The sequence below is a fragment of the Nothobranchius furzeri genome, chromosome 9 (assembly GCF_043380555.1).
Source record: "Nothobranchius furzeri strain GRZ-AD chromosome 9, NfurGRZ-RIMD1, whole genome shotgun sequence".
Taxonomy (NCBI): domain Eukaryota; kingdom Metazoa; phylum Chordata; class Actinopteri; order Cyprinodontiformes; family Nothobranchiidae; genus Nothobranchius; species Nothobranchius furzeri.
This window is the reverse complement of record NC_091749.1, coordinates 73,145,879-73,204,443: the sequence shown is the minus strand read 5'-3', so window position 1 is coordinate 73,204,443 and position 58,565 is coordinate 73,145,879. Positions and strand designations below refer to the sequence as shown.

The 58,565-nt window shown below is 41.0% G+C and overlaps 1 protein-coding gene across 1 annotated transcript; it reads right to left on the bottom strand.

Annotated features, from left to right (window-relative positions):
* Positions 1 to 1,833: 1,833 nt before the first annotated feature.
* slc6a2 (solute carrier family 6 member 2) lies at positions 1,834 to 44,554 on the bottom strand. The gene is made up of 14 exons (XM_015952844.3): positions 44,124 to 44,554; positions 42,662 to 42,793; positions 39,830 to 40,067; positions 25,263 to 25,401; positions 24,159 to 24,293; positions 19,831 to 19,934; positions 18,421 to 18,545; positions 18,122 to 18,234; positions 8,172 to 8,300; positions 6,020 to 6,119; positions 5,559 to 5,659; positions 3,373 to 3,540; positions 2,776 to 2,847; positions 1,834 to 2,005 (listed from the first exon to the last, which is right to left on the bottom strand). The coding sequence occupies exons 1-14, from the start codon at positions 44,419 to 44,421 to the stop codon at positions 1,982 to 1,984; spliced, it is 1,878 nt and encodes a 625-aa protein (XP_015808330.1). The 5' UTR covers positions 44,422 to 44,554; the 3' UTR covers positions 1,834 to 1,981.
* Positions 44,555 to 58,565: the final 14,011 nt, after the last annotated feature.

Here is a 58,565-nt window from a genome sequence, read left to right as displayed (position 1 = left end):
CTTGGTAAAATACTAGGATTTAAAAGTCCCGGTTCATCCATGCCTCTGTGTATGAACTGTGCTATACAAATAAAGCTGCCCTGCCTTGCCTCGCCTTCCCAAGATTTGACCTAATTTTAGCAATTGTCAAAGGTGGAGAACAGTTTTTGTTGTTTGGTTTCAGGGACAGGTGGAGCAGTGGAGATCAATGTCTCTTTTCTCATCAACCGAGGCAATAAATATAATAAAAACTACAAAGGGCCAAAGATGGAACCTTGTGGGACACCGGATGTACGAAGAGCCATGCATCAAAATGGCTAACACTGAGTTCTGTAAAATCTGACAACATGCAATCAAATGGCAACACATATTGTCTTTAGGTGTGTGTAGAACAAAGTCTTTATTTCTTTAGTTTGAATACTTCAGACTTCTTCATAGATAGTTATCACCCACGTTCAACCGGACAGTGGTATGGTACATGGTAGTTTTGTAAACATGATCCAGGAGAGCCAGGGTTCATTTGTTCACAAGTATAAGTGACAAAGTAGCCCAAGGTTACACTGAAGTATATATAGATATATTTTTTGTCAACATAGTTCCTCTTTGGTATACATCTAACACCATGGTGTGACTGTGGACGGATACATTTAAGATACTTTACATTCACAACTTGCTATAAACAATTTGATAAATACAAGATTAGATGTAACAAAAGAATATATTTATATATTGATATATTTTCTCATATATTCCACATTTATTTATTTTTGCCTATTTATTTTTCTCGTGGCTTTATTCCTTTTTATTAAGGGTGTTCTATTATTCGAGGTTCAATTTCATCCCGAAAACGATTAAATAATGATAAAAAAAGAAACAAAATCTATAATAATTATATCACTTCTAAAGGAACTTGTTGGCACTTCAGTGGTGATGAAGACGATGACAAGTTACTGAGTTTTAAAGGAAAATATAAAAGTTGCTCCTATGAAGATGCAATCATAGTTTATGTACAGCACAGTGAAAAGAATGTTTAAAGTTTTCAGCCCTCCACTGTTCGTTCCACACACACACCAAAAAAAACAGGATGTTGAAAAAAAATAAATACAAAACACACACACACACACACACACACACTTAAGAAACTACACACTGTTGACTGATCAGCTTTTTCTCACCACCTCTTAAGGAATAGCCACTTAAGAGTTGTTAAGACTGAGCAAAAACAACAACTTCTGCTTCAGTATCATTTTTTCACTCTGCACCTTAAAAGATAACCAAGAACAAACCAACCTTCATGTTTCCTTTCGTTTACAGCGACGTTTCTGGTCTGATGTTTCTATTCCCTTTTTCTGGAGAACAATGTGACATTTTGTTAAATAACTTGACAATCTCTTGATGTGAAACAGGTCATTGCCAAGGAATTGCTATTCTAAATAATCATTTAAAAATCTTGATTTTGGTGGGTTCCTGAGTTAGATGAGTTTAGTCTTGTTTCTTTTTGGACAGACTGTAAAAAAAAAAAAGAAATGTCTCAATCATTAAGGCACTGAGAGAGATAAGCCGCTGTGCTAAACGAATAGAAAAACTTTAAAACACTAAACAGAGTTAGATATCACTAAATCCTATTTTTGTTTCTCCTGCAGAGTTAAACAGAAGGACTTGCATCATATCACAGATTATTTTTTATCTCTTCAGGACAGTCTTCAAAAACAATGAGTTCAGTTTTAATTAAACACATAAAAATATGTCGTGTTTGGGGGAGTAACAGCTAATTTTCTAATGTGTTGGCCCTCCCTTATAAATAGTTGTTGTAGGATTATTCAGGACGCTAACAGACATAATAAAAGTGCTTCGAGCCACTCAAGGCATTGTGTGATGAATCCACAGGGAGAAGGAACAAGCTTCTGAAGGGGCTGGAGTCTGCTGCTCTGCTTGTCTGGCCGGGTTCTGGTGGCGCACAGGAAGTCCAGATGATGGATGGCAGAGCTCTGAGCTTTAGGGTTCAGATGGCCAACCAGTGTCTGAGCTGGAAAAATACAATATAAAAATGAAAGTCTCATTAGTTTTGTGATCTAACATGTTTTGCCATGTTTCTTCCCGTTCCCTCATCATCTGTTAACATAATCACTGAATCTCGCATCTGTTTTAGTACAGAAGTTGATTACCTAAAAGCTCAAACCTGCATTGCATCTGTCTGATGCATACGCCTTAAAGACAAAGTTCACTAGTTTAGTCCTTTTTTCCTGGTATTCAGACATCTCTCTTCTGATTGGCTAACAGCAACACGACTCTACCACTGACTCAGTTGGCTCTGCAACGTGGATATTTTATCTTCACAAATAACACAAGCCTGGAAGAGTTCTGCTGTTTGGTGGAGTTGCTAATGCTAATGGTTAGCTTCTACTAGCCTAGCATGCTCTGCTGTTTCTTGGATGCTAAACCAACACCAGGTTTCACTGACATGAGCCAAGATGGGTAAATCCAAGTGTGTCAAGTGACAGTGGAGATATGGAGATTTTTCAAAAATTATTTTTAACTTTGTTTGTTAGTATGAAGTACATTTTTTGATCAATTAATAAAGAAAAAAAGTCCAATGGCGAATGCAGAAAACGGGAGTAGAAGACCAATTTCATGTTTAGTCTGCATGTTAAACTCATATTTTAAAAAAACATGTAAAACATGGTTTCTCATTAAACTTTGTCTTTGAGATTTTAGACAACTTTTAGGAGTATTAGCTAAAAAATTGGAAATGTAAAAAAAAAAAACCACATTTAAAAGCACAAAAGTTGCACCTACTTTAAACTGCCGCACATTTCCTTCAGCCACCAAATGGTGTTCATGTTCAGGTGTGATGCAGTAGGCTATTTTCTGTAAAACACATCATAAATACACTAATGCATGAATGAATTCATTGATTATCTACAAACCATTATCATGCAGTACAAATTTCAGTCTTTACAGACAAACCATTAAACATTTTAGATCTATGTTGATTTATCTTTTCTTTGTGGCCCTGAAGGATTAAAACAGCCTAGAACTAAGTTACAAGAAAAAAAGATGTAAATAAAGACCCATAATCAATCAAACATTAGGAACAACTGAAAAAATCCACCGGAAATCCCAATGAGATGTGGGAATTTTTGTCACCAGAAAGAAGACGACACAAATCAGCTGCTGAGGGATAAGACAAAGCTTTTGAATCATTTGATGATGGCGTTTGTGAACTCTGCTGTGAGGTGTTGCAATACAGTACACTACTTCAGCAAAAACAGACAAAATGTGTTTACTATGATCCGTTCATTACTGACCCTTCAGATTAAAGTTGGATTCACCTTGTGGTGTTCATATTAGGTTGTCTTACTTCTCTACATTCTGTAACACTTTCATACGGACCTCTTTCAACGTTCCTGGCACCGTGAGGAATTTATAGATGGCATAACAGGGAACAAACATCATGGAGGACAGGGCCACCATCCATCCCAGATGGTTGGACCAGTCGGGGAAGACGTAATCATTATACTTCAGACCTGACGATGTCAGAGTACTGGCTATTACCACGAACTGTGAGAAGAAGCAAAACAACAACAAAGAGAAGATGTAATGTGAATATTAGAATTACATGCTGGTGATGGTTAAACAGAACTTGCACTGTAAAAGCCTTCCACTGTGTGCTCTTGATAAAAATGCAATCTAATTTGTGTTGCTGCAGTCCAGTTGCCGTTATAAATGGGAGCCGCTGTAAAGACTGGACAGAAGTATCAAGTGATGCATGCACATGTTTTTCACCTGTTGTGAATTTAGACCTAATAAACAACAACTCCCAAGAAATGTACAGGAAGCTTCCGGACCCGAAACTGTCTCTCAGAGAAGGTTCGCTTTACTACATCGACATGTTCTATGAAGTTTAAAAACAAGTCATGCATATTTAATCTATATTTGTATTGATTACTGTAAACCATTTTACACAGATGTGCCACATCCTTACTACTTCCAGTAGGTCAGCGCGGCAGACGGCTGAGTAAAAAATAAATAAATACAATCCTTCTTTTTTTTTCCAGCCTTCACTAAATCATTGTTTCACTCCATATTGATTTCAATACTTCTACGTCTCAGAGAAGCAAACTGACACTCCCTCTTACTGTCAGCCTCAGAAATGTATAAGCGTCATTTTATTTATTATTTTTTTTATTTATGTTTGGTTGTTGAACTTTGTTGGAAAGTTGGGTAAATTTCAGTTAGAGGTGTTAGCTTTTTAATCCTCCATCACCTTTGGTTAAACAAACTGACTTCTTAGTTTTCTGTAAATATTGTAAACAAATCATTATAAATAGAAAATATTGGTGTTTGCTTGAGATCTGCGAAAAATGGGAGCCATCCTTCATGTTATGGCCTGCCCCCTCCTAGACAGGTCGTAACACCAGCCACTTGGGCCAGCTCCTACGAGAGAATCCCAAGGTATTCCCTGCCCAGTGGAGAGACAAAGTCCCTCCAGCGTGTCATGGGTCTTCTTTAGGTCTCTTCCCATTTGGACGTGCCTGGAAAATCTCTCTAAGGAGACTTCCAGGAGGCATCCTAATGAGATGCCTAAGCCACCTCAACTGGCTCCTCTCAATGTGGAGGAGTATCTACTCTGAGCTCCTCCCGGAGGACCGAGCTTCTCGCCCTACCTCTAAGGGAGAGCCCAGACACCCTGCAGAGAAAACTCATTTTAGCCACTTCTATCTGCTATCTCGTTCTCCTCTCCAGAACCCCTGAATAGACCTTACCAGGGATGCTCACGAGTGTGATTCCCTGTTTTCCAGGGGTAAGCAACCCTGGTCCTACAGAGCCGCAGTCCTGCTTGTTTTCCAACTATCTTTGTTGTTCCAGCTGTTGGTTATCTGGATCAGGTGTGTTCAGCCAATTAGAAGCTGCAAGTTCATGCATGGTTGGAAAACAGGCAGAACTGCAGCTCTTTAGGACCAGGGTTGCCTTACCCTGCTGTACTCGGCCGCCTCAACGATGGAAGAACAGAACATGAACCACTCAGACACAACGTCCCTCGTCTCCCTCAGATGTGTTTGAAATTCTCTGAGGTGGGAATTGAAGCTGCCAGATTTTCCAAGCAGTCTCTCACAATACATTTGGGTCTGCCAGTCTAATCATGCTACTATTCACTTCTATTTTGTTCATTTTGAGTTAAATTTACCATAAAAGATAATGAAATGCTATCTTTACCTCCGCAAACCTCCACGGGGAGGATGCAGACAGCCATTTGCACTATAATGGCCGCATGGCGGTCTGGACACAGCCCTGGATGAATGTGATCAGAGCCAATTGCTACCCCCAAGAAGCTCAACAGGAGGTGGGTACCAAACTGCCTCATCATCCATCTGGTTACTTGTTCATGCCTGGTTTCTGATTAATGAATCAACCTCTTTGGTTTCTGTTATATCAAACTGGCTGTTCATTCTCAGATTAATCCAAATAAAACTTTACTTTAAATCTTACGAGTGAGGCAGACAACAGCGTATCAAACAGGGTCTCATTTGCTCATCGGCAGTTACAAATCTTCCAAGACTGCATTAGTTTTTCCTTACCAACAGAAAAGCTGGACTGACAAATTTCCAGCACAGTCTCCAGTACAGTCCTGGCTTGAAGCCCATCATTCGCTCAATGTCTTCACTGAAGCGATCAACACCTGCAGAGAGCATGCCAAGTTCAATGGTTACAGTGGAGAGTGAAGTAACACATGATCCGTGTTCCATCACTAAAGGCCAAAGAAAGTTTTCCTGTTCCAAGAATTCTGTTTCACTGAACCAAAGGAGGGAATGCAGTTCCTGCTGGGCTTCCTCCATCGACTGATGAAAGCGTTCAGCTTCAACCACAAACTGAAAACTGGGACTTTGATGCTTTTGTTCTATCATCTCAACAAGATTTCATGCTGTTACTCATTTTGAACTTTACTTTTCTGCCTGCTATTGACATAGAAGCTATGAACACGTTTTTTTCTTCCTTTATTTTATAAAAACAATAAAACAAATAGTGTTGAATTACTTACCATAAAACCACGCCACTCCGATGGCCTCAATCAGAACAGCGAATAGTATCGCAGTCCCTGCTGCATATTTATCTAACAGGGTTACGACATACATCCCACCCTGCAGAGGAGGAAAGGAAAATAAAAGATGCTTGAAGATAAGCAGACTGGCTTACTCTGAAACCAAATGTGCCCTTAGCTCCTTAAGTGGAACTGACCATAGATACTCTGAGTATAATTAAAGTAAGTACTGCAACTTTATCAGGAACATTTAATGCAAAATGATTCATTCTCTCTCTTAAAACCTTTAAAGATAAAATTTGAAGAATAGATTAATTGAAATAAACCTTTGGGGTTTGAACGTTTGTGTCTCGGTCAGCTTCTATGGTGTTCATGCTTCCATGTGAGTAGAAATGCACTTGAATTAACTAACTGTTGGCTTCCTGAAAATAGATTAATTTGAACTCTATCTTCTCATCAGAGCTCCTCTGATGATTGATCCGTTTCTTCTTCTGGCTCTTGGAGAGTACAGATGCTTTTTTTCTCCCCTCCCTCCCTTCTCCTCCCAAGGCTCTCTGTCCTGTCTGCCTGTGCACTGCTCTTCTCTGCATTTGTTCTGGAAACTGGAAATTATTAAACATGGATCTGGTCAGTTGGTCTCTTAACGTGATTGACCAAATCTTTTCTATGATGAGAACGGGAGAAGGGGCTCCCGGATGCCCCTCTGGGAAAGAGCCAGCTGGGCATATCATGGACTCCTGGAAACTGCTGATCTGCCTCTCTCAACTGTCTGTGGAGGATTCTGAAGATGTCTGGATATTTGTCATTTTGGTGTCGGGATTCCTGCTGTTTGGACTGAGCGGTTATCTGGCATACCAGAAAATTAATGAGCTTTCGAGGAATATTGGCTCAATCCCGAAGCTCAGGGATGGAATGCATCGGGTGTAAACTCACAAACTCATATAATTGTCGAGATGAGTCGTAAGCTTGGAACTTTGGCTGAGATTCAGGCTCTGGCACAGAAGGTGGATTCCATCAAGGAGAAAGTTGACGGATCAGCACGGATTGGAATAGTTTGATTACGCCATTATTGGACCTGGAGGGGTTGAAGACCAACAGAACTCTAAGCCAGAGAGGAAATTATCTCTGCCTGCACCCAATTCTTGCTATCTGAATCTGGTGCCCTTGAAGCCTGTGAGGCTGAAGTGAAAACTCCCCTCAGAAGAAATGTGGAATGCTGCTGTAGCTATGGAAACTCTTTCTCCCTATCCCAGCCTGGGCGGGACAGTGACCGGTGAAGGCCGTGGAACCGTCTCAAGGATTCAATGTGCTCTCTAACCCATTATCTCCCTCCCCTGTCCAAACGGAGGTGATGAGCGCTGCTTTTGCGGCTGCACACTCTGAAGTGAGGAGAGTCCCAACCCTACCGCCCCACCTGGTGGACACTTATGTATCGTGTGAAGTCTGTGTGCACATCTGTCTGAGGTGTTTTTTTGCATAGCAAAGCTATCCTCTCTGTTGAGGGTAGCTCTGAAGTGCCTTTTTTCCCCTCCCCTGACTCAATCCTCATATAAACCCTCTTGATCTATAACGGTAGCGTGACTCGTGTTGCGAATGACCACAGTCACCAATTCTTGTCATGTGTTTATGTATATATGTCTGATCTTGGAATTGTGTGTATTGAAACAATTGAATTTGCATGGTGGCGCAGTGGTTAGCACTGCTGCCTCGCAGCATGAAGGTCGCAGGTTCAAAACTCGGCTGCGGCCTTTCTGCGTGGAGTTGCGTGTTCTCCCCATGCATGCGTGGGTTTCCTCCGGGAACTCCGGTTTCCCCCACAGATCACAACATGCCCTACAGGTTATAAATTGTAAGTCGCTTTGGATAAAAGCGTCTGCTAAATAAATAAACATACACATGACTTTCCCTCTGGGATTAATAAAGTATTTTTCAATTTGAATTGAATTGAATTAATATTTCGTTAGCTGTTTTTCTGTGACGACAGCACATCATGAGTTTCGGGTTGAGAGCAGTTTAAACCTCTAGCTTATCACCGGCCTGCTGAACTTGAAATATTTATCTAATCAGATACTGAAAATCTTATTAGCTTCTTTTTTGTTGATAAAAATCAGTTAAATGAATAAGCATTGCAACAGTGACAGCTGATACTGACATTAGTGACGCAGAGCAGGCAGATGAAAAATGTTCCAAAAGCTATGATGAAGGTGAAGGTCTTTCTGTTCCTCTTGAGGATCTTATAGTCATCCGACAGGCCTGTGATGACGGCCTCCATGCCCCCCATCTGCAGAACAAGTGGACATTAAAATATGGTAAATGGCCTGTATTTGCCTTCTAAAGTCCTGGAACCCCCCAAGGCGCTTTACAACACAATCAGTCATTCACCCATTCACACACACATTCACACACTGGTGGGGATGAGCTACAATGTAGCCACAGCTGCCCAGGGGCGCACTGACAGAGGCAAGGCTGCCGAGCTCTGGCGCCACCGGTCCCTCCGACCACCACCAGCAGGCAAGGCGGGTTAAGTGTATTGCCCAAGGACACAACGACAGCGACAAACTGAGCGGGGCTCGAACCTGCAACCTTCCGATTACGGGGCGAGCACTTAACTCCTGTGCCACCGTCGCCCCAATATGGAATTTCTTTGTTCTGAAAGTGTTAACTTGGTTAGGTCCAGCTGCCCGTTTTGTGCATAAGAAATAGCTGGAGAGGGGCTTCTGGGTTTCAAAGATGTTTGTTTATTCATCGGGATACCTGAAACTAACAACTCTGTCGAGTCAGCTGATGGATTTATTATTATAGCTTGTGATAGATGAAGCATGTTAAGTATCTCCAGCAATCATTTGTTGATCACCAGTCCACCAAGACCACATAGAAACACAATATCCTTCATGCTAAAATCCACAATTAATTTAGAGTTGAAGTTTACCCAAAATGCATCTTCTTGGACTATGAGAGGAAATTCTAGAGGACATGCAGCAACATGCAGCCAGCAGTCAGGACCTTCATGAAGACGACAATCTTTTCTACAGCGCCTCTCAAGATAAAAATCACGAGACGCTTCAAAACCAAAAAATAAAGTATAAAAAAATTTCTAAAATGATTAAAATATGTTTCAAAGGAGAGGAAAAAAAACTGTAAGGAAAGGAAGAGAGAAAATGACTAGGAAAGAGGGAAATCAGTGGATCCCAGGAAAGACGGGATTAGAGCAGAGCAAGGAGAGGGAGGTGATGGAATCCCACCAAAGCCTGAACAGGTGAGTTTAAAGGAGACCACTGAGTCCACTGATCTCAGGCTCAGGGGGAGAGAGGTCCAGAGTCTGGGGGCCACAGCAGCAGATGATCTGTCACCTTTGACCTTTAGCCTGGTGCTGCACAACCAGTAGGCTTTGGTCACTGGACCTCAGGGACCTGCTGGGGGTGTAGGGACTGAGAAGGCATCAGTGCTAAGCTGCTGAACCACCATGCAGCCATTTTTATAATGCAATACCATGTTTGTGTAAGGCAAAGGTAAACCTTATAATATAGTTTATGTGATAATGACAAACAATGCTAAACCTCACAGGAAAACATGAGGTGAGCTAAACCCGTCACCGACTACGGATCATGGTTTAAAGCACTGACATTACATCCGTTAAAATCATATTATCTAAAAGTCAAACAAAATAAATGTTGGAGTTGGAGCTACAACAGTCTTCCTTTATTTTGTCATTTATTTATACATTATTGCTAATCTCATTCTTATTTTCACAGAGACCCGTTCCAACACATAAAGCAACGTCGTAAAAAAAAAACCTAAGGAAGGATGTAATGCTTCATTCTCATGTGAGCTATTCATGCCAGTCCAAACATTTCTGCCACTCACAAATGAACATATTTATAAATTAAGTTTCAGCAGAGGCCACGTGCCAGGTCAACACCCTCATCAATAGTCAAGCATCTTTAGCAGCTTTGGTTTGATGTGATGCGTTTTTCTGTTATCTGTTATCATATTTACCCTGGCAAAAATGAAGAATTAAGAAAATGTCATTATTCCTAGGTGTCATAGTACTTTAGGTCACAGGTTTGTAATTTATCATGAAAATAGGCTAAATGTATTACCAGACATCAAAAGCCGTCAGCTGATAAAACTGATAAATGAGTGATTATTTTTTCATATCTCAACAACACAATTCAGATTGGGTATGGATTCGTTTTGATGCGTTTCATTCCGGCACACACATCTAGACACGATCTATGAATCATTTTTATGCACCAACAATTCAGTTTGGCCCAGTTATAATCACATCTTGAAATGAAATATACTCATACTTAATACTGGCTGTACATATTTATCAGGTTGTTAGAAGAAAACGAAGTATTGTGTGTGAATGGGTGAATGATACACTGTAGTATAAAGCGCTTTGGAGTCCTCTGACTCTAAAAAGCATTACACACGTGCGGGTCGTTTATCATTATTATGGGCCTGGAGCAACGGTTTGTTGTGGTACAACAACTGGACTACGAAGGACGGGCGATGAAGCTCGAACACATTAGAAATGTTAATGTATGAAACAGTGTCTTGATTTTTCCAAAAACTAAGTGAATTCAGTCATTTTAGCTAAACTGATTGAATCCAAATGCTCTGGAAAATGTCTTTTGGTTTTTATGCTTTTTGATGTGAAGTTAAAACAGTTTTTTGGGACATGCTTTGAACACAAGAAGAAATAACGTAGCAGCATTATGCATATGTATTCAGCCTCAGATTCAAGATTAAACCTTTGCAGCTGCAAGTCTGTTCTGGGAAGTTTAAGTGAGGCAAATCAGGCCAATCCTTTCTGATCGTTCCTCACAAGGAAACAGTTTAGTCTCCAGTCAGATCGCAGCCGTTTGTTTGGAGCTACAGTCATACTGAAAACGGCCATGGTTCCCCTTTATTTCTCCTGCAGGGGAAAAAACTTCCTGTGGTTTTTAAAAGAAATGTCAACCCTGCTTTCATTGGAGCACTAGAATAGAATCGTCTTTGTTTTTGGGCTCTTACTCGTGAGAAGTGTATGTCTCGTGTAGCGTTCAGGATTGACTACACATGAAATGAATGAGCTTTATTTGATTTAGTGCCTTCTAGAGTCCTGGAACCCCCCAAGGCGCTTTACAACACAATCAGTCATTCACCCATTTACACACACATTCACACACTGGTGGTGATGAGCTACATTGTAGCCCCAGCTGCTCTGGGGCGCACTGACAGAGGCGAGGCTGCCGAGCACTGGATGAAATTTTGTTAAAGAGAATGAGGACAGTGTGATATTATTATTATTATTATTAATGTTATTATTATTAATGTTATTGTGGAAAATATACATATAATTTGTTTTTATTAGAAATATTATCTTTAATATTGTAATAATTGGATCGGTAACAGATGCAGTGCATCTCAGATTCACATTAAATATGTACATTTGAGTTTGTTGCTGAGTACGATAAAGGGTTAGGGTTAGTCCAAAGAGGAAACGTGGGTCCCCCTTCTTAAGGGCTTACCACTCGTTGGAGGGGCCAAAGGGGTAGGGTGGAGTGTGTGACGGGTGGTAGTCGAGGGCGGGGACCTTGGCGGTCTGATCCTCGGCTACAGAAGCTGGCTCTTGGCACATGGAATGTCACCTCTCTTGTGGGGAAGGAGCCTGAGTTGGTGTGTGAGGTTGAGAGGTTCTGACTAGATATAGTCGGACTCACCTCAACGCATGGCTCTGGCTCTGGAACCAGTTTCCTTGAGAGGGGTTGGACTTTCTACCACTCTGGAGTTGCTCCCACTGAGAGGCGCCGAGCAGGGGTGGGCATACTAGTTGCCCCCATCTTGGTGCCTGTACGTTGAGGTTTACCCCAGTGAACGAGAGGGTAGCCTCCCTCCGCTACGTGTGGGGGGACGGGTTCTGACTGTGGTCTGTGCTTATGCACCAAACTACAGTTCAGACTACCCACCCTTTAAGGAGACCTTGGAGGGGGTGCTGGAGGGCGCTCCTTCCGGTGACTCCCTCGTTCTGCTGGGGGACTTTAACGCTCACGTGAGCAACGGCAGTGTAGCTCACCACCACCAGGGTGTGAATGACTGATTGTGCTGTAAAGCGCCTTGGGGGGTTCTAAGACTCTAGAAGGTGCTATATAAATACAGGCCAATTACCATTTATGGTCAAATAAACAAAACAAAAAAAGAAAAAAAAACTGAACTCAGCTGGAACGTTGATGTTGTGAAGTGCCTTGAGATGACTCGTTGTGAATTGGCGTTTTATAAATAAACGGAATTGAATTGTGCTGTGTCATTTAACTGTTTGGTCAAACACGTTAGTGGGGCTGCAGCTGGATAAGAAACTTGAGCGGATGCCCGTCTCCTGTCTCCTGCCCAAGACGAGTTGCTTAAACAGGCGGCTGGCTGTTCCCGTCTCCCGAGGCAGCCGACACGCGGACCGGCTCCGATGCCAGGCTGTAGTCATGCTGGTCATTAGTGGATTTCTGAGGGAGATCACAGAAACACTGCAGCTTTTTTACTTGATGCTGCTTTACTTTTGAGTCGCTCGACCACATTTAGAATAGAATAGAAAAACTTTGTCTGACACCAAGTGGTTACAGAAATGTGTCTTTCAACAGGGCTCATCGTCATCCACCTCATCATTCACACTTTCATAGACAGGAAATACAATTAAAAAATTCATAAAAACAACTAAAAACACAGATATAAGCTTGAAAGCCATGAAACCAAAGACACAACTATGTGCCTAAAACACATCAAATAATTTACGGGTTTTTGAAGTTCTGTGTCTGTTCTGGGCAGATTGCTGATGGGATGAATGATTTCTTATGGACTGCTGTTTTGGACGGTGGGATTCTGTATCTCCTACCTGGTGGGAGAAGACTGGAGGAATGGTGGAGGGGATGAGGAGGTTCCTCTGTGATCAGTGTGGCTTTCCTGATCACAGAGCGCTCGTACAGAAGGGAAAGAGGGTTTGTGGTGAGCCCATTATTTTGCCTGCTTGATGTGTGATCCGTTGCAGTTTATTTTTGTGCTTACAAGTGAGAAACTTGAACCAGGATGTGAAGTTAAACATTAAAATGGATTATATGATTGATGGTAGACCATAGTTATGATGTTTATCCTGACATTAAAATCCCTTAATTTCCTGATGAGATGGAGGCGCTGGAGGGCTTTATTGTGAATGGAGTCTGAGTGTTGTTGAAAGGACAGATGAGCATCTATCTGAGCCCCCAAATATTTAAAACTCGCCACCTGTTCAACCTGCTCTCCCTGAATGATCACCGGTTTAAAGAGCTGAGAAGCAGTGGCTCTGTCTGCCTGCACAGCACAACTCTGGTGTTTGTGAGATGTAGAGTTCCAGTGATTTTTTCTTAAAAGTTGTGATCAGGTCATCTACTACAGGTTGGTACTGAACCAGAGCCTCCACACAGGCGTTCTCACTGTTAGTTTGCTGGTTGAATGGAGGGAATTTCTATATGTTTACCATTACACTGCTTGGTCTAAGATGGGTTGAAATCAGTTGAAATATAACTTGTGGGTGTGGCTGCTGGGTATCTAACCGAAGATAGGGCTTTGCTGGTCCACCGCGGTGAAAGATCCTCCGGTCAGGAGCGCGACACGAAACCGTGAGCTGAATCCCAGAGCCTTGTGCGTTGACACCGGTGGACTAAGCGAAACCCGATATCCTCGGTCAGCTTAACTATTTTGTAACTGAGCAGGCCGGAGGTGCCTTCCCGTCCGAGTCCCTCTACCACATCTTTCTTGTTATAAACACCCGGAAAAACTCTGTAAGCTTTGGGTTCGCATATAGCTAATGTCCTGCTGATCTCCAACTGTGGAGAATGAGCTGATCTGAAGGGCCAGAGCTCCCGTCACAGCGGTCTGGCTCTGCTTGTAGTTGAAAAGTCCCAGTCCATACTATTGGGCCATTCCCATCCATACCGGGTCGGCCCGGGCCGGGTAGCGTAGGTTGTTTACATATCTGGGTGGCCTGGTATTTTTCCGGGCCAACCAAGGCTCATTCTCAGCCCTCTTCTCGAGGGGGTCTGCTTCAGGCCGACCAGGGCCAACACACCCACTGCTGACAGCAAATTCACACCTTCCATTAGAGCAAGCCTCTGATTGGTGGGTAGAATCAGCCCACATGGGCTTAAGACAAGGATGTGTGGAATCAACCGGGCCAGACTGGGGCTACTCGGCCCGGGCCGACCCGGTAAAGATGGGAATGGCCCATAAGATCTCCACAGGCAACCAGTATGACTACCGCCTTGCACTGAAGCCAGTCAGCAGTGCGGGTGGGCTACCCCGCGGTCCCCGGTGGTGTCATTTGGAATCCTAGGATGTCCAAGGAAGGTCCCGCCTTTCTCGCCTCTGATTCGCTGGAAGGGCTCTCCCACGTTTGGCTATTTCATGTAAGAGGAAACAGTTTTCCCTCGCTGTAGGGTTTTTGTTTACAGCGAGATTTTGAGTTTTTTGAAGAAAATGTGAACTCATCACTATAATAAACATCCTTTCCTGTTTTGCAACAAACCAGGTTCAGTATCTTTCATAAAAGAACATAAAAACATCAAATGTGAACTTGTAATAAATCTTGTTTATTTTATCACACTGACTTTATATCTGCTGGCTCTATTGAGGTTATCTTATTACTTAATTATTAGGCTATCCTAGGTATTCACTTTAATAGGTTAAGGCCTTTTACACGTTAGAGCGCACCTCTCATCATCAGATTAAATCTGTATCATTTAAATAAAAATTAAGTTAAAGCTGGTTTTGATTTAGACCTATTTTTCACCAGTTTTCATTATTCTAGAAAAAAAACAGACCTGATGCACACAGCTGGGCAGAATAGGGCAGTTTTATTATATTTCATACCCAGGTATGGCACATATGTTTATCCTATGTACACTAATTGAGAGCCAAGAGATATAAAGTAAGTCCAACTGTTTGATGAATGTAACAAGATTATAAATTCACATTTTATGTTTTTCAGTTTTTTTATGAAACATAAAATATTTAGCAAAAGCGGACAGAAGGGTATCCCGCCTGCATTCCCGGAGACAGCTGGAGATAGACACCAGCCCTCCGCGACCCTGCGAGGATAAGTGGGTACAGAAAATGGATGAATGGATGGAGGACAGAATGGTTATTGTAGGGCTAAGTTCACATTTTCTTTACAAAACTGCCCAAAACTGCATTCTGCTGGTGTCTAGCTCAAAGATGTTACACAGAATGTTCTTGAAAATAACTTGAATTACAGATAAGTGTTGGACGTCTTGCTTTTGGATTCATCCAGTGTGATGATTACAGCTGTGGAGATGCTTTTTTTAAAATAATACAGTTTTATCTCACCTACTCAGTTACCACAGTTCATATGAAACAGGTTTTCACTTCTGCGAGGTATTTGTTGAATCTTACCCCCCTGTTGTTTTGTTTTTGAATCCAAAGAATGTACAGCTAAATTCTTCATTTTGCAAGTAATGTACTTTATAGGTCGTACCTTGAGCTGTATCTAATTTTATGGTTCCAACTGGATGCAAACGGGAGGAAATAACACAATAAGTTTTAATTTTTGGAGATGTGTAATGTACTCAGGTCATTCATAAATTTGTTATCATTAGTATTTCATAAATCAGACTTTGCATGTTAGTTAACCCCTGTTTCCTAAAGTGTTGTTGATTTGTCTTTTAATGTCTTGTAATATTGTTTATTAGTGTCCTGATACTCATAATCACCACCACCATTCTCTACTTTTGACTACTTTGATGTTACTTTCATAATACGTTCTTATAAAACAGTAAGTGAATGTAACAAACCATTTGATGGCATTGTTAAAATAAAAATAAATAACATGCCCACACTTTAATGGCTGTTTTCCTGTAACCACAATGTCTTTTTCTTTACTTTTGGTCTCATTATAAAAGGAATTCTTGTGGGATTTGTTCAGATGTGTGAATATTAGAATACGTGTTGCTGATGAAGTGTAAATGGACAAGGAACATTGTAAAAAAGTTGATTATTTTTCTTTTGATAATTTTGCCTGAAATGTTTGATTTCAGGATGAATACCTCTTTGGAAAAATGCATCAGTAGTTTTAAATTTCACTGAATTCACAATTTTACATCTTGACATTAGCTGTACAAAGTCTGAGTTTGATAAAGTGAAGAACAATAATTTTCAGAGGTTTATAATATATGCACACTTAAGGCGAGGTTTCAAATGCCACAGTGTGCCACTTGTAAAAGGAATAATTGAACGCTCCTTCTGCGGAATAGTTTTTGTTGTCCACCTTTAAAATCAGCTTTGTTAACATTCAGTGACAAATAAAGTTTGTCGAAACCGCCCCGCCTCTACCCGAGTACACCTGTGCGCTGGTGGACTGTGCTGGAACTACACTTTATTCAGGAGAGTCTCTCCGGACCCCGCCGTTAGATTATTGAAGCCGTTCAAGCCAATAGAATTGCTTGCTTTTGATTTTTTTAGGCTATTTTTTGGGGATTTGGCGTCGGATGGATGCAAGCTAAAACAGCCACGAATCAGCTTTGTGTGATGTTGTGAAGATGGATTACACAAAGGGATTGGATTGTTTTCACTAGAACATGGATTATGACCATGAATCAACAAAGGTAAGACTGAATTTATGCTTTTCACGTCATGAAATGAGCTGTGGTTTGTTAGCTGCTGGCTCTGTGAATTCTGCACGTAGAGTGCATGAATATTGTTGGAAAGAGAAGAGCCTGGGCTTTAATTCAAACGGAGGATTCTGTGGATAGGATATTGGATTGTCGCTACTGTGTGTTCCTCTAAATGCGTATTTAGTGTCTTTTTACGTCTTTTTGATTTAACAGCTTACTGTTGAATTGGGTGATGTTGATGGAGAAAACTTGGGTTCTGTTGTTTGGAAGATTAGTTCTTCCCGTTCTGCATGTGTGCAGTTTATACATTGGTGAATATTAAGCATGTTTTTGGAAGGACTTTGTTTCAGTGAATTATGCGCGGACCTGTTACTGGATTGAGGTTGAGTTTCAATTTACAACTGATAGGGATGGGTACCGAATTCGGTACTTTTTAAGGTATCGACCGAATTCCATAGTACCGACTGAGCACCGATTCACGTCATTTCAAACGGCGCCTCGTTTCGGTACCCGTCCTTCATAACAAGAACTTGCCAAGACAGCTGCGCATGCGCAAGAGCGTTTTGTCATCGCTCGCTGCGAGCCAGTTGTAAACAGAGCAGCATGGTAGAAAGAACGCACGCTAAAGCTTGGGTCCACTTCACTAAATGTGATGGGTAACTGGGTGATGATGAAACCAGCGACAACGATCTAAGTGAGACATCCTCATCTTAATCTGCTCCGGTAGGTAAATATAATTAGCTTGATATGTTAGCTTCCGTTTCGCTAATGGTGCGTTCGCTTTCTCCTCGGAACTCCGAATTTCTGACTAGAAGAAGAACATGAACGAGCTCTAAAGTTTGGCTTCACTTTACTAAATGCGACGGGTGATTGGGTGAAGATGAAACCAGCGACAACGATCTAAGTGTGAGGCATCATCGTTTTAATCTGCTCCAGCAGCTAAATAAACCGTTTAAGATAACGTTAGCTTGATATCTTAGCTTCCATTGCTACCGTTGTTATCAGCTAATGGTGCGTTCGCTTTCTCCTCGGAAATTCTAACTTCCCAGTAGGAAAAATCAAATGAAAAAAGACGGCAAAAGGAATGAAGATACACAGTAAATTTAGTTCACAGTCAAGATGTTTGCTTCAGTTTAATTATCAGCTTATAAAACTACAAGGACGATGTTAAAATACAAACAGTTGTATGTTATTTATCGTGATATTTATCAAGTATTGTTATGTATTGAGAAAAATATATATTTAATTATAAAAGAGAATTAAAATAATAAACACTCAAAAGTATCTAAAATTGGTACCGTTACGTACCGGTATCGATTCGTAGGTACCGGGAATTAGTACTGAATCGATTCAAATGTCAAAGGTACCCATCCCTAACAACTGATGACATCCACAGACAACATCCCCCACACTTTTGAAAAGCTTTCAACGCGCCTGGGTTAATCATCGTAGTTCTGGTACTCACAGAGCTGTCGAGGCCCAAAGTTACCAACATGATGAAGAACACAATCGCCCAAAATGTTGATCCAGGTAGTGTAGAAATGGCCTCTGGATAGATGATGAACACCAAACCTGGACCTAAATGAAAAACAAGTCACTTTTATTATTCAATTAAATTCAATTCAAAAATACTTTATTAATCCCAGACGGAAAGTGATATCAACACAAAGCAGGCTGACCAACCAAAACAATTCATTCAAACTAATATGACAGCATCCCACAGTCTGAGTCTAAGCTAAACATGTTTGCATGAGAAATTTTTACCATCTGTTGCAACATCTTTAATATCCACCCCACGTTTTTCAGCCATGTATCCGAGCACAGAGAAGATGGCAAACCCTGAGAAGAAACTGGTGACGCAGTTCACAGTGCTGGTCAAGATAGCATCCCTAAATAAGGAAAAGATGAAAAATAGGAAGTTATTAAATAATGCATTAATATAGAAGTGTTTCATAACTTAGCATCCCTTTTTTAAAAGAACGAAGAAGAATTATTTTTATACAGTAACTCTCTAAATAAATATCATGAGGTGCTTCACAAAAACAAAATATAAAAATAAATTATTAAAAATATATTTAAAAAATAAGGAAAAATACGATAAAAGTGACTAAGAAAAAGGGTAATCACGGGTTGCTGAGAAAGACAGAATTGGCAGACGCTAGTGAAGAAGAGTCAACAGAAAGTCACACCAAAGCCTGAACAGGTGAGCTTTCAGCAGCTTCTTAAAGGAGACCACTGAGTCCACTGATCTCAGGCTCAGGAGTCGCGTTGACCTCGACCACCTCCTGGCTTTAGAACGCAGAAACCTCTCAATGAACTATTTCCTTCCATTTGACTTCCCCTCTTCTTTCCTTTTGTTCCTATTGAGTGTGGGCTGTGGACATGTTTCAGACATCTTCATTAAAAAGAAACTGCTGTTCTTGCAGAGTACAGGCCAGACTTCTACCCTTGATGTCAGCATTCAAACACAATCCTGTTTTCTCTACTTGCTTTCCTGATGTTGGTTTTTCTCCTTCACACTGCAGCCTTTTTGTCAAGTTCAAATTAGTATATTTGTAAAAATAAAACTTAAAAATGTCACAAACACTTCTTTTGTCATCAGAAAATGTTTTAAATAGAACATGAAAGAAGAAGAGGCCCATTCTAGGGTTGAAATGGGTCGAGGAAATGAGACAAGACAAGTAGAGAATGCTTCCATAAAACTCAAACCACAGAGAGGAACATTAGTTATGCTGCTGAGGCACTATGGTGACACTTTATCCAACACCCATTGGTAATAAACAATACATCCAGTTTACTGTAGGGTTTAAATCATCTGAACGAAAACTTTTCAAGAATCTGTCTTTTGTTTTTGTTTTTTCTGGACAAAAACATCTGATTTTATCAACTCCACCACATCATGAAAGAAAAGTTCACAACCTTTCCTTTTTTTCTTTTTTTTTTTTTAAGAAATAGCAGCTCTAAGACAAAGCAAAACAATCATGTTGCTTTTGGCTATTACATGGCAACCCTCCCTGGCCGGTCCTTCATCTGTCCTCCAAACACCCCAGTAAGATAGACAGATTAGCATCACTTCTCCTGTGTTATCCAGTTACATTATGGAAAAGACGGGCTGCTTTGAACAATCAGGATGTTGCTGTGGGCTCGTTTTGCATCCCACTCTAAACCCCTTACCTGTAGCAGTTGTTGTTAAACTTGTTATAGCTGGAAAATGCAATGAGCACTCCAAATCCAGCTCCCAAAGAGTAGAATATTTGGGTGGCAGCATCAGTCCACACCTAAAGGTGGACAAAAGAATTTTCATCTTTACAGCAAGTAGGCCAATCCATGTGAAATTTGCTTCTGTATAAATATTAGAATGGTCAAAGAATTTCAAACCACATTTGCGTTGCTGTTGAAGAAAGGCAGCTTGGGCTGCACCAAAATGTCTGCCATCGCTGACCTGCTCTCTTGTGTAAATTAGTAATAATGTAATGGCCACTGAGGAACTGTTTATTCTGGGAAAAGCTGGTTTTGATGTTCATGACACATCTTGAACTTAAACACCCCTAAACTGGCATTTTCAATGTCAGCAGTTTATATTTGTTGGTGGCAGTAATGCTCATTGCTTAACCCCCAGAGACCCACGGTTGTAATATTACAACATCAGATTTAAATCTACAAAAATAAACCTTCCCCATTTTTTTTCTTTTTAAAACCACATTTACATTGCTAATAGGTACTATTGTTCAGTTCTGCAACACTATTTGGCTGTTAAAATGTGTAAATAGGCCCGTTTATCTGGCCTCCTAGAACAACATGTGAAAGGTTAAAAAAAGATTTTGCAGTTGTTTTCTAAACAACGCAAGCACACGCTACAGCTAACCTGAGTTATTGCTAATGCTAGCAAGGATGGCTGCTAGTGCTAGCCCAAGCTACTGCTACTGCTAACCTGAGCTATTGCTAATGCTAGCAAGGATGGCTGCTAGTGCTAGCCCAAGCTACTGCTACTGCTAACCTGAGCTATTGCTAATGCTAGCAAAGATGGCTGCTAGTGCTAGCCCTAGCTACTGCTAATGTCCATGTTGGATATGAGGAAAACAGGAATGTTGGGAGCACACATGTAACTTTCCAGGATGTTCTGGGAATGAAATGTCTTTGAATGAATGCCTGATGAGTCCATAGCTTACCTACTGAGTAATTCAGATACTATACGAGGTTCTACAGAAAATCTATAGCTTCAGTCCACGTCACAGAGCCATTTGGGTGAACTGGTCAGTCAGCACATAGCCCATTTAATATTCAGGTCCTGGCTGCGTGGGTGGGGAATAGGGTTGTCACGGTGTGAAAATTTAACCTCACGGTTATTGTGACGAAAATTATCAGGGTTTTCGGTATTATCACGATATATTTTTTAAACGTGTTACATTTTCAGACAACTAAATAAACCCTGTATATCAGGAAAATAATGTCCTCAGTTTGTGTCTAAATTTTGCCTAAAATGTGTTATTTTGTAATTATGTTGTTTATTTGTTTACATTTTTCTCCTTTAGTCTTTAAAGTACCAATATTTGCCCATAACTTCTTATTTTTTGTCTGTTTGATGTCATCATTTTAAAAATATTAGACCAGATACTCAGTACTCAAGTAGCCTTCTAATCAGATACTTTTTTACCCTTACTTGAGTAATAAACCCTATATCAGGAAAATATTGTCCTCGGTTTGTGGCCTTCCAGTGAGCTTTGCAGATGTGGGAAAATGTCATCAGGCAGTAATCGTTGTTAAATTCATAATTATTTTCTTTTCTCTTCTGGCACTCACAGAGCACGGTCGCGTCTGCTTTGCTCCCTTATCTGCTTTTTCCCAAGGCTCTTTTTGTCCCGTCTGCCTACAGAGCGCTTCTCTGCATTTCCTCTGGAAATCACTATTTTTCAGAAATGGATTTAATTAATTGGTCATTCAACACGATTGATAAGATTTTTTCTACGATGAGAACGGAGGAGGGGGCTTGCGTTTGTCCTCACGGGACACGTGCAGCGGGATATATGCTCGATTCCTGGAAGAAGTGGAATGTCATCTGTCTCTCTCAGCTGTCCATTGAGGACGTCGAAGATGTGTGGATATTTCGCCTGGATTTCTTCTGATTGGAGTGGGAGGATATCTGGTTTTCCATAAAATTGGGATGACGGGAGCGATTGGAGGGCGACCCGCATCCATGGACGGCACCGTCCGGGCGGAGACCTCACAGACTGGGACGTTACTCGAGGTGAATCGCAAGCTGGACAATGTCTTAGCTGCGTTACCGGTGTTAGTGCGCAAATTGGATGTCATCTCGGAGAGGGTCACCGGACGGTGTGGAGATGTTTAATCACCGAATTGGCTTCACTGGAGGATTTGAATGATCGATACAGACTTTAAGGCAGAGAGGAAAATTATCTCTGCCTGACCCAAACAAAGTCTTGTTATCCAATCTGACGCCATAAGCAGCCTTGGAGTTGTGTGCAAAAACCCCCACGATGGAAGGAATGCAGACAAATGCTGTGAAAACCCTACCTACCCCCCCCCCCCGCCTTCAGATTATGGTCTCCGCACCAAGGTCATCAAGTTGGAGGCACTCACTGTGCTCTGTGCTTTCCCGTGACCTCCCTCCCACCTGTGGATTCAGTTGGCCGAGCGCCACACAGGCTGCTCCCGCTGAGGAAACCAGGGTCCCAGACCCTCCCCCCTACCTACCGGGTCTCATGTTGTGAACTGTGACGTTCATGCTTGTATGTTGGGTGTTTTTTTGCATAGTAGAGCTACACCCTGCCGGCTGTTAATGCCTTTTTCTCCCTCCCCGAACTCTCCTCATGTAATCCCCTCTTCATCTACTGAAATGAGCGCCGTTATGGCTGCTCTCGCGGTCTGCCTGTATCTGTCCTGTCTATATGTGTGTGTCTAATCTTGGTCAGGCTGTACTGTGGAGTCAAGTTCCTATGCTCTGGATCGCTGGCGCGCTGGCAATAAAATTATTTCTGATTCTGATTTTGATTCTCGGAGAGAGACCAACTCTTGTCTGCCCCTCAACCCAAATCCTCAGATCACGCATTTTAGCTAAAACGTTAACGTTAGCTTGCCTTGCGTTGACTGTAGAGTTGTGGGTGATGGTCACGCAGATGTGTCATGAGATTTGAAGTGTTGCTGCCTTTCACAGACACTTTTTCTGCACGTGCTGCAAACAGGCTAGCCGTCTTCTATCAACTGTCCCTCGGCATTCTTCAAATATAAAAAAGATGCCCGTACTTCCCACTTTGTCTTCTTTGAGGGATAATAAATGCCCTGAGCGCTGCCGTCTCCTCCTTTGGCCATTATTTCAGCTTTAGCTTCAAGAAAGTTTTGGTTGTAAACAACAAAGTGCGCATGTGCTGCCGGCAACTTCAGCAGATGATACGGTGGCTGGTAAGGGTCACCGCGCCTACACCGCAGCCACGCTAATCCACCAAGATAATATATTTTTTAAAAAGCAAGACGGTTATTATTATTGTCAACTTTTTTTCCGGGGTTTACCGCTACACTGGTTACCATGACAACCCTAGTGGGGAAAACCAGTCTTTTCATTATGGGGTTGTGCTTGGTCTTTTATCAAGGCTCCTGGGTTGTTGTGAGACCCAACAAAGTTTCATGGATTATATTGCGTACAGTACAGTTGATGAGGCAGTTCTGCACCGCAATCATCTAGTCCATCCTCACCTCTTCCATCACCGTGTGGTATGCTGGAGCTACCACCCAGGACATGAAGAGACTGCAGCATGTTGTACACTCTGCTGAGAAGATCATTGGCTGCAAACTTCCCTCTATACAGGACCTGTACACCTCCAGGACATTGGGGCATGCAGGTCGGATCACAGCTGACCCTTCTCACCCTGGACAAAGTTTATTTCGACTTGCTCCCATTTGGCAGGAGGCTCAAATCCGTTAGAACCTCTCACCACATGGACAGTTACTTCCCCTCTGCAAGTGGACTCATGAATGACCTGGACCTTCTCACCCCAGAAGCCTTGTTCCAGTCACCTGACCCTGTGTTATGTTTGCACCTGAACTGTTCAGCTCTGATCAGTACCTACATTATCTTGTTAGTCGTTTCTTAATTAATGTTTCTCTATAAATTATTTTATTGTGCTTATTTCTTGTTTTTGCACCAAGTACCGCAGCAATTTCCTAATGTTGAGACCCTGCTCACGCGTATGTTAATAAAACTTCTCATTCTGACGGAGGCTCTAAGGACATTTTCCACTTGTAAAAACAAAACGGTTTTTCTAGGATGCCTTTTAATTCCAACTTGATGTTCTTTTCCAAAGTTAAGCCATTAGTCTCTCTTTCTTTAGAAAACTGATGACTCTTTATTTCAATATTTATATGCAAGCCTGGGAATTGATGTTCAACTATAAACTGTTAAACTCTAACAAACAAGACCAAACACGGGTTTAGGGTAAACGTTGGCTGAAGGGTTAAATAGGAGATTAAAAGTAGACAACGATTCTGACCTCCAGATTTTTGAGCTTGTTGATGTCAATGCTGAGGTAGGCTGTGATGCCCTTCATGGAGCCTTTCAGAGTTGCGCCTCGGATAAGCAAAACAAACAGGACAATGTAGGGCATAGTAGCTGTTATGTACACCACCTACAAACACACAAGAGCAACAACAAATTACTATAAAATCACATCGCCCACTTTCCTGAGCTATTCTCCTGCAAAACTGACAGATTGTAGTTGAAATAGCAAAATAAATTATTATTGAGGTGCACATGTAGCTGACATTATTGCAATAATGTCATAATTGTATACTAAAACAGTGGTTTCCAGCCGTTTTGAGTTTTGCCATGATGAGAACCAGAAGACTCTCCATCCATCTGTTTTCTTCCACTTATCCGGAGTTCGGTGACGGGGGCAGCAGCCTAAGCAGAGAGGCCCAGACTTCCCTCTCCCCAGCCACTTGGGCCCGCTCCTCTGGGGGAATCCCAAGGCGTTCCCTGGACAGCCGAGAGAGATAGTCCCTCCAGCGTGTCCTGGGTCTTCCTTAAGGTCTTCTCCAGTTGAATGTGCCCGGAAAACCTCACCAGGGAGGCGGCAGGAGGCATCCAAATCAGATACCTGAGTAACTTATATTTACAATCTCATTCTTCCGGTCACTACACAAAGCTTGTGACCATAGATGAGGGTAGGAACATAGATCGACCGGTAAAGTGAGAGAACCACGTTTGGTCAGTCTGGATGCAGCCAGCTAAAACCTTTTTGTCTTTGTTATGCTGTTTGTTTGTTCTTTCTTTTATTCTAAATCTGCTTGAAGAGAAAGGTAAAGTTAATTATAACCAAGGTATACCTTAATTTACAAATGGAAATGTAACATTTGCTACTCATTTAAGAATTACGTGTAAATGTCAGCAAAACAGAAATGAATTTCCTCCTGAAATTAGTTGCAAATTGCTTTGTAGAGACATGCACAGGCACTGGACTGTTTCATTTGCCTCGCAGCTCTCTGTTTTTACGTTTTCTTTTTGTTCTTGCACACAAAACTTGATTCAGGACGTGCATCCGGTCTGTATGAAAAGTTATGTTGCACGAGTGGATTGTTGTTGGCTGTGTCTGTACCTTCCCTGAAGATTTGACTCCTTTCCACAGGCTGAAGTAGAGGATGATAACCACCGCAAGCAAGCACAGCGTTAGGTCCCAGCGAGGGGGGCCCAGGTCATGGATTCCCCCACTTTCATGGAGATGTAGTACACGTCGTCTGGGAAAAAAAAGAAGAAAAAGGTCAAATAAAAAAACAATGTTTACTTTTTTAACTTTAGAAATAATCCCACTTTTGACTCTTGTTGGTTATTCCTTCTTCCTTCTGGCTAAAATAGTGTTTTATTGGTTCATTATTACTTGATTTGATCATTTTCTTTTCACTGAAAATTTTAGACTTCTGTGAGAGGAAGGTTAAATGTTGGGTAAAACTGGTGATACAGTGATCCCTCGCTACTTCGCGGTTCGTTTATCGCGGATTCACGACTTCGCGGATTTTTTCTTTGGAGCCTTATCCAAGGGAAATTTGCCAATTCGCAGTATTTTTCTATGCGAAATATCAAGAAATTCCTGTTTTTTTTTTCATCAATTTCATCATAAAATGCACTTTTTGTAATAAAACTATAAAAAAAACCAAGTAAAAATTTTTTCTATGTAAAGGGAGGGTTTTAAAAGTCTGAATACTGAATACGTACCTGTTAAATAAATACTGTAAATATAGTGTCCCTACTTCGCGGATTTTCACCTATCGCGGCCAGGTCTGGAACGCATCTACCGCGATAAACGAGGGATCACCTGTATACAATTTATTTTTGCACAAATTCTGTGTAAAATTAGAGTTTTAGAGTCCCAACTCCCCACTAACTGAAGCACTGACATTTAATATATAACAGCTGCAGCACAAGTTCTACATCCCACCCTGGTCCTTGTAAACAAATAGATGTTCACCTCTGCAGTGTGGTCAGTGTCTCCCCTTAGGGTGGGTCCTCTGAATTCAATTCAAGTTTATTTAAAAAGCACCAAAATCACGACAAGAGTACAAGGACCTGCACACAGCAAACGTCCCCGTACAGGTCAGGTCATTAAGCCAATCAGTAAAAAGTTTCCTATATTAGGAACCCAGCAGGTTGCATCGAGTCACTGACTAGTGTCAGAGTCTTTACAGCAATCCTCATACTAAGCAAGCATGCAGCGACAGTGGAGAGGAAAACTCCCTTTTAACAGGAAGAAATCTCCAGAGAATCCAGGCTCAGTATAAGCAGCCATCCTCCACGACTCACTGGTGATCGAGAAGACACACACACACACACACACACACACACACACACACACACACACACACACACACACACACACACACACACACACACACACACTCCAAGTGGTGTTTCTATGGTTACATTGTGATTTCTTAGGAAATATTCTATTTAGTGAGAGATAAACTTTATTGTATTTATCCTGGTGAATCTATAATTAATTCAACAGGTACACTAGTAGTAGCACAGGTGAACAGGTGTGACCACAGTAACCTCGTTAAAGAACCATCCTGAGACCTGTTAGGAGGTGATCCACAAACAAACCTTACCTGGTCTGTAGAGACACACTGAGTTTTATTTGCAGTATTTTCTGTGTGTGAAAGGAAACTAACCCAAGAAGGAGACCAACTAGAAAATTATGAACTGATTCAGACCAATAAAAAAAATGCACAAGTTAACTAGTTTCAGTTAACTAAACATTTAATTTAAAAACAAAATGGGGGATCAGTATCTTTAGTGCCACAGAGTTCAGAGTAGTTATTGCATATACAATAGCCAACGCATCAAAAGGCAATATGGGGTTATATGTCATCCATTACTTCCAGCTTTCGATCAAGTGATCCGGTCCACTCTTTTGATTTGTATTCCTTTTAAAATTTCATAAAAGTGCTGTATGTGTTGAGTAATAAAAACTGAGAGGCAGAGGTGTATCACATGTGGTTGGAGCAGGGCAAGAATCCCACACCAGCAAGTCTGGAGACAACCTGCGCCATCCTGTATGTCCCTAGACAGCTACCATGTTTCAAGATGGCATATGACTGTGGAGGGTAGGGCTGGGCAATAAATCGAACATTTATCATTATCAAAATTTCTGACTCCATCATTTTTCCCATGTCCATAAATTAGCTTATTAAAAAAATGTAAACATGCGTGTAGGTTGGCAATGTTCATGTCCCTTTTAACTCGTTCACTGCCAATGACGACTAAAGTCGTCATTTGCATGTTTTTACTGTGTGGGCGTCGGACGAGCCCCCGCACCGTGAGAACAAACATCTCACCTCTAACGACGATCTTCATCCGCGTACGTCACACGTCACGTGATCAGGAAGCAGAACATCCATGTGTTAGGAGATCGTTTTGGGCCGCTGCTGTAAAATAAGTGAGGAGCGAACCGGAAAAGCGTCTGCCGATCACAATTCAACAACGGATTATGAAAGAACGGATGACGCTCGGAACACGCGGATTCTTCCTGATGTAAGAGGTGAGTCTCCGCTTTGTTTTGGTTGTTTTGGTGTCGACATCATCCTAGCGTGCAACGTTCTGTGACTCTTAAAAAAACTGTGAAAATTCTGAGATACGTTGGCAGCGAAGGGCTTTACTGATCAGGAAACGACTGGCAGTGAATGAGTTAAGAAGCTGTACCACCTCAAGTCACATGACAAAAGTGACTCAACGTAATACAAGCAAGAGCTCCATCTAGTGGACACCTTTTGTTTTAGCGCACACATGTAGTTATCGTCCATTTATCGTCCTCTGGGTGAAATCCTCAATATATTGCAATACTGATTTTAGATAATATTGCCCAGCCATAATGGAGGGTCGACCACAGTTTATGTATAAGAAATGCAAAGTTTAAGGATAATAGGAGTAAGTAGAATAGACTTGGGCATGAAGCATCCATGGAAAAAAGCACGTTTGTGATCGGGACAACAGCAGGAAGCTGTTATGTCCCGTTACCCTGGAAGTCTCTCATAAAGTCATGTGTCCTTAAAAAACCTCAAATGGTGTGACTTCATTTGTTATGACACCTGTTACTCAAACTAAAAGTATGTTATTTTTATCTCCTACTTAAAATTAGGTGGATGTGCAGCTGAGAATGTTTAGAGCAGGTGTAAAAACAGAGAGTTTACAGACACGTGGTTTTAAAGCTGTTCAGTCTCATTTACAGCTGATAATAATAAAAGAATTATAAAAAATGTAGCTGTTTTTTTAGTTAATTTGTTAATTTTGTGGCAGTGTCTGGCTGAATTCAACGATTTTATAGGGGATAGAACACCCAAAAACTGTTTTAAATATATATTCAAGTTGGAGTTACTAAGGAGGGAAAACTTCTTACAGATCAACATAAACTGAACTGAAGGTGTAGCTTGTAAACTTAAACCACGGCAAAAACATTGCAAGAATGAAATTTTTACTTTTTGTTTTTCTGCAAAGCTAACCCTAACCCTAACCCTAACCCATCAACTCCAACAACAGAATCACCGAGTGTCTAAAAATCAGGATGTTTCAGGCTGTAAGATGGTTTTTGTTGGGTTGTAAAATCCTGCAGCAGAACATTAAAGAACTTTTGTCCTTCTTAGATTTGGCTCTGAGACTTTTTACAAGAAAGGTTCAGTTTAGTTGGCATGTGATGTTATGGCCTGATGAGCGCTGGAACTGGACTTGGATTAAAACCTCAGGATGCTTGTGCAGCAGCTGTAGGAAAAAAGCCTCTGAAACCTGCAAAGTGACCTTTTTGGAATGTGGAGGAACTGTGAGTTATATTTGACTGGATTTAAATTTAAAGTTGACTTGAGCGCGAGGAGGGCGGTGACTAAGTGAAGACCTTGGTTTATTTGGTGGAAGACGTTTACAGACTGCGTTGTGATCGGTAGGCCTTGTGTTGGTGTAGTTGGAATACCCAGAGGCCGTCTTGCTCATTCGGTAGAATTGAAAAAGCTCTTCCAGTAAAACACGCCATCAGCCCTCAGGTCCCTTTAGCCCCACTATCCTGAGCACATTTGAAGAGTTTGAGCTGTTGTCTCTCTCTGACCTCTCAAAGGTGGTTCACCAGTCAAGACCTTCCTGCAGTCCACTGGATAGTATCCACCCATCACTTTTAAAAAAGGGTTTTTTCCACAATCGGGTCCATTATTTTACTTATTATAAAAACGTGTTTATCTGCTGGTCATGTCCCTGCCACCTTTAAACGTGCTGTTATTCAGCCGCTCTTAAAGAAACCTAATCTCGATGGTGCTCTCCAACTACAGGCCTATCTCCAAGCTCCCTTTCCTTTCTAACGTCATGGAGAAAACTGTCTACAGGCAGCTGCAGGACTGCCTCGACCATTGGGGTATTTTAGAGAAGTTTCAATCGGGTTTTAAACAATACCGCAGTACGGAGACTGCTCTTTTAAGAATGTTTAACGGTATATTTTTAACTATCGATTCCGGTCAATCAGCTGTATTGATCCTTTTAGACCTAACGGCGGCCTTTGATACGGTGGACCATCAGATCCTTTTATCCCGCCTAGAGCGTGACGTTAGCCTACCTGTCAGGCAGGACTTTTAAAGTAAATATGGGGCAGTGTTGTTCGTCTCCAGCGAAACTTAGTTGTGGTGTCCCTCAAGGTTCAGTTTTGGGCCCACTCTTGTTCTCGTTGTATATGTTGCCTCTTGGCGCCATCTTTCATAAGCATGACATCTCGTATCACTTCTTTGCAGATGATGTGCAGATATATGTCCCACTACATTCTCGAAGGCCATCGTTTGACAAATTACTGAATTGTCTAAAATATGTTAAAAATTGGCTACAATTGAACCTTCTCACTTTAAATGACAAAAAGACGGAAATTGACGTTTTTGGGGACCTGGGCCGTTGCACGGGGTAAACAGTGTATTTGGCCCTTTAGAATGCTTTTGCATGTCTCAGGAAAGAAATCTGGGTTTTTTCATTGATGGCCATTTTAAACTTGATAAACAGATAAGTTCTGTTGTACAGAGTGTGTTCTTTCATTTGAGTGTTCTTAGTAAAGTCAAGTCCTATTTACCAACTAAAGACTTTGAAAAGATTATACACCTGCGAATCATGTCGAGATTAGACTACTGCAACTCTCTTTATCATGGACTGGAGCAGTCGTCAATTCACCGCTTGCAGGTGGCTCAGAATGCGGCAGCTCGCTTGCTGACAGGTAGGAGGCGCAGGGATCGCATAACACCAGTCTTACAAGCTCTTCACTGGCTCCCGATTACTTACAGGATTCAATTTAAAATGCTACTGATCTGTTTTAAGGCACAACACAATTTGGCCCCTCCTTATCTGTCGGAACTTTTAAACACTCATGTCTTCAAACGAAACCTCCGATCATCCTTTCCACATTTATCATCTGTTCCGAAGTCTAGGCTGAAGTCCAGAGGCGACAGAGCTTTTTCTGTGGCCGCTCCCAAGCTCTGGAACAGCCTTCCCCTACAGATTAGGTCTGCTAACAGCCTTTCTGCTTTTAAGTCTCTTTTAAAAACCTACCTTTTTACCCCTCCTTTATCTGATTTTATTGTTAATTAATTTTAGGGTCTGGTTCTCAGTGTTTTATCATTTTATTTTTACTGCTTGTCTGTGTACAGCACTTTTTGCAGTCTCTGATTGTTGGAAATGTGCTACATAAATAAACTTGACATTGACATTTAGCCTCACCATCACTCAGAGCTGGTTGTTCTGCCAGCCTAACATTCTGTTGTCTATGAAGGGCTTCTGTATGTTAAGAGGCAGATGCTCTGTTGCACGCAGGCGTGCAAAATAAATTAAGACCTAAAGCCGAGGAAGATACGTTTAATTATGGTTCAGTCAGATTTATTTTATTAATGAACAAAATAGTGATTTACAACTAAACATACATTTTCATGTTAATCTGGTTCTCAAGGGTTCGTCAAATTAGATTGTTGAAAGGATCATGAAAAATCGACTTTTTGAGCTTTTTACCACGTGATTTTGTCATTTCCACATAAGAAATACCCTTAAACCCTATTTTTGCTGCATTTTCCTGCCCCAGCTTAGTTTTTTATTTCTAATTTACTTTCAGGACTGCTTACAGAAGAAAGTGGCCCAAGAGCGCCATCAGGCATTTCTCCTCCCCCTGAAGCTAGTATCAAATCTGAAACTTGCCTGCCCTGAAGTAGGCCACTAATGCCCACTTTCTCAGAGTTGTGTGAATAGAGCGTTTGGTTTCATGCTTCAGTTGAGAATGTGATCTTCATGTCAAAGATGATGGCTTTAAACCCCCACTGGTACCAGAGTGGACATTAGAGCCCTACACGGGCCTTAAATCTGGGCCCGTGTCCGGCCCGGCCCGAGGGGGTGGAGCCCCAGCCCGACCCGGCCCGAAAAGGTTTTCAGGATTCTCTGGCCCGGCCTGAGCCCAAGCCCGACTTTTTTTTTAACCAACTAAATGAAAACAAAGTGCGTCAATCCTGGCCAATGTGTTAAAAGACGTGCAGGATCCGAGCGTCGCAGAAGCGCATGCGGGAAGCTTCCTCCCACTGAAGCGAGTGTTTTCCAAACCCTGTCTCTCAGAGAGACTTGTCACTTAGCAAATGTTCCCTGATTATGAAACTTTGGCTGAATAGCGCTTGTCCCTGTCTCCAATGTGCGACACATCCAGGAGCCGTCTGAGGAGAATCCCAGAATCTCACATCCTCGTCAGCTCATGAGCGCATATGATTACACACAAGCGTGACACAACACGGACTCACAGTAAGACTGTGTTGGGTCTGTTCAGGTTTACGCAGACAATCTTTACATAGAATTGACTTACAGATATAAAATTAATTCAGTAAAATTTAAAGCATTTTATTTAAATATCCATTCATTATTTTACAAGCACAGAGAGCCGCATCAGATGGATGGAAGAGCCGCGGGTTGCCAACCCCTGCTCTAGTTCAAAATATCATTAAAATTCCAAAAGTGCTGAAAAGATTAAAAATGGGGCTTTTCGTGCACATACAATACATTACGGTAGCCACCGGGATTTCCTGTCTTGGGCGCAACGAATCACAACACAGATTCAGAGACGTGCGATTTTGTCATCCAAAATGCTCCGTTTTATAACTTTTGAATGGCTGATCAGATTCAAATAATGCCAACGGTTCCTAAAAGTACATAAAAGCAGCTTTCCAACGATCTATAGCATGAAGCAATCAGAGTTAGAGAAAATATCGCTACGAGGGGAAATCCTGCTGTACAGCCTGATTGAAACGGAGCGCAGCGCTGCGGTGAAAGCGGATAACCTAAATAACAAGTTGAGGACACAAACTCAATACATCTCTTTTATTGTGAGGTAATAATTTCTCTGAGTTTTGCGGTTGCGGGCGGGAGTAGACATGCACGCTGCAGGTGCGGGCGGGAGTGTAACACACACGTTGCGGTTGCAGGCTGTAATGGTCAGAAATTCAGCAGGAGCGGAGCGGGATGAAGAAAACAGTCCCGCGCAGGTCTCTACTGCTGCGTTTAAGTGTTTTAATTTTTTTAATGATTTCGATTAAAAATAAAGGCGCCCGGCCCGTGTCCGAGGTAATTACACAGTCGTTGGCCCAAAGCCCGGCCCTCGGGCCGTCGGGCCGACCCGACTCGAGGGCCTAGGGCGTCAGTGCAGGGCTCTAGTGGACATTCTAACCCTAACCCAACACCGCTGTAAAAACCATAAGTCCTGTCTACAAAGACACACATACTGACACTCTCAGATCACTCCCCAGAGTGTTCTGCAGCATAATCAGCACGTTCTCTTTGAACTTGATATCAAATTTTCGCCTCCTCTTCGTCTCCGCACGGTTAAAGTTACCCTCGTGGTCTATCACTGGCAAATCAAAAGTGAGACGGATGACACAACCGCCCCCCGTACTTGCTTGTTACCACAATCCACCCGGCCACAATAAAAAAACGGCCATTATTCACCTCCGCCGACTCCGACACCGGCCAAAATATGATACCCGGCAGTTAATTAAATACATGCTAATATTAGAGGATTTACAGTACTTTAACGTAGAAACATTATTCAAAATCTAACAGTCATGTGAAAATGGACCTCAGTATTTTAAAGCAGACTCCTGTCATCTGTAACCATGGCAACACAAGGAACTAAGGATCACTCTAACCAAGTCTCATTGTGATGGATACAAAAAGCTGAGTATCCAGCCAATAACAAACTGCTGTATCTGATCTTTCTGACCTCTCTGTATGTAAAACTAGAAACATAACTTGCATTTTATTGACCGTCAGAAGGCAAGAAATCACCCAACCCCATCCCAGCTCTCTGATTGGCTGAGAGAGTTCAATCATCTTCTGGCTAAATGGAAGTACACACCCACACATATGATACATCAAATCGATCGGCTTGGTCATCGATCCATCTATCCATCTGTTCAATAAACAATCTAACATCCATCCATCCAACAATCCCTCCATCCATCATTTTATCCATCCAACCATTCATCCATCCATTACACAATCCGAACATGTGTTAATTTATCAGTTTCAGATATCGGCAAAGGTTTCTAAATTCACAGTTCAGCTCATTGTGAAAATTTAACTATTAAACAATTCTTACTCAAATGATAGGTGTTTAAACATTTCAACTGTCTAGTTTTTAAACTATGTTCAAATATTTCAGTTTTCCAATGTTTAGCATTTTTCTCTCCACGCTTCACCGACATTTTGAGCTTTATTACACTTTTTGATTTTTGCTTCTAAATCTTTAAATACATTCAGCTCATTTTGACAGTTTAGCTTAGTTTCAGCTTCACTTCAGCTATTCAGCAGATTCAGCGTACAGTTTAAGCTATCCAGCATTCAAACAGCATTTCTGCAAGAAATGCAATTTATCTAGTTTTTATATTTTTACTAATTTTAATCCAGTGTTTTCTCTGTGGGGGCCCTCTGCCCCAGGGGCGGTGGCCGACTGTTGCTTCCTGGGCGCTCTACAGGTAGTGTTTGAGTGGAGGTGGGGGTCTCTGCTCCCCCTCCTCTGAGCGCCCTGACTTGCTGTGGAAGACCTGATGCTGCCGGGGCAGACGGCCCCTCTGATGGCGTTTCCTTGCCTTACCTTACTTGGCTCATCTGGACTCAGCCGAATATAAATTTTTACTGGTGTGTGTGTGTGCATGTGTCTGTTAAGGTTTTTAAACTGTAAAGATAATTTGGGGTCATTTTAATTCTGTCAAGCACTTTGCTTGAAAAGCGCTTTATAAATAAAAACTGATTGATTGAAAGCTTTGTGAATGCAGAGGAGCGGAGGGGGTGAAGCAACTGAATTGTTGACACAGTGGTCCTCCTTCATGCTGTGCCTTGGCATCGCTCCTGTTCTCAAAGCTGGCTGTAAGCAGGAGGATTTAAAATCCCCTACAGTGGAGAACCCCATGGAAGATCTGTCTTAAAGCACCCTATTGTATTCAGCCCATCCAAGCACATGTACGGATTATTTGCCCCATAAATCAAAAGTAAAAACATGAGGAGAAAACATATTTTGATTTGTGGTTTTGTGGCCCGTGTCTGATCTTTGAATGTTGTTTCATCCCTTCTTTTTTTGATGATGTGTCATGATTGATGAGGCCAAAGCTTTCATGGTTGTACCGACCTCCTCGTGGTACTTCCTTTAAGCGTCTACATACCTACTGTATTGGTTCTGAGGAAGATGGAACATGAGTCGGGGGATAGTGTTTAAACAAAGCTTCAGTTCTAGACCTGTGTACCAGACTGAAATAGTATTTTAAACTCCTAAATGTTTGCTGTTATAGATGCTCACTGTGCCTCACTCCTAGCATGTGTCCCTTGTATTGTCTAGGTCACTTCACAGACTTCCTTTGGGCCACACAGTCAGTTTTTGCACAAGCTGAGGAAGACGTGGCTGTCTTTGAAGTATAAACAGATGGAACTATTTTCAAGCACTTCAAAGAGTGCATTTGAACTTTTATGTATACACCTTTTGTAGTGAAGAAGCTTATGGCTGGATCGTTTTGGAGTACCATACTCGCATCTAAAATTGGAGTTTTTTAGAAATGCCATCATGTTACAGCAAAACACAAGATGACCCCATAAAGGTTATATTTGTCACGCCCTGCTGTGAGACCTGTTCATCAATCCCACTTCCTGTTTTATTTTGGAGTCAAATCTCCTGCTTCAGCTCTGTTTCCTGTTCCTCATCACTCTGATTTCTCTCAGCTGTTCTTGTGTGTATTTAACCAGCTTCTGTTCTCTTTCAGTCGCCAGTTTGTTAGTTTTCATTCTCTAGTTCCAGCCAAGCATTAACTGATCTCTGGGTCCTTTTACTCCGTTCTGTGTTTTGATCGTTTTTTGATCCTTAGTTAAAGAAGCCTTTGCCTAAAGAAAAGCCTTGTTTTGCCAAACCTTACATGTGATTCCAGTCCTTCATACCAGCCCTGACAATATTATTGTGAAAGTTAACACCTAACTTTTGTTCGTGAAAGTCCAGTGTGCTGACAAAAGTTAGACGTTGTATTCACTAAATCCATAAAAATAGTTGAGATATCGACCCCTTGATCCATGAGTAGTCACCCACTTAGCCCTCGCTCCCAGCTTCTGGCTGAGGGACGACACCTCCCTGTTAACCACTGTTTAGCTAAAAAAGATCAAATCTTTCAGCATGGTTAACACTAACAGCACTGTAACCTGCACAAACAGACAAAATAAGGACAGTAACATAAAATGTCAGATTCCCAGCTGATAAAACACAACAATGTATAAAGAGATTTCTGGTGGATGATCCATCAAAACAAGGAAGCCAAAGTCTCATGACGGGATAAAAAAAAGTCAAGTTTCTGCACCACGTGTCCAGACACGAACAGGTTGTAGACATCTAATGACTTTTATAGATGCACAGCTGCGGGAGACAAGTATGGGAGACAAGGAGTCGGGGGAGGAGAACCCTCTGAGCAGAAGCTGCGAGACGAGGAGAGATGCCCTGCAGATCAGTCCTTAGGCAGAAACTGTGTGAAACTGACAACACCGGTGTTGTGTTTAGTTCTGTGTGACCCGCAGTAATGATCTTGTTACAATAATTACACAAAATGTGTTGTGTAGTTGGAGCAGGCAGCCACTGTGGTTCATTTGTGTTGATGTTTGAAAACAAAAGTTCAACTGATTGCTGTAATTTAGATATGAGGTTAGTGAAGGAAATGATCAATCATTGTCACACCCCTTACATATATCTGCAAACTGTCGTTCTGTACTGGTGTTTTCCCAAGTAAAATGATAACAGCAAAAGTAATCCCTATTTATAAAAATGGAAGTAAACACTTATTAGAATTATTAAACGTATTATTAAATAATAGACCTATTTCGCTTCCCTCACAATTTTCTAAAATTTTAGAAAAATGGTTTGTCACTGGACTTGATGATTTTGTAAAAAAAAAATTCAACTTGTTGAATGAACAAAAGTTTGGTTTCCGATCAAACAGATCCACTCTGATGGCAGTAATGGCCTTAATTGAAGATATTACAACTGCAGCGGAAGAAAATAAATATACCTTGGGTGTCTTCATTGACCTAAGTAAGGCCTTTGACGTCATAGATCATGCACTTCTTCAAAAGTTACAAAGATATGATATTCGTGGCACAGCTTATGCTTGGGTGGCAAGCTACCTTAGTGAAAGAGACCAGTTTGTGCATATCAATAATGTTGATTCAAGAAAGGAGTTCATTACTCATGGAATCCCACAAGCAGGGTCCGAAATTAACACTCGCCACTCGCCAAATGAGAGTAAATTGCTCCATTTGGCGAGTAAATTTTTGAGCTCTATCTGCCACCTGGCGAGTAAATATTTGCACCAAATTAGTTATGTTTATCAGTCATCTTCCATGGATTTCTGAAACTCCTCCCGCCTGCATGCAACGTACACAAACGTACTCGAAATGTGAGCGCCGCATCCAACCTCATTTTCACCTATCCCATTCAATCAGTTTATCAAGTTAGCAGTTAGCTTTGTGTTAAAACTAGCGGTGAAATGTGGCGGTTTTTAACTGGAGTCAGCCAGCCTTCCAAAGAAAAACTCATCGAACTGGAAGAAAAACCACCAGGACCAGTGGCAACCAGAAGATTTTGTGAAGAGTGGCGAACCGGAGATGGCGGAGTCGTGAGACAATGGCTACATCATGATGGCCACGTAGCGTTGCTGCCTTTCACAGACAACTGGCCCTCGGCATTCTTCAAATATCCAAAAAATGCCCGTACTTCCGACTTTGTCTTCTTTGAGGGATAATAAATGTCCCAAGTGCTGCCGTCTCCTCCTTTGGCCATTATTTCAGCTTTAGCTGAAAGAAAGTTTTGATCGTAAACAACAAAGTGCGCATGTGCCGCCGGCTACTTCAGCAGATGATACGGTGGCTGGTAAGGGTCACCGCGCCTACACCGCAGCCACGGTAATCCACCGAGATAATATATCTTTTAAAAAACAAGACGGTTATTATTATTGTCAACTTTTTCACCGGGGTTTACCGCTACTCCGGTTACCATGACAACCCTAGCCCTGACACACTTTCAGATATTCTCATGGTGCAGCTGTGTTCTCCAGATATCAAGGACTAGGACCCAAATGAGGCTGTAATGCTTTGGCACAAAGACGGCGTCAGAAGCAGGAGGCCAGACTTCATGGACAGAGAAAACAAGGAGTCTGACTAGATTTCAATGAAAGAGTTCATGAAAACATCTCTAAAAATAAATAAATAAATAGTAAAAATGACAAAAGAGTTGTTTTCCTTATTAATTGATGTTTTAATTATTTTGTCACTCTGTTTGGAATCAACATAATATAGAATAACATGCTTTAGGTAGATCTAAATCATTTAGAATTTTGGCCGGTAAAAAATATGCTTGGCCGGTAGCTTTTCATCATCTACCAGCCAACTTGGCCGGTGAGTAAAAAATTTAATTTCGGACCCTGCCCACAAGGGTCTATTTTGGGACCTAAATTATTCATAATGTATATTAATGATGTGCGTGCAGTTCTAGATAAAGTAAATTGTTTGTTGTATGCAGATGACACCAGCCTTTATTGTTCTGGTGACGACCTAAGCAAGCTTGTTGATTTAGTTGAAAAAGAACTGGCAGTGTTAAAAGGATGGTTTGACAGGATACATTATATTTGGAAACAGGAAAATTAATAATGAAATTATTATAAAAATAAATGGTATTGAAATTGAACAAGTACACACATATACATTTTTAGGAATTACTATAGATGGAAAACTGAGTTGGAAGCCTCATATAGATGATATAAAGTTAAAAAATATCAAAAAATATAGGACTTATGAGTAGAATGAGATTTGTTTTGGATATTGAATCCCTTCAGATACTCTACAACTCATTTATTTTACTATATCTGAGCTGTGGTGTTGAAATATGGGGAAATAATTACAGAGCAAATATTTATCCTATATATTTACTTCAAAAAAATGTAGTTTGAATAATTTCCCGTGCTAATTATTATGCACCAGCAAATCCTATCATTATCCATTTAAAAATTCAAAAATTTTATGATATAATTGACCAGCATACATTGGCTGTAGTATATCAGGCATATCAGGCTCATCTTCCGCCTTATCTCCAAAGGATGTTTGAACAAAGGGAAGGAGGATATAGTCTAAGAGGAACTGGGATTTAAAAAAAAAAAATATATATATATATATTAGAACCAATAAAAAAAAGATGTACCTCAGTAAGAGGAGTTAGTTTATGGAATAGCCTCGAGGATAGATTAAAAAATCCATGCTCGTTGAAAATATTCAAAAAGAGTTTTAAAAATAACGCCTTACGCAATTACCAAATACACCAAAATTAGTTTCGTCACACATTTATACCTCTTGACTGATTTTGTTGAAATTAGGATGATGCATGTAATAACTGTATTGTTTATGTTTATTTACTTTTGATAATTATGACACTGTTGATTTTTTGTAATGAATTCATGGGTAGGCTTAAATAAGTTTTACTTCAGCCTATATACCTTTTCATTCATAAATTATATCTAAAGAAACTGTTTAATTTAGAAGAGGAAGTTGTACTTGTGATAATTATTGTTATGATCTTCATTAGATAATTATTTTCCTTTTCATGTATTTTATATGTATTGTTATGACGGAAAAATAAATACAAATACAAAATGTGTGCGTGTCTGTGTGTGTGTGTGTGTTTAGAGTTGATTCCGACAATTTTTTTTATATTATTCAATCTGCACCCCATGTAAGCTTTCCTGATCATTTGTTGGCATTTAAATGCTTCTGACTCAGTTATTAGTATTTCGAGAATAAACAAATGTGCAAAATCTGCATCATGCAAGTACCATCAGAGACATAAGCTGAAAGACTCGCAATGACATTTTAGCTGCAATATTTGTTTAGACGGTCAGAAAATTAAGATGATAACAAAGATAATAAAAACAGAAATAGATGAACAAAATCTTGCTTTTATACACACAAACTAGCGTTAGCATCACAGCAAAGCTAGAAGTTAAATACACTAAATAATAACAAAGCATCACATCCTCTAAACGATTCCTGTCACAGTTCTACTTAGTCTTTACTAACAAGTTAGCACTGGAGGAACATTTAGAGTAGAGTCTGGAAATCACTTACTCATTGAACTCTGCTGGCGAGGTGAACTTGTACTTGGCGTATGAGGAGCCGTTACCAATGACAGAATCAGTGATGCTTTTGTGCGACGTGCAGTTGGGACTGTTCCAGTAGTTGTCACATGTGAGCCAAGGCAGCTCACTGGTCATGGAGGAGAACAGGTAGTAGAGGGACCAGGCGATGATGACGTTGTAGTAAAAGCCAACATACAGGGCTATGATGATCACAGCGTAACCCACACCTGAGAAATACAGGCATGTTGTTAAAACTTTGCTCTACTCGTGTATGTTTTCAGTTTTTCTTTCATCTTTATCAAAATGAAATTAAAGCCAATTTTCTGTTCATAGTAATTAATAGACATCGGGGCAGTTCCACTGGATTGGCAAACGGTGGTGGTTCCTACTTATAAAGGGAAATCGCAGGGTGTGTTTCAACAACAGGAGGATCACACTAAGCCTCCCTGGTAAGGACTATTCATGGCTTCAATGGAGAGGAAGTTCTGTCGGATAGTAAAACTTTGGATTCAGGGAGAAAATGTGGTCTGACCCTGGCCATGGGACACTGGACCAGCTCCATCCAGCAGGAAGTAATATAGTAATATAGCAGTAAGTCGGACTTGTTCCTGGTGAGAGTTGGACTCCACCAAGGCTGATTTTTTTATAAAAATTCTAGGGATGTCTAGGGATGTCCAGATCCGATCACATGATTGGAAATTGTTCCCAATCACGTGGTTTCAGACTTGATCGGGATCAGACAGTACCTCCCAATCTGGACTCAAAAACAGGGTCAGAATGACGGGAGAGCAAAGGGGAACCCGGTTCTCCTGAAAGGGTGACGGGTTCCTCTGAAGCCTTCAACCTAAACACCTTTAGGGAGCACGAATCCTGTTTCTACCCAAATGCTATTATTTATATGGATTCTCAGCATACCAGGGATTCTTTGAGGGGGAGGCAGAGAGTTTATATATGATGAACACATGATTGTTCATGTTTGCAATTTTTGTCTTTTACTCGTAGCCGACGCGCATCGCTCCAGCAGAGCTCATCACCCGTGCTTCGGTGACTTAACCTCACTTGTGTGGCCACGCAGTGCCTACTCTGCTATTTTTGCAGTAAATGGATGCCTTTGATAGGCTTAGTTCAAAAGAAACTCATGAGGTGTTAAAGTAGGAAGTCAGACGGCAGTTTTCCTGGAGGATTGAGAGGAGATGCAGGAAGATCAGAGACAGACAGGACAGGAAAATAGTCACATAAAAACCAAGAAAACAAAACAAAATGCTTGAAAAGCAAAAGATAGGTAGATTTATCCCACTACACCTGTTTACCTGTTATAAAGCAATCATTTGTAAGTGTGTGATATCTATATATGTGATACAACTCAGATCAACTTATTTGGGGCCAAGGCAAAATGGATCCCCAACAGGTACTTTAGGATGAGGTGCTATTTTATATTAGACTTTTTTAATATTTTCTGTTTCACTAAAGTCCAAAAGTGAGGAGTTTCTGTTATTTATCACTTGATTGGTCAGGCTACCTCAGAGTGATCTGTTTGTTAACGGAGTTGTTAAATGTTAAAATAAAATTATTAAATACAAAGAATAAGGGACATCCTAGATCTGTCTCTTTGCTTTCTTAATTCTTTCTTTATGTATCCAAAGTATTTGATCGAGACTCGGTATCGGCAGATTCTCAAAATTAAGTGACTCAGACTCTAGGGCAAAAGACCCTGATTCAACCCTGATTGGAAATCCCTAACAAATCCTCTTCATAACCTTTCTGGAGAGGATTTCTGGGTACAGCCAAGGTGTTGAAGGGATCCGTTTTGGTGGCCTAAGGATCAAGATTCTGCTTTTTGCAGATGATGTGATCTTGCTGGCTTCATCGAACCATGAGCTCCAACTTTTGCTGGAGTGGCTCACAGCCATGAGTGAAGCAGCTGGGATGAGAATTAGCTCCTCTAAATCTGAGACAATGGTCTTGAAAAGGGTAGAATGCCTTATCCGGGTCAGGGACGACTTCCTGCCTCAAGTGGAGGAGTTAAGTGTTAATAAAACGTGGAGAATGTGCACAAAACCAAACCGCATCACAGGCATGTGTCATTTTGTCTCACTGTATCACCATTAAGGTCTGAGCAGAGGGTGCATGCACTAAAACTCTCATCTGACTAACATTTCAAAAGCTGAAATAGTGTTCATTGGCATGGATCCACGAGACCTTCATCCTGACCTGCTTGTGGGGCATGAAGTTTTGGAACTATCTCTGCTGGAATGTGATGTCTTCATGTGAAACAGAGAAGCCCATAAACCCTTCACCCTCTCATTCTAAGTGGGAAAATAACAGACCCGCCTTAGTGCCGAAGCCAACAAAAGCAGTGAGTGTTGCAACTTATCTGACGTTACCTGAAAGTTGGTGTTGTTCTGTTGCCTGAAGTGTACTTACACAGGTCAGTGGTGTAGGTTATAAACTGCAGAACGTATTTTGTAATGGGCCAAGATTTTCTAATTATAAGTGCAATGGTTGGTTTTCTGATGCACTGACCGCACGTGCCTAAGGTTGTTGAACACTGTCTTGGGTTGGACTTGTTTTATTAATTTAACTGGAACAAAATGTGTGCAAACAAATAAAATAAAATTGATGGAACAACAGCTGTGACAGTTTTTGGTCAAATTGCTATATGGGTGTCTGAGGGAGGAGGTAAAGGATGAAATTAAAGGGTGAGATGTTGAAAGGCCTGAAGAGGACGTGGTGATCTTCTGGTAGCATATTTTAAAGTTGGCAGGTCTGCGGGATTGCATGCAGAACGCTGAGGATTCGTGTGTTTGTGTGTTACAATCACCTTTAAAAAATGGACAAATTTTCCAGACTGTTGCTGCTCCTTCTCGGTGGTACTGTCCCAAGGCAAGTTCCATATAGAACAATGGCATCCCCGCAATTACCAAGAAAAGGGTATATGGGATCAAGAAGGCACCTGTGAAGACAGACATGATAATTCTCTCTTCTTTCCTAAAGAAAAAATAACATTTTATGACACTGACACAAGCGCTGGTCGGATAAACAAAAGGGAAACAGGAGTGGCAGGAGGGGTTTGACATTCTTGGAAAAATAACAAATTACAGCGTGCTAGTGGGGAGGCTCAGAGCTGTTTTCACGCTGTGCTTTCAAAGCACACGCACCAACGAGGAAACCGCCTCTTGTAATTAAATTGATCTTGACGTTGTCTATCACAAATGACGCATGAGCTGCAGTAATAATGACTAATTCTTGCTGAGGGCCAGTGTGTTTGACAGGCCGCACCGGGGCTGGCCACTGACAGGAGAGACGATTGATCAAATGCAAAAGCAAACTAGAGTCCAGAGGGCGGCACAGCTTCCCATGAAGATATGTTTTCCTGGTTCAGCTCCACCCAGCTGAGCTCCGACACACAGCTCAGAAACACAGACAAATCACTGCGATGGAGATTTTCAACAGCATAATGAATTCCAGGGCTTTATGAGTCATCAGAAGATAGAGCAGAACAGATACGGGTCAGTTTCGGGCTCCTTGACCCGAGCATGCTTCAATAGCAGATGGACTTTCTTCATCATGCAGACCAGGATTTTTTAAATAGCAAAGCTTGAGAATCGCCTCAGAAATGACTTAATTTTCAAAGAGCTTGACTTCAAGTTTGAAAATTTGAAATAAAAAAAGTATTTCATACATGAAACACATCGGTTTTTGAATGAAAGATGGTTTTCTTTTAAAAACAGAACTAAAAGAGAGCAAATAAACTAACAGCGAAACCGAAGTTCACACTAAACAATCTACACTTTGCAAAAAGTGTTACTTTTCATGAATTCTCCTAAAAAAACAAGAGTTGGAGGCTGCAGTTGAGCTGTGGATGATGTCATGAATAAACAAACCAAAGAAAATTGGGTTTTCTTTCATCAAAGTTGAATGCATTTCCCCCTTTTACCCACCTGGGACTATTGGGGGAAGTTAAAGGAGCTAAAATTAGAACAACAATAATTATCTCCTCCAAACTTCTAAATCCAAAAAGAATCGGTGCTGTAATAACTCTGTGGGGCATTTTTTAAACTTTTTTCTAATTAGGCTCCATCTTCATTAGAAACGTTCAAAAATAAAACTAAATCAAATACTTCATATTTTCTTCAAACAGTGAAAACACATTTGCTCTACAAACAAGGTTAGACTTTTTATTCATATGTTGATTTAAACATTTGGCAATAATATAAATTTTAATAACATTTTACGTTTTTAAACAAATGTATTAACAACAAAAACTACTGCTTGGTACCCACCTCCACCATTTTTGTAGCACAAGTAAGGGAATCTCCAAACATTGGCCAGATCCACCGCGAAGCCAATGACTGACAGGAGAAAGTCTATTTTCTTGCCCCAAGTTTCCCGGTCGTCCTCTGGGGCTGTTCCTTGCAAACCTGCGCGGAGCCCGGGGGTGGGGATGATTGAGGTACTGGTATACTGGACGCCGTTCTGGTCCTTCACCAAAATAAGTTCCACCTCCTTTTTCTCCACATTGCACTGTTTCAGCGGGGCGACAGACGAGAGCTTGTGCTCTGGAAGGACCTGGATGTTCATCTTCTCTGCGATGCGTGCGAAGCCCGCGCCGGCGCGTTGCTCTCACTGCCCCCTGCGGGTTCTGGCAGAGCTGGTGGTCTGAGTGGCTCCGCTGAGTTTGGACTCGCTGCTCCGCGGACAGAAATCCAACAGGCAAGTGCTCTCCACCGCAGCTACAGGTGATGCCTCTGCGCACATCGGCTGCAGAGAGGAGGAAAGAGTTTGGAGAGGTTAGAGGTCTGTGCGTAAAGTTCCGTTGAGGAAAGCTATAGGTTATAACTACAAGAGATGGAGAAAATATATTTGCTTCCTCCAGCAGACAGACTCAATATCTGTGTGTTTTCCTTAAATAAAACATATCTGATGCACCGAAAGCGTCAAGTCAAACATGCCGCCACGTGCTCGTGGTTCGCAGAACTGTCGAAGGCTTAAATCACCGGACATGCACTCTGAATTACGAATACAAAGCTATTTGAATATGATTCAGGTGTTAAATGAGCAGAAAGCTGCAGCAGAAAGTCCATGCCGTACTGGGTAAAGTTAGGGACACCTCTCCATGACCGGATGCTGCTGTGGTCCGGATGCGTCTGAGGGAAGACTTCCCATCCTGAAGCAACTTTGAGTCTCAGGCAGAGGATTAAAAAGCCACTTGATAAATCATCTCTCTCTCTCTCTCTCTCTCTCTCTCTCTCTCTCTCTCTCTCTCTCTCTCTCTCTCTCTCTCTCTCTCTCTCTCTCTCTCTCTCTCTCTCTCTCTCTCTCTCTCTCTCTCTCTCTCTCTCTCTCTCTCACTTGATATTTTATAACTGGAGCTTACTTTTCCTTTGATTTGGACTTGGCTTGATGAACTCAGGCCCAACTGCTGCATAACGACTCCACACATAATAAACCGTCATACATAAGGGCCATTCCGTTTCATTTAAACATTTTTATAAAAACCAAAGTGAACCTTGTTTGTCCTCGTGTAAAATGCCATGAACAGTTTAAACAGTTCTGTACGTGCTTTGATGAATGAAACAACCAACGGACCAAATATGCAAGTTCCTATAAGGTGAATATATTCCATGCAAACCAAAGTTTTTTCAATGTTTTAATTTGAACTTATCTGTTTCTTTTCTATACTAAACAGATTGAATTACAGTTTTCTAAGAAGCCGTAAAAGCTTTGTGTTCCAAGTGTAATTCGATTCCACAGCAGCTTTGGCCAGGGGCAATGATTTCTATTAGATATGGTTGATCAGTTCATCCCATTAAAGTCAATGAATGTCCTTTTTGCTTTCCAGTGCTTGCTTTATAAAGCCATAATAGGGCTGTGTTTGGACAGTTTTTGTTTGTGAAGATTGAACAAACACCATGAAGGACCAGGTAACAAGAAAGGCTGGTCAGTTATCACTCTTGTTTTCTCCTAAATTAGTCATATTTTCCTGCAATATCTCATTATGAAGGATATTTTAAAATATCCGAGCAAATCTTTTTTTTTTTTTTTTTGTTCTTTAAAATGGTCTTTATGTACCTGGACCGGGTCTAGACCTGTCTATCCATCCATGCAGAGTTCCTCTATATGGCACTGATTTGTAAAGTAACAGCTCTGTTTTTGTTACAGTTAGCTCTTCATAACAATGTTTTGGGGTGTGAATTAGTTTTACTTGAATATAATCAATTATCTTGAGTAGATGGACCTCAAAATTTTAAAATAGTTTTTTGAGCTCAAATTTGTTGAGTTAGTTCAGCCTTTTCCTTGTTTTAAGTACATAGAACTGATACTTTTTAATTTATCTGAACTATTTCCTTTTTTTAATAAGCATAACCTACATGAATTAATAAAGAACAACTTAGCTGGAATGACTAATCTCAACTGAAATGTGATTTATTTATAATTTTTTGTTTCTATTTTATTCTGTTCATCTTTACGTCACCTTAAAGCGTGTTTGGTAAACAGACTTGTATATTTTTAGAACTATTTGTGGATCTATAGGAAAAACAACCTAGGACAAGCAATTTTGGTGGGTTTCAAGAACAATAAACAACTGGTGGGTGAGGTGCATTGTTGGTAGTCATGTTTGTAGTTATTTTGTTCTATTTGAGGGTGTTTATGTTTATTGTGGGGAGTTGTATTGTTCTTAGTTATTACTTTGTTCAGTGTTGCAAATGTGGTGTTACTTGCATCACCATAAGTGCGGAGGTTGGCTAAGGGAATGACCACGCTGTGACGTCCCTCTGTTATTAAGGATTTGGTGGTTCATGCCAGGATCTCTGGACTTGGCTTTGGGTTCTCACAGATTGCCATGGGTGTGTGAGGCATTCAGTGTTGGTGTTAGCTACCCTCACTCTTCACCTGCCTGCCACATTGCTTTATAAAGTAAATTCTACTTATCTGGGTTAACAGTGGCATAGTTAAAGATTTCAAGTATTTTACGCTTGATTTAATTTAGTACTAAAAACTAAGAATGTAAAGTAGAGAATGCCCCCAAAATATGTGTGAAATAATGAAATATATATTCACTTTACTTAAAACTATTAATCTAAAGCAGCTAAATAAGCTGTGGCTTTTTTCAACTATTTTTGAGTTTCATTCACTTAATCAGTTTCACCAAAAAAATTGAGTTATATCAACTTATTGGGTTTTACAGTGAATTACATCGTTGTCTACATGTTTCGACAAATTTAAAAGTTAATGTTTAAAATAAATATTTAGAACGAAATCTAAGTATAAAGAATTCCTTGAAATGTTCCAATTTTTTGTTTAGTTTATTTCAAACAAAGAAAATATACATAATTTAAAAAAAAAACAAAAACAGAAGAAATACAAGTCATCGCCCCTTTTTTCTTCTGTCTGAAAAGGAGTAGGCTGAAGTCGAAACTTATATGTCCCTACCCCTTTATACAAGTCATTTTTCTTGTTTACTAAATGTAACACAAAATCTACATTAAAACAAACAAAATGGTACAAGTCACCCAAAAAACACCAAACCATATGGAAAAAAAGAAAAAAAAGAAAAGAAAAAAAAACATATTTTTACAACTGATGCTCATATTTAATTTTCCTTAGAATAAAGGACACCCACATAAATCATCTATTTTCCACTCTATACTTTTTTAGAATGTTTTTTATAATTCATTTTAAACACATTTATATTTGTACTTACTTTGATTTCTTCTTCTAAATTATTCCATAATTGAACCCCTATTATTGTGATACACATCTGTTTTAATGTTGTTCTAAACTTATGGATCTTTACGTTTAGTGTCCCTCTCAGATTATATCCTCATTCTCTCTCCGTGAACAGTTTCTGTATTTTATCAGGCATTAATTTATTTCTTACTTTATACATTATTTACTACTACTACTACTTTATACAGCAGTGAGGTGCTAGCCTCACTAGCAGTGAGGTGCTAGCCTCACTGCTAGTGAGGCTAGCACCAACAGCTAGCATTTTTAAATCACGCCTGAAAACTCACTACTTCAACCTAGCTTATACAACATAATTATGAACCTCACTAACATCTGCATTGTTTAAAAACTGTCTCCACAATTATCGACTTCCGTATTATTGAGGTTCTTTGTAAAATGTTTTTTTTTCCTATTTTTACTTCACCCTGTGTCTTAATGATTTTTAGCTGTTATTTTTGGGAATTTTCTTGTATTTCCTTTTTATCTTTTATCTGTGTTCGACATGTTTATATAATGCCAGTTTAATTAACCAACATTTTTAGTGTACAGCGCCTTGTTTGGTTGTAATGCCTTGTGAATGCGCTTTATAAATAAAATTGGATTGGATTGGATTATTTGTGCTGTTTTGTATTTAACCAAGTCCTGGAACTTCATTGTCCGTGTTCTAATAAAAAGTTCATTTGTGTGATCCAAATATCCTGAATTTGTTATTAATCTGATAGCCCTTTTCTGCATTGTTGTTATTGTAAATTACTTTTGTACACATTTCCCCAGACCTCTACACAATAGCTCAAATATGGCAGTAGCATCGTATTGTATAACATATAAAGTGCTTTCTGATTAAAAATATACTTAGCTTTCCCCAATATAGCAATGCCCCGTGCAAGCTTCCCCCTAACATATTTGATGTGTGGCTTCCAACAGATCCTGCTGTCTATGACCACCCCAAGAAATTTTATTTCATATACTCTTTCAATTTTTACATTATTAATTACAATATCTAATTCATTGTATATGCTTTCATTTCCAAACAACATAAATTTTGTTTTCTCTAAATTTAGTGACAGTTTATTTACATCAAACCATTTTTTTTCCCTCTGTGACCACATCCAGGACCTGTTGCAATTCCACACCTGAGCAAAAAACATTTGTGTCATCTGCAAACAATACAAACGTCAATACTTGTGAAACCCTACAAATGTCATTATGAACAGTTTAGGTCCTAAGACTGATCCTTGAGGTACCCCACATTGTATCTCTCTTAGTCCTGATTTATGTTGATTTATTTGCACATATTGTTGTCTATTTGATAAATAACTTTTTATCCAGTCCAATACTATACCCCTGAAACCACATTTTCCCATTTTTCTCATCAATACGTCATGGTTTACTGTATCGAAAGCTTTCTTCAGATCTAAAAACAACCCTATTGCATGCTTTTTTTTTTGTCAATGCATTCTGTTATTTCTTCAATAAGATCAATCAGTGCCTGGACTGTTGACCTATTATTCCTGAAGCCATACCGGCTTTCCGTCAGCAACTCATATTGATCAACAAAATTATTGAATCTTTTAACAAAAAGCTTTTCTAATATTTTGGAAAATTATGATAGTATTGACACAGGTCAATAATTTGTAAATTGATGCTTATCTCCTGGCTTGTAAATAGGAATTACCCTTGCTACTTTCATGTTTCAGAAAAAAACCCTTTTGAAAAGAAAGATTACAAATGTGTGTTAATGGTTTTACAATGCCCTCAATCACACATGTCAGTGTTTTCATGCCAATATCATTCCAGTCCGTACTGGTTTTATTCTTCAGATTTCTCACTATATCATAAATCTCCTTCTCATCAACTGCTCTTAAAAAAACAGAATTGTTATTTCTTTCAACACACTCTGTGGCATCCGTTTGTATCTCATCAACTATTATTTGTTCCTCCAATTTAGATCCTATGCTTACAAAATATTTGCTGAATTCATCCACTGCTTCATTCATGTTTGTAATATTATTTTTTCTCTCTATAAAATGTGGTTTATAGTTATTATTCCCTATCTCTTTCCTAATTACACCATTTAATACTTTCCAGATGCCTTTTATGTTGTTTCTATTGTGCTCTAACTTGTTAATAAAATATTCACGTTTACAGTTTCTCACTATATTTATGAGTTTGTTTTGTCAACATGTTGCAATTTTAAGCTAAATATTGAGCTAACATGCTAATTCTAAGTATCGTAGATAATCCGTAGCAGAAGGCAAAATTATTTTTGATCTGCATGTTGGTCTAGTCGCGAACCCCAGCAGGCCCGAAGAGTTGTGTGACTTGCCAGTCAAAATGCTGAGCGTTTGAAGGCGGGATGATGTGACTGAGCGAAACAACAAAGATGGCAGAAAGAAAAATAAAGAAAACTATATTTTATACGGTGCCTCTCAAGATAAAAATCATGAGGCACGTCAAGAAAACAAAAAATTTCAAATATAGAAAAGTTTAACATGGAAAAAAATTGTGATTAAAAATATAAGGAAAGGGAGAGAGATAGGGAAGATGGAAATGGGTGGATCCTGAGGAAAGGCGGAATGGGTTAAAAGAGCAGAAAAAGGAGAGGGTGATGAAGGTCACACCAAATCCTGAACAGGTGAGTCTTCAGCTGCTTGTTAAAGGAGACCACTGAGTCCACTGATCTCAGGCTCAGGGGGAGAGAGGTCCAGAGTCTGGGGGCCACAGCAGCAAATGATCTGTCACCTTTGACCTTTAGCCTGGCGCTGCACAACCAGTAGGCTTTGATCACTGGACCTCAGGGACCTGCTGGGGGTGTAGGGACTAAGAAGATCACCAATGTAAGATGGTGCTTGTCCATGTAAGGCCCTATAGACCAGAACCAGGATCTTGAAATGAACCCTGAAGTTGACTGGCAGCCAGTGAAGCTGGAGGAGAAGCGGGGTGATGTGGGTGTGTTTGGAGGACTTGGTCAGAAGCCGAGCACAGGCGTTCTGAACCACCTGTAGACGGTTCAGGGAGGTTCTGCTCAGACACGTGAAAAGAGAGTTACAGTAGTCTAAGCGTGAGGAGATGAAGGTGTGGAGGACTGTCTCAAGTTCAGAGCGGGACAGAATGGGACTCAGCTTAGCAACGTTCCTGAGATGGAAGAAGGAAGAGCCAACAAGAGAACTGACATGAGAATCCAGGGTGAGAGCTGGGTCAAAGGTCACGCCAAGATTCCTGACAGAGGGTTTGGTGTGAGAAGCAAGCTGACCAAGAGAGTCTCTGACTTTGGGAACCAGCTTGTCTGGGGCACAGATGAGGATATCAGTCTTATCTTCATTCAGCTGAAGAAAGCTCCCACCGTCCAGGTTTTGATAGAGTCTAAGCAGGTGTGTAACAGCTGCAGCTTAGACATCTCATGGGGCTTAAAGGAGATGTACAGTTGGATGTCATCTGCATAAAGATGGTAGGAGATTCCTTTGAAGGAGCTCAGGATGTGCTGAAGAGGAAGCAGATAGAGGAGGAAGAGCAGAGGCTCCAGCACAGAACCTTGTGGGACACCATGGGTAAGAGAGGTGGTGGAGGATCTAAACTTGGAGACGGCCACAGAAAAGGAGCGCTCAGGGAGATAAGAGGAGAACCACTCCAGAGCAGATCCTGATAGGCCTACCCAGTCTCTCAGCCTCTCCAGTAGCAGGTGATGGTCAACAGTGTCAACGGCTGCAGTCAGGTCCAGCAGGACCAGAACAGAACAGTCCCCTGCATCACTGTGGGTCAGAAGGTCATTAGAGACCCTAAGAAGAGCTGTTTCAGTAGAATGAGCTCTACGAAAACCTGACTGGAAGCTATCATAGATGTTATGTTCATCAAGAGCAGCTGTGAGTTGTTTAGCCACAACCTTTTCCAAGATCTTGGAGATGAACGGAAGTTTAGAGATGGGTCTGAAGCTGCTATGGAGAGAGGGGTCGAGACTCGGTTTTTTAAGAAGCGGGTGGATTACAGCGTTCTTAAAGTAAGCAGGGACCTGACCAGAGACCAGAGAAGCATTAATTATAGAGAGCACGCTGGGACCGATGGACAGAAAAGCACTTTTAAACAAAGATGAGGGTAAGATGTGGAGGGGGCATGCAGAGGTCTTCATAGAGTTAACTAGTTTGGTTAACTCAGGCAAAGAAACTGCAGCAAAGCTATCTAGGATGATGGGCCTGGTTGGAGTTGGGAGAGGCGGCGATAAGGCTGAAGGAGAGATGCTAGATCTAACCTTATTGATTTTGTCCACAAAGAAAGACAGAAAGTTCTCACAGTCTGCAACAGAGTGGATGGAGGCTGTAGGAGAGGCAGGAGAGACGATGCTGCTGATGGTGTTAAACAGCGTTTTGGGGTTCCCTTTGCTCTGGGACACCAGGCTGGAGAAATAGGAAACCCTAGCGTCTCTGACTGCAGAGTTAAAGGATGTCAGAAGATCCTTTAGGTGCAGCAGATGGACGTGGAGATGGGTTTTCTTCCACAAACGCTCAATTTTTCTGCATTGGCGCTTCAGGCTGCGAAGGCTGTCATTAAACCAGGGAGTAGGGTTCACTGCAGGAACTGATCTGGTTCTGACCGGACAGATGCTGTCCAGGATGGAGAGGCAGTGCTGTTAAAGTTAATAAATCTGGGTCATTAGCAACAACTTATTGGAGCTTTGGCATCAACTTTGAACGATTTAGATTTGGTCTTGTCTTTGAGTCAAGAGCAGATACGCACATCCTTTGTTACGTTTGTTTTCTGAGTGTCACATTACTGTCCAGTAGCTTGTGGAGACGGTTTGAAATCCAACCATAGATCCCGCCCCACCACTGAGCTCTGTCTATGGGTTGTGGCCATCATATATATTCACATATATAGGATGGCTTGCCAGGCTAAGTTCTGGTTGATGGTCAAGGAAACTATTTTGTTAAAGTGACTAAATAAAATAAAGATGATGAGATCTCCTGTATAACATCTCAGACGGTGTCGGTCCTTTCAACCATGGACATCATGCAGAGACAACAGGGATAAAACGCTGACATGCTAGCTTACTATCAAAGAAACTCTGAGATGTTAGACGGGATCTCTGAACCCGTTTTACTTTGACAGGCCTTGTCTGTCTAACTGTACAGGTTATCTAATATTTAGTTTCAACTATTGCATTTCTGTCTTGATTTCAACATTAGTATTTAACTTATTAGGCTTATATTCTAAATAGTAATTCTTAATTATGTATAATTGAATCAAATTTTTAGACGGCATTTTGCATATTTAGGTCTGACAAAACTATTTAGGTTGACCTTTACATATTTAGATGGAACTTGAAATATTGAGTTTTGATTTGTTCTAAAGCATTTTGGTGTAACGTAAAATGTTTAAATTTAAATAAATATTCAGGCTTAACTTCACATTTTTAGATGTTATTTTACATATCAGGTTTGACTTCATATGGTTAGAATGTGTTTTAAATATTTAAACTCTTTTTAGACATTAGACGGTGGCAATAAGAGCCAAAGGAGAAGAAAGGTTTAGATTTTTTTTATTCTAAATAAACTTGTTTTAGATACTGATATTAGTTTCAAAATGTTTAACCACCAATGAAAGCTTAATGTGGTCACAAATGTCATCAATTTGAAAGTTTTACTTAATAATCATTACCTCATGCATCATCCTTTGTGTGTATTTGAGCTCTTACATGGGGGCAGCTCCTGAGAACCTTTTTTTGTCTCTTTGGGTTTGAGGTCTGCACCTTGACCTTGGAATGAGAACTTGATGAAACCAGAGACGGCACATTGTGAGCCCCCGGGGATTTAACCTGAACATTTCTCTTGGGTCCTTTCATCGTTCCCTCCTCTGAGCGCCCTGACTCAGTGTGGAAGACCTGATGCTGCCGGGTCAGACGGCTCCTCTGATGGCATTTCCCTGCCTTACCTTACTTGACTCATCTGGACTCAGCCTAATATAAACTTTTACTGGTGTGTGTGTGTGTGTGTGTTAATGTTTTAAAACTGTTATGGGAATTCGGGGTTGCTTTAATTCTGTAAAGCACATTTCTTGAAAAGTGCTTTATAAATAAATTCTGATTGATTGATTGATTGATTGATGGATTGATTGATTGATCGTTGCATCAGCATCATATAACAGAAATAATTAAAAATCTGTCAATTTCAAAAAGTTTCAACGTTAATTGTTTATTTTTTCTGACACAAGAAAAGAAAGCTTTATTAATATTTATTATTTGGTTGTTTACTTGACTTTAGGTTCCAGTTGATTACAAAACAACAATCGGCTGTTAGCGATCAGCTCTTTCTAAATTTCTCCAGTCCTCACCAAAGGGAGCGGTGTCATCGGACGCACTCCCCCCGCGTTCTCCAGCATCTGAAAATATTTAAGGTTCTCAAATTGGTGAATCTGTTTTCCCGGCATGATTAATACATTTAGTGAGAAAAACAACAGCGTGAGTCATCTGCTGGTGACAGACATTGTTCTAGACCAGGGGCGTCAAACATGCGGCCCGCGGGCCGGATCCGGCCCGCAAGTGGCTTAAATCCGGCCCGCGAGATGGTTGTGTAAACTTTATTTTCATACTTTACAATGTAGAGTGAAAATAAACGTATCTTTGTGAGCAAGTTTTCTCTGTAATGAGTATAAATAAAACAAAGCTGCGCTCAAGGCTCACACAAGAACTTGAATCACTTCCTGAAGTTGGCCGCCACTCAGGATGTGACTTCTGATATCGATGTGCTGGTGAAAGCTAAAAGATGTAAAGTAAAATGAGTCAAATATACTTTAAGTGCTGCATGAAACTGATCTAGCCATGTGATCTGTAAGCTCTTTGAATCACTAAGGAATGTATTTTTTTATTTGTTGATTTTTTTATTCTTTTCAAATTTTCAAGTACACTTCAGGTGTTGTACTTGTACTACGCTGTCCTCAGGCTCCAGCCTTGTTTCATATTGATTGTATTAAAACAAAGAAAACAATCTGAAGTTTTTTTTTTATTTTTTATTTACCGATCCGGCCCACTTGGGACTAGATTTCCCTCAATGTGGCCCCTGAGCTAAAATGAGTTTGACACCCCTGTTCTAGACAGTATGCGGCACATCTGGGGATTCTGGGTAATGTGGTCATATTAATGGGTGCAGGGGTGTAATGTGACTTTGGTTTATGCAACTCCTGCACTTAAAAAAACAGATTATGGAGCTGGCTATTGCCATCACATTGTCTGTCTTCCTTAACTAATTTATTAAAGTGTTAGACTTTTTTCTGGGCCGCATGCTCACAAAACAACGGGGGGCACATTTGAGCTCTGGGTGGGGAGAGGAATCAGAAACACGCACAAGAGAATGAGGATGATCAGAACTGCTGTTTGATCACAAGAGTCTGAAAAAGAGCTGAGAAAAACAAAGAGCGTGCACACTGAATCACCAATATTCCAATTTCATTTTCCGTGACGCCCAGTTCTTCTTCTCTTCTGACAGAACTGTGTCAGGCTCAGTGTTGAGCTGCTGTAAACGTTCACACATAAATAACGCCGGTTCTTAGAAGTAACACGGACAAACCACCTTCTTTCCTTTACGCCACAGAGTGCACAGAGCCAAGCCAGTAAGTTTGGAAAATATAAACACTTCCACACCATATTTGGCAAGTGAAAGACAAATGTCTTTTTGACAGCCTCGGGCTGACCCGTCCGTGATTATTGCACAGGAGAAGACGCCATCTGGAAAAGAATCAAACACAGAGATGTGAAACATTCAAAACACTGGAGGAGAAAAACAGACCCTGGGGCGGCAGATACTGGTGCAGATACCGCTGCTGGACAAGCAGTTTTTCATGCAGCACCTCGAACTTTGGCCTCGCCAGGACTTTCTCTGTTCCTATAAACCATCGCGTGGGAAATTAGGAACAATCACTTTCCTGAGAGAATAATAGAAGAGAGAAAATCAACAAAGGTGTCGTCTGGTGCAGCGAGGAAACCTAACAATGAGGTTCGGAGGAACTCCCTGAAGAACTGAAGAAGACCGGCTGCCAGGCTCAGGCCTGCAAGAGTCAAGGGGGTTGCAAGATGTGTGTGTGTGTGTGTGTGTTGCAGAGATGTATGTACTCATATGACTAAAGAATCTACAGAAGTCCAAAGCCCACGCAGTGAGTAGTAATGAAATATGCATGTATTCTCCTCACAGAGCAGCTGGACTATCTCCTCGGGGAGGAGACGTTTTGTCATGCTGCCAAGCATTGCTAAAAATGATATTTTCTGAGTGGAAAGGCTCAGATCTTTTGTCAAGTGCTTCTAATGTTACACTAAATCAGTGCACAAAATCATGTTCAAGACCCCGAGGATAATAAAACCATGAGGATCTAGAGTTTAGCGTCAGACCTTTTGGTTTGATTTATCTTGGAGGCATGTGAGGTATGCAAAGCAGCACCGTTTACTGGAGTAATACGTCTTGATCTGAAGTTCTGGGAATGTTTTGTGCTCCTCTCGGATGTAAGCGGGTGTTCGTGTAAACCGTGTTGACCTTTGAGTGCCTGCATCAACGTTCGTCACGCAGGACGAAGGCAGGTCAAAGGAGCACCTATGCACACCCAGGTATCCTGTTGTTGTGGGCGGGAAAGTCCATTCTATAGGAGCGTGAGGTCAAACCAACTTTGATTTGTTCCTTTTTGGTAACATTCTCAAAACGTGTGCACGCTAATGAGGCCCAATCACGGCTCGCTTTGAAAAAAGTCATGTTGGGACTGAAGTTCCTGATGTTACACAAGAAAAGCCATAATTAGGTTGGTACACGCCGTCCCAGTACTTACCTCGTACGGTGGCAGACGCCAGGTTCAACAGGTCTTTATTTTGCCTGAGAAAGCTATTTGGTTAATGAGATGAACCCAGTTGGGTCGCATTAATTTGACTGTTTGGGTCTGACCTTTTCTTCCAGCCTGACGTGAGTTCTCCTTCTGTACGGGGTCTGTGTTCGGCTTTTGTGTTCACAGAGGCTGCTCATTCACTCGAGTCCTGAGGAGACCAAATCAAATTACCAACACATATCCCCCACAATCTACTGCGACAGGATCAACCTCCAGGCAGGCCTGAAATGGATACAGCAATATACGAGCAAGAGAAGGCTGGAGGACGGCGGGCAGGGCGGTGGTGGGGAGAGCGGGAGAGCAGGTGCTGTGGCTGGCGAGAAAGTTGTGGTAAGTGGAACAAAAACAGGTGATTTCATTGATTCAGTGCCATCTCATCAGTTTTGGTCAAAATTAAATGAGCCTTTGTACGTTTGAAAAGGTTAAAACAAATTAAAATCACTTTGTCTAATGGGCTTTAAATGAAGAGATCTCGCCCCAGCCTTAACTTTAGCCTTCTGTGCTCATAGCAGGAGGGCATGTCTGATGTATCTGTCCATGCAAGCGCTGTCACTCCAGCTGTGTGTGTGTGTGTGTGTGTGTGTGTGTGTGTGTGTGTGTTCGTGTGTGTGTGTGTGTGTGTGTTCGTGTATATGTGTGTGTGTGTGTGTGTGTGTGTGTGTTCGTGTATGTGTGTGTGTGTGTTCATGTATGTGTGTGTGTGTGTTCATGTATGTGTGTGTGTGTGTGTGTGTGTGTGTGTTCATGTATGTGTGCATGTGTGTGTGTTCATGTATGTGTGCATGTGTGTGTGTTCATGTATGTGTGCATGTGTGTGTGTGTGTGTGTGTATGTGTGTGTGTTCGTGTGTGTGTGTGTGTGTTCGTGTATGTGTGTGTGTGTGTGTGTGTGTTCGTGTGTGTGTGTGTGTGTTCGTGTATGTGTGCATGTGTGTGTGTTCGTGTATGTGTGTGTGTGTGTTCGTGTCTGTGTGTGTGTGTGTGTGTGTGTGTGTGTGTGTGCATGTGTGTGTGTGTGTGTTCGTGCCTGTGTGCATGTGTATGTGTGTGCATGTGTGTGTGTGTGTGTGTGTGTTCGTGCCTGTGTGCATGTGTATGTGTGTGTGTGTGTGTGTGTGTGTGTGTGTGTGTTAATGTCACTCCCACATTAAAGATCAGCAGAGAGGAGTTGGTTAAAATGGTGAAACGTGAACCTCCTCCACACGTGTTCCAGCTCCACTTGTTCTAATGCACATGGACACCGCTCCCAGAACTAAAGGGAACGCTTACACAACGCAACTCCAAGCCAATCAGTCTTCTGTGAAATCAAACTGTCCACTAGGGAAGCAACACTGACTGACGATCAGTTTCACCTGCTGCTGTGCAAATGGAACAGACCACAGGTGGAAATTATAGACAATTAGCAACACATCCTCGATAAAGGAATGGTTCTGCAGGTGGTGACCACAGACCACTTCTCAGTTCCTCTGCTTTCTGGCTGATGTTTGTGGCAATTTTGAACGTTGGTGGTGCTTTCGCTCTACTGGCGGTGTTAGTGACGACTCGTCGGCCAGTTGGACATTACCGATGTGTTTTAATTGTCCGGTGAAAGCCTTTAAATCGTCAGACAATATGGCTGACGTGCCTCTTCTCTGATCTTGCCAAAACAAAACAAACCTCCAGAAAACCACAAACTGACGGTTGAAAACGTGCTCTGATTCTGTGACACAAACATTATATTTTTTTCAATAATCCCTCAGATATGGTCTCTGATCTCCAGCGAGTGCCTCCAGGAGCGCTTCTTCTGAGATCTGCACACCGGAGGCTTGAAACAGCTGCATTACAAACGCGAGGCAACTTAAGACCAGACACATTTATCCTCAGCAGCGATCTATTAGAGTAGATTAACCCCTACGGACCTCTGCAACATTTAGAAATAGTTTCATATTTATTCAGATGTTTCATAATTAATAATCAATTGATCTCTAATAGTTTCCTGATAAATTCTGTAGGTTTATTTTCTAAGCAGAGGGACTGTCTATTCCTCTTTATCTGAAAATTTCAAAAAAGCACATTGATGGTTCTTTTTTCTAATTATTTTAACAGATTATTGTTGCAATAAAATATGTATAATATGCAAAGGTCAGAGGTCACTACAATACCTAC

Bases quoted from the DNA above. Each gene is read 5' to 3' on its own strand.
- slc6a2 (XM_015952844.3), bottom strand. From the start codon at position 44,421: ATGAACATCCAGGTCCTTCCAGAGCACAAGCTCTCGTCTGTCGCCCCG. The intron at 25,402-39,829 runs GTAAGTGATTTC...TTTTTTTCCCAG, and splicing joins TCGCCAGCAGAGTTCAATGA to ACGACGTGTACTACATCTCC. The intron at 5,660-6,019 runs GTAAGTAATTCA...TGCTCTCTGCAG, and splicing joins CGGAGTGGCGTGGTTTTATG to GTGTTGATCGCTTCAGTGAA.